The sequence below is a fragment of the Coregonus lavaretus genome (assembly GCF_964263955.1).
Source record: "Coregonus lavaretus genome assembly, chromosome: 31".
Lineage (NCBI taxonomy): Eukaryota > Metazoa > Chordata > Actinopteri > Salmoniformes > Salmonidae > Coregonus > Coregonus lavaretus.
Genome location: NC_140018.1, coordinates 24,839,724 through 24,911,812, shown reverse-complemented (window position 1 = coordinate 24,911,812; position 72,089 = coordinate 24,839,724). Strand labels below are relative to the sequence as shown.

Genomic DNA, 72,089 nt, shown 5'->3' with positions numbered 1-72,089 from the left:
CTAGAGAGAAGCAACTTGAGTTTGGAAACAATAGTGGCGTGAACTTAAAAGACGTTAGTCATTTACATAAAGAGGAGTGACTATGTATGTGTTAGGCCTACTGCTGCTAGGTAGCTCTCTCTCTGCTCTCCCCCTCCCCTCTGTCTGTCCTTGATTGCAGGAGTGAAGTCTGGTGTGCGGGAGTCAGGGTTCCAGCTGCAGCTCATTCACCATAATCACCTCAGCCTTAAAGACCCGGTCAAACTTGCCACTCATCGTCAGATCATAGTCAAGACGACCATGTTAGTTTCGCTGTTGACTCAACCTGCTTGTTTTCGCCCTTTGTGTTTTTGGCCTGTTCTAGTTACTTTTCTCCTGTGCCACAGATTATTGGAACCTGACTCCTGCCTCCGCTTCACTCCTATAAATAAATAAAATAATTGGTCATTTAGCAGACGCTCTTATCCAGAGCGACTTACAGGAGCAATTAGGGTTAAGTGCCTTGCTCAAGGGCACATCGACAGATTTTTCACCTAGTGGGCTCGGGGATTAGAACCAGCGACCTTTCGGTTACTGGCACAACGCTCTTACCCACTAAGCTACCTGCCTCAGGTAGCTTAGTGGGTGCCACTACCATCCTGCCACCACCATCCTGCTTTCCACTACCGGACCTCCCTTTTGGACTCACCACGGACACTAGGACATTACGGTACACACCTGCTCTGAACCTGGATCTGTTACCCTCCCTGTAAACCTGGACTTGCTCTTCCCCTATTATTGGAAACCTGGACAAATTGAACTTTGTAAATAAACCTGTTAAACCTTCTCTGGCTCGGTGTAGTTGTCTGCATTTGGGTTCAAATCCAGTTAAATCATGACAGTATGTTGTGTAAGAATGAAACCATATAAAAGGAGAACTCAGAGTCAGAATGGGAAGTTGCTCCATGGACCAGCTCGGCTTGTTACTTTGTAATAAAGTCTATACTGAATTCACAAGCTCCGGTGTCTGATAGATATCTTTGAAAAGTATTTCCACAACAAGTGTAGCGCTTCCTTTTGATAAAGGTTGTTGGATCAGAAGATCTTTTAGCATAGTTATGCTCAGAACCGATGTGGACCAGCAGCCTCTCGCTTGCCTTGCAGTCATGGAGGATTGTCTCTTCTGCACCTCATGTGCAAGCCATCCGCTTATATAGCTCAGGATCTCATCCTTCAAACAATCACCATCTGCATCCCCTTCGGAAGTGTTGATCTGTGTATTGGGGAAATAATATTTGTGAGTAATACAAACACCTCTTTTTAAAGTTGTTTGTGTCATATTGAAGTTGTTTACTGTTGTAATTGCTGTAAGGTCACTGTCTGTAGCAGTGGGAAGATGCAACTGGCGATGATCGGTGGAGGATTCTCTAAGCTCGCCTGCATCATCGGGACTAGGGCCGGAAGCTAGAGGGGTAGGAGAAGTGGTGTCTTTGCCGTGGAGTAGTAGGTTGTCATCTGGATCGGTCTGGCAGTTTGTGTTACTTGCACAGGTGAGGATGTTTGCAATTGAAGCACTTTTAAGTGCAGCAGAAAACTATTTGGCAGAGGGGATGAATCTGCGCCCATCTTTCCCACTAATAACTGAGAACAGATTCTAGAAAAAAATACAACGGAAACATTCGGATAAACGTTTGAAATACCCTCTGATCTTTCATCTCCTTATTTCCTTTAATGTTGTCATCTGAAGGAGAATATAGGAGAGGAAGGCCGAAGAGGAAGGCCCAAGAAAACATGGCAGAGAACATTGGAGACTGAGCACCAACAACAACTAGCCCAATGGGTGAATGATTCAATGTAGAGGGCCGAAAGTCCCAACAGAGATCATTGCGGCGCAGTCAGCATCTTTCATGCTGCGGGTCGGAGCGAGCGGTCAGACAGACTACCTTGGGATGAACATTTGTTTGTTGTCCCAAAGATTATTTGGAAACGGTCGTCCTCTGTAGCTCAGCTGGTAGAGCATGGCGCTTGTAACGCCAAGGTAGTGGGTTCGATCCCCGGGACCACCCATACACAAAAATGTATGCACGCATGACTGTAAGTCGCTTTGGATAAAAGCGTCTGCTAAATGGCATATTATTATTATTATTTCTGCTTTGTATGCGTTAGCCTACATTGTATTGGACTGCGGTTGGGTTTGGGACCTCTAATTCAATGTAAGACTCATGATTACCCTACATAAACAAACATGCTATTACATTACAATTTACAATTGACCTCTAAGCTGTCCTGATTAAGTTTGACTGTGCACAGACATTTTAAAGCATTTTCCTCTGCTTCATTCATTCTTTTTAGGACACTCCATAGGGTTAGTTTGAAGCCTCGCTGGCATGGTGGAGTAGTTCCGGACCTAAAAATAAATGGATGAATATTTTTTATGATCCTGTTTTGGATGTATTATACTGTGTCAAATACACAGGAGGTTGGTGGCACCTTAATTGGGGAGGACGGGCTCGTGGTAATGGTTGGCGCGAAATAGGTGGAATGGTATCAAATACATTAAACACATGGTTTCCATGTGTTTGATGCCATTCCATTTGCGCCGTTCCAGCCATTATTATGAGCCGTCCTCCCCTCAGCAGCCTCCATTGCTCAAATAGTGTGTCTAGTGGTCAGAATGGGAGTCCAAATAGTCCTGCATTACAGGAGTAATATAATCTTGGTTTCTGCAAAGCGTGTCAGTCAGTGGGTCCTAGTCTAGTTTGAGGTGGAAGAAGCATGGCATATTTAATGTATTCGTTTAAATCAATTTACTAACATTTCCATGTGTCAATCCATCGTATTGCTTCCAGAACTAAATCCAGCTTTAAGCTGTTCTCTTGTCTGAGAGCCCTCCTTCATGGATTTCTATCCCAGCAAGATCTAGAAGGAAAAAGCGTGTGTTAGTTTGATAGTGATTTCTATGTGCAAGGTTTTCAACTGTGTAATACACCCTATACTGATTGCATTTACATTTGTTTGAACATACATTGAGTTCAGAACGTCAAACAACTTTCAGGAAATGGGATGTGCATTCCACCTCCTTAGGCAGTTTGCCTAGCTGCATCATAGTTTGCATTCCTTGAGTAAGTAATGCATTCGTTAGTACTACTACATTTTTACTACATTATGTTTTCTGATGTTCCATCTTTTCATGCCAACATTTATTAATACTGGCATAATTATGTGGTAGTACAGTATTTTCAAGCAATAACAGGTTAGTGTAGTGTCTTGAATGTATAAAGTGTATGAATTTGTAAATGATATTTGCAGATTTTTATGTTAATGTTCTTCTTTACCTGCAGAGACAGTGTGGCTAAACACCTGTGTTGCCAGCTTCACTCGCATGTTTGTGAAGGGTGGCAGATTTAATGTGTTTGTCTGTCAGCTTTTGTGCCATCCTGATTGGGTGTCTTTTGTCCATCTTGTAAAACAACACCAGATGGTCCCAAAGGATTTCATAATCTCCGAACTGGTGAGTTAAAAGGAATGACATTAGTACATTTTTATTGTTAAAAGTTTATATTTTCCATTCAATTGTAATTATAACATCTTTGAATCTACCTTCATCCCATGATGCATGAAGTTGTTCCGCACTGATTTTATCGTCTTCAACTGTGACGCAGTGTGGCCCGTCAGTGTGGTCCTCAGCATTTAGACTTGCTCCAAGGAATTTCATGGACTTCATATTATAGGGTGACTGGTCACATCCCAACTTGATGACCTGTTGCATTTAAAGTAATTACTGTAAATTTCCAAATATATAGTAGTGATGAAACTGGACTATTGTATATTGACATTGTTACTTACAGTCAGTCCTATGCTTTGTAGTCTCTTTATTGCCTCAGCCACAATGTCAGCAGTCTCTTAGGCTGGCGTTGCCGATTTAGCCAGGAAATAGCCAAATGCCTGCGTGGGAGACATAAACAAGGCAGGGGTAAGTAAATTAAGTGTCTTATTGGGGAATGGAATTTTAGGAAAGCTAAACAGTAGTCATGTAGTTGTCTGATAGCTCAGTCACATAATTATCTGTTTACATTTCAATGTGACACTCCTAACCATGAAAACCATTGCCTGATTCGAAACATCGCCCTTGATGGTTAAGCCGTTGATAGCATCCCTTTCGTTGATAGCATCCCATATGTTTTTTATTGCTATTTCATCATTTCTTTTGTTTGTGGTCATATTTCTGACCAGGAGTTCCATCTTCTCGATGACAGAGTCGAGGAATCCGGGCTTCAAAATAAAATAAGAATTAATACCATCTTTTAGCATCCGCTACAAGACCATGGTGCTTGCCTATGGAGCAGTGAGGGGAACGGCACCTCTGTACCTTCAGGCTCTGATCAGTCCCTACACCCAAACGAGGGCATTGCGTTCATCCACCTCTGGCCTGCTGGCTCCCCTTCCTCTGCGGAAGCATAGCTCCCGCTCAGCCCAGTCAAAACTGTTCGCTGCTCTGGCACCCCAATGGTGGAACAAGCTCCCTCACGACGCCAGGACAGCGGAGTCACTCACCACCTTCCGGAGACATTTGAAACCCCACCTCTTTAAGGAATACCTGGGATAGGATAAAGTAATCCTTCTAACCCCCCCCCCCCCCCAAATTGTAAAGTGGTTATCCCACTGGCTATAGGGTGAACGCACCAATTTGTGAGTCGCTCTGGCTAAGAGCGTCTGCTAAATGACGTTAATGTGCCCTTGAGCAAGGCACTTAACCCTAATTGCTCCTGTAAGTCGCTCTGGATAAGAGCGTCTGCTAAATGACTAAAATGTAAAATGTAAATGTAGATAATTTCTGAAAACATGCAGTCTAACAAATTAATCCTCTTGTAAGAGCAAAATGCCATATTTATTCTTACAGAAAATAAACCAATGGTGCGGGCAAGGTAGCGATGGAGGGTACTTAGGGATGGCAGGATACTTTTTTTCTGCATAAATCTGTAAGTGGAAGGACTGTGGTGGTATAGCTGTATTCCATGTTGTTTCATCTCCACAGAGAACCTCCGCCCTCTCTTATTTCTCTGCACACTGCACTTTTGTTTGAAGAAGTCCTTTAGATGTGGAGGTAGTGACTCCATGGCCTCCAACATTGGATCTTGTTTTGTTCTACAAATTATAAAGAGGATAGATGCATGACGAAATCACCATATAATTGTATAATCAATCCTAATGTTGTCTATTAGAAGTCAAAATGTGTGTTATTCCAATCTATAAGATGACGACGTACTTGGTTTTGATGGCTTTTAGTCTTGCCTGCTTTGCCTGTTGTTTTTTTGTGATTTTGACAGCTTATTTTCCAGGAACTGTATTCTGTATTCTGTCACCTGAGCCTCTTCCTGTGATTAACTTTGTGATATTTTTGTTTCAATGTGTGTGCAACTAATCACTGTGGGTGTATTAATATTATACTATAGACCTCCTTCAATTGGATGATGGCCTCCTCCTGCATGACACCTGTGCTACATGCTGCTTCCTTTGACACCTGAACTTCCTGTATTCTCGTGAGGACGCTTCCTTCTGCCACCTCTGTCACCTGAGCCTCCTCCTGTATGCTTGTGATGATGTCTCCTGCCACCTCTGTCACCTGACAGACCACCGGCAGACCACCTGAACTAAATTCAGCATCTGCTGCTTCCTCTGTTGGAGCTGGGTCTACAATCTCCTTAACTCTCTTGTTCTCTCTGTCTTTCTCACCTAAAACTCCAACATCTGCTTCCCTGTCCTCTCCTTAAAAAATAGACAAGTCAAGACTTTAAACCTGCGGTATTGATATAAAACAATAACGATGCATCTTTAATTGCTACGAACTTTGTAGTTGGCTTACTTCTTTTTCTACTACGCTGTGCATCTGTTGCAGATTGAGGGGGTGTATTCCTGCAATTTATTCTGGTAGGTACTGCCTCAGAGGACAGTGTCTTCCGGGAACCCTGTTGAAAGAGACATTTTTACCAGAAAAGTATCATATTACTGACATTTATTTTTATTGACAAAGATAGTAGCTGTACCTTAATCAGAATAAAACACTCTTCAAAGTGCTCCTCGCACATAGCATAACCCCCTTTCTTCAGGTCCTCGAAGGACTTCTGCAGACTGATGTCCCTACGCCTGATGTTTCTCAGCCATATCTTCCTCCTGAGTAATTGCAAAAGTGTGTAATGTTTGATCTCACATGTTTTGAATTCACATAAAATTGTGTAATTACAGGCTTTGTTTTCCATTTTATGGAAACATGACTGACTCTCTCTCTCTCTCTCTCTCTTCTCTCTCTCAAGCCCTGCAAGATCAGCTTCTACCCTTTCCAGGAGCAGAAGAGGCCTCTGCAGTTTCTGGGAATCTACATCACCAGTTGTTTTTTAACCTCTTCTCTGGGACCCCCAGCCATTGTGTATATAGGCCAGTGTTTAGTTTAAAGTTTATGGTTGTATTCTCAATCCTTGTTCTCTTATTCCTCTACACACGACATAGAAGTTTTAAGAAGTCCTTTAGATGCTCGTGAGCCTGAGGACACCTTCTTCTGCCACCTGAACATCCCGCAGACCACCTGAACTACATTTGGCATCATCTGCTGGAGTTGGGTCTATGCTGATGGTCTCCTGTTCTCTTTCTCACCTCTACTCTAGTTTCTGATGGATGTTGGTCTATGCTTAAGGTCTCCTGTTTTATAGTTCATTTAGTAGTGAAATGGTTGTTATAACATATTGTAGTTTGTAGATAATAGTTGATGGTTATGTCCTCTATCCCTGTTATTCACCCTGATTGATTGTTTTTAATAGTACTCTACAGTTCATTTAAACAGCAGCCATGTCATTTTTCTCTCTGTATGTGTAAGAGGAGTGTGACGTAGACTCTAGAAGTCAGCAGAAAGGCAGCCTTTCTTGCAACTCATGTGACCAGTACCCAAATGAGGACCTTATATTCTTACTGATCATGTCCTGCTATAGTTAATAGTGTATATGGACTCCATCCCTGTAGTCTGCAGTCCTTTGGGGTCTACGTCACACTCCTTCTCTTCAATCAAAATTGACACATTCCTCTCTGTGAGATACCACCAAAACAACCATTGCCTGATTAGCAATACCCCCAATAACTGAGAACATATTATAGAAAAAAGACCCACACTTTATCCTATGAAACATTTTCAGTTGCTGCCCTCTTAAACCTGATTGTACCCCGGGGGCCAGAGGACCGGAAACCACCGGACTGAGGAGAGACATATGAAAAGTGGGTGAGACATGGTAGTGAGGGGGAAGGTGGTACGATACCTCATTTATCCGCCAGAGGACCTTAAACGGCCCCACAAACTGGGGGCTCAGTTTCTTGCAGGCGTAGAGGGAGGTATTTAGTGGACAGCCAGACACGATCACCAGGCTGGAATACGGGGGCGTCACTGCGGTGGCGGTCGGCTTGGTCCTTCTGCCAAAGAATTACCCTCTGGAGATGGACATGGGCGGCGTCCCAGACCTGTTCGGCCCTGCGGAACCAATCATCGACAGCGGGTGCATCGATCTGGCTGGGTGTCCAAGGGGCCAGGGCCGAATGGTACCCCAGGACGCACTGGAAGGGCGTGAGCCCCGTGGAGGAGTGAACGAGGGAGTTCTGGGCATATTCTGCCCAGGGAAGAAACCTCGCCCACTCACCCTGCCGGTCCTGACAGAGGCAACGAAGAAACCTCCCCAGCTCCTGATTCATGCGCTCCACCTGCCCATTCGACTGAGGCCTATACCCGGAAGTGAGGCTGGCCATGGCCCCGATCTTCTCCAGGAAAGCCTTCCACACTCGGGAGGTGAATTGGGGGCCACGGTCCGAGACAATGTCCTCCGGAAGTCCATAATGCCGGAAGACCTGTTGGAACAGGACCTCAGCGACCTGGAGAGCAGAAGGAAGACCAGTTAGTGGCAAAAAACTGCGTAGTTAGGACAACCGATCCATGACCACCAGGACTGCGGTGAAGCCGTCAGAACGTGGGAGGTCGGTGACAAAGTCCATGGACAGGTGTGACCAAGGTCGCAGAGGCACTGGGAGAGGAACTAGTTTGCCTGCCGGGGCGTTCCGAGGTGTCTTAGTTTGGGCAAATATGGAACAGGAGTTGATATAGCGACATCAGTAGCCAAGGTGGGCCACCAGTATTTTTGTGAGAGAGAATGTAGGGTGCGCGTAATACCGGAGTGCCCTGCCATAAGGATGGTGTTTCCCCAGATCAGCAGGCGGTCACGGACCCTGGTGGGTACATACACGCGCCCCGGAGGGGCGTTGGCAGGTGCTGGGTCCTCCTGAGCCGCCAGGCGGATGTCTTCGTCCAAATCCCAAACGACAGGTGCCACGATGAGAGACGGAGGCAGGATAGGACCACCAAAATATAATATAATAATATAATATAATAATAATATAATAATAATAATATGCCATTTAGCAGACGCTTTTATCCAAAGCGACTTACAGTCATGTGTGCATAAATTTTTACGTATGGGTGGTCCCGGGGATCGAACCCACTACCATGGCGTTATAAGCGCCATACTCTACCAATTGAGCTACAGAGGACCACAGAGGACCTTCCTTCCTCCGGTATGGTGCATCCTGGAGAGTGCGTAGGCTTTCACATTCTGGGATCCTGGGCGGTAGGACAGAATAAACTGAAAGCGAGTAAGAAATTGGGCCTACCTGGCTTGACGAGAGTTCATCCGTTTCGCTGCCCGTATGTGCTCCAAATTCCGGTAGTCTGTGAGAATCCGGAATGCATGGACTGCGCCCTCCAGCCAGTGTCTCCATTCCTCCAGAGCGAGGACCACCGCCAACAGCTCCCTGTCTCCAACTCTATAGTTCCTCTCTGCGAGGGTAAGCTTTTTCGAGAAAAAGGCACAGGGATACATTTTCTCTGGCTTACCTTGCCACTGGGAGAGGACCCCACCCACGCCCTCCTCAGATGCGTCCACCTCCAGGATGAAAGAACGAGCTGGATCTGGGTGTTTTAGGAGGGGCGCTGTGGTGAACCTCTCCTTCAGCCTCTTGAAGGCAGCGTCAGCCTCAAGGTTCCAGGCCAGCTTCTGAGGCCCACCCTTAAGGAGAGAGGTGAGCGGGGCGGCTATGGAGTTGAAGGACCTGATGAAACGCCGGTAGAAATTTGCAAAGCCCAGGAAGCTCTGTAGGCCCTTGATGGTGGTGGGGACTGGCTATGACCTGACGGCGTCCGTTTTCACTCTTTCCATGAACACCCCCTGAGGACTGATCCTGTATCCCAGGAAGGAGATGGCCTGTTGGTGGTATTCGCATTCCTCCCCCTTCACCAACAGGCTGTGTTCCCGGAGGCGGAGTAGGACCGCTCGGACGTCCCTGACGTGCTCCTCGAACGTAGCCAAGTAGATCAGGATATCGTCGATGTACATCACCACCTGTCTACTCAGCATGTCTCGGAACACGTCATTGACGAAGGACTGGAACACGGAAGGTGCGTTGGTGAGGCCGTAGGGCATGACGCAGTATTCATAGTGGCCTGAGGTAGTGCTGAATGCAGTCTTCCAGTCGTCTCCTTCCCGGATTCGGATCAGGTTGTAGGCACTCCTCAGGTCCAACTTGGCAAAGTACCGGGCCCCTCGCAGCTGTTCGAGGGAGGGGGTACCAGTACTTTGTGGGGACTGCGTTCAGCCCTCGGTAGTCAATGCACGGCCTCAGTCCTCCGTCTTTTTTGGCCACGAAGAAGAAGCTGGCGGAGGCAGGAGAGGTAGAGCATCTGATGAACCCCTGTTTCAGGGTCTCCGCGACATACTTCTCCATGGCCTCAGTCTCCGCTATGGAGAGGGAGTAAATGCGACTCTTCGGGGGGTGTTGTCCCTCCAGCAGGTCAATGGCGCAGTCCCAGGGCCTGTGAGGAGGGAGACACTTAGCCTTGGAGGCAGAGAAGATGTCGGAGAGATCTGCATACTCAAGTGGAATGTTGGGCTGGAGGGTGGACTCCGGACTCTCCACTGACGTGGAACAACAAACCACCGGCAGGCAGGTCCTCCGGCATGAGTGGGACCAGGCTGTGATCCTCTTGGTGATCCAATTGATGGTGGGGTTGTGTAGTCTAAACCAGGGCAATCCCAAGATGATCCGGTGAAGGGGTGACGTGATGACGTGTAAGGACAGCTCCTTGTGGTGCTCCGGTAGTGTGGGAATGGTGATGATGATGGGGAGAGTGACGTGAGTAATCGTACCTGATTCAAGTGGTTTATTGTCCAGCGAGGTGACGTGTAGCGGAGAAGGCAGTGGCACGGTGGGCAACCCCCATTCAGAGACCAGCTCCCTATCGATAAGGTTCCCTGCTGATCCGGAATCTATCATTGCCGTGGAAAGCGAAGAGAAGGAAGAACCATTCACCGTTAGGGGAACTAAAAACAATGATTTGGTGACAGGTGATGACGGAACACTCACGGAGCGGCGATGGGAGTCATACCGCCTAGATAGGAAGCCACCAGGAGATCTGTGGTCCGTGGTGGTGTAGGGGGTGTAGCCCACCTCCATGGGTGAGGACTTGGAGGCAGGGCGGCTTCCATAGCTCAGATGGGGTGAGCGTCGAGGCTCCGGGTGGTGTTGGGAACGCCGTCGGTCTTTCAACATGTCGTCAAGACGAATGGACGTGGCGATGAGGGTATCAAGGTCCATCTCGTCGTCCCGACATGCGAGTTCCGTCATGATGTCCTCCCGTAAGCCTCTCCTAAAGGCCGTGCACAGAGCACGCTCATTCCAGCCAGAAGACGCCGCCACCGTGCGAAAGCTCAGGGCGTACCCGAACGCGGCCTCCTCTCCCTGTTGTAGCCAGGGGAGACGCTCACCCCAGTCCTTTCCCTCCGTGGGTGAACGAACACCGCCCTGAACCGAGTGAGGAAGGTGGAGTAGGGAAGCGTCGCGGCCTCACCTCCTTTCCAGACTGCCGTGGCCCAATCCAGCACCTTCCCCTTCAGTAGCAAAATCACCAGCGCTATCCTGGCTTGGTCCGTTGTTGATGCCCCACGCTGACATGCCAGATACAGTGAAACCTGTAGCAGGAAGCCTCTACATTTCATTGTTTTCTCGTCATAGCGCTCCGGCAGGGCGAGGGGTACCTCATACGTTGGTGATAGCACGGGAGGAGGTGGACTGGGTGCACTCGCCGCTCCCTGAGGTGGAACCGGAGCGATGGTCAGTTTATGCAGCGTTTGGAGCACTTCCTGCATGGCGGCGTTCAGCTGGGCAATCTGCTGTTGGTGCTGGTCAAGGCGCTGGGGAACTCCAGGAGGATTACGTGCTGCATCCATCTTCGTGATAGGTGTATAATTCTGTGACGAGTACTGAGGATACGAAGAGGCAGGACGCAGGAATCAACAATGTAAAGGTTTACTTAACACTGAGCAAGAGAACAACAAAGAGCGAGTACAGGACATGACACTAACAATCACACACAACACAACACTGAACAGTCCAGGGCTATTGTCACGGTTTCGGCCGAGGCTGCTCCTCCTCCTTGCTCGGGCAGGTTTCGGCGGTCGTCGTCCCCGGAGTACTAGCTGCCACCGATCTATGTTTCATGTTCGTTTGGTTTTGTCTTGATGTTGTACACCTGTTTCTAGTTAGTCTTCATTAGTGTCCTATTTAGTTCTCGTTGTGTGTGTCAGGTGTTGTGTGTGATTACGCTTCTGTTTGGTGTTCTGTGCTACGTGTTTCCCTCCGTTGTATGGAGAGGTTTTTCGCACATGTTGGTGCGCCTTTTGTTTGACGCCTGTGTGCGCCTTTATTTCGCCTCCGGGCTTGTTGGGCTCGTGTACTACGTGAATATTTCACTAAAGTCTTTTGGACTTAGTTTCTGCATCCTGCGCTTGATTCCTGCACCACACCCACCTTCAGCACCCGTGACAGAATCACACACCATCTATAATGGAATCAGCAGGAGCAACAGCCATACCTGAGTCGCTGGAGGAGCATGTCCGCGGCCAGGATGACCAGATCAGACAACTGGGGACCGCTCTACAGGATGTCATCAACACCCTGCACCGATGGGAGTCCAGAGGGGTACCCACACCTCCACCTACCTTGCCACCCCCATCGGCCGGTCCACCAGTCCCAGGTCCGGAACCCAGTGGGATTCGGCTCTCGCTCCCGAGGGCGTATGACGGCACAGCTGCTGGGTGTCAGGGGTTCCTCCTGCAGGTGGAGCTCTACCTGGCCACTGTACACCCGGTGCCCTCGGGACACGAGAGCGTTTCCGCCCTCATCTCCTGTCTCACGGGCAAGGCGTTGGAATGGGCCAACGCCGAGTGGAGGAGGATAGACGCCACCACCATCTCCTACGCAGAGTTCTCCCGTCGCTTCAAGGCCGTGTTCGACCATCCACATGAGGGCAAAGCGGCGGGGGAGCGTCTATTCTACCAAAGACAGGGGAGGAGGAGCGCACAGGCGTTCGCACTGGAGTTCCGGACTCTAGCGGCAGACGCAGGGTGGAATGAACGGGCCCTCATCGACCATTTTCGATGTAGCCTACGGGAGGACGTTCAACGTGAGTTGGCCTGCAGGGACACCAATTTCACCTTCGACCAGTTGGTCGACATGTCCATCCGTCTGGACACCCTGCTGGCCACCCGTGGACGTCCCGAGTGGGGTCCGTCCATTCCACCCTCCAGCACCTCCGAGCCGAGCCCTATGGAGCTCGGGGGTGCTGGCGCTTGAGAAAGGAGGAGGAGGAGCCCGAGGGGGCCTGTCCCCTGCACCAATTGCGGTCGTGGAGGGCACACTTCGGCCAGGTGCTGGGGAGGGTTCCCAGAGGGAGGAGACAACAGGCCACGCACTGGGGAGCCTTCCCAGGTGAGTAGACGCCCCACTTACCCAGAGCTCTCTGTTGTGCACTTTTGTATACCTGTTTGTTTTCCACAGGTTGCACCTCATTCCCAGCATAAGGCGCTAGTAGATTCAGGCGCAGCTGGGAATTTTGTTGATCGGAAGTTTTGTTTAGATTTAGGGATTCCTCTCCTGCCTGTTGACAAGCCTTTTCCCGTTCATGCTTTAGATAGCCGCCCGTTGGGGTCGGGGTTGATTAGGGAAATCACAGCGCCACTTAGGATGTGTGCGCAGGGGGGTCATGAGGAGACTATACAGCTATATCTGATCGACTCTCCTGCGTACCCGGTGGTGCTGGGAATTCCCTGGTTAAGTACCCATAACCCTGCCATTTCGTGGCAACAGAGAGCTCTCAATGGGTGGTCTGCTCAGTGTGAGGGGCGATGTCTGGGTGTTTCCGTGGGGGCGACTTCGGTGGAAAGTCCAAACCAAGTGCCCGCACTGCACATTCCGCCTGAATATGGGGATTTGGCTATCGTGTTTAGTAAAGCTAGGGCGACGCAGTTGCCTCCTCATAGACAGGGGGATTGTGCGATTGATCTCCAGGCAGGAGCAGCGCTCCCACAGAGCCACGTGTATCCTTTGTCTCAAGAGGAGAGAAAAGCTATGGAGACTTACATAGCCGAATCTTTGAGACAGGGATACATACGGCCCTCCACTTCTCCCGCATCCTCGAGCTTCTTTTTTGTGAAGAAAAAAGATGGAGGGTTGCGCCCGTGCATAGATTACCGTGGTCTCAATCAGATTACTGTGAAATACAGTTATCCACTCCCTCTGATTGCGACCATGACGGAGTCATTGCACGGAGCGCGGTTTTTCACAAAACTGGATCTCAGGAGCGCGTATAACTTGGTGCGCATTAGGGAGGGCGACGAATGGAAAACAGCGTTTAGTAGCACGTCGGGGCATTTCGAGTATCTCGTCATGCCATACGGGTTGATGAATGCTCCATCAGTCTTCCAATCCTTCGTGGATGAGATTTTCCGGGATATGCAGGGGCAAGGGGTGGTCGTGTACATTGATGACATTCTAGTGTACTCGTCTACCCGAGCCGAGCATATAGCCCTGGTGCGTCGTGTATTGAGGAGGCTGTTGGAGCACGACCTGTATGTCAAGGCAGAGAAATGTCTGTTTTTCCAGGAGTCGGTCTCCTTTTTGGGTTATCGGTTGTCCACGTCAGGGGTGAGAATGGAGGTGGACCGTGTGTCAGCCGTGCGTAATTGGCAAACCCCAACCACTGTCAAAGAGGTGCAGCAGTTCTTGGGCTTTGCGAATTACTACCGGAGGTTTATCCGGGGTTTTGGACAGGTGTCAGCTCCCATCACGTCTCTTCTGAAAGGGGGTCCGGTGCGCCTGCAGTGGTCAGCTGAGGCGGACAGGGCCTTTGGGAGACTGAAGGACCTGTTTACGTCGGCTCCGGTGCTGGCGCATATCTGTCTCAAATATCTGTCTCATTGTTATATCTGTGGTTTTATATGAACCGCGGGCACATCCTCCCACGCTGTCACGTTACCGGCGTGACTTTGTTATTATTACTCGACCGCGCGGACCGCGAGTGATATAACCATACTTTCAACCATATTTACGGTATGAAAGGTATGAAGTAGAACTAATATCTTCGTCCTACATTGTATCTCTCATTTGACATTTATATGACAGGTTATTACTGTGTAATTTCCATGATACCATGGCATTTCTTGGTCAAATACTTGCTAATTCCAGTAAACTTTTTGCTAGCAAAAATGGGAAATGGAAATTAACGTCTCCAAAACAGATTACATTTTTATTAAAGTACCTTTTGCCTGTCACATAAATGAGGATTAGAGAGAGGCTGTGTTGATGGGCAGGCCAAAACTAGAAAGTGTAGCTGTATGGTATGGATTGTATGGAGTTAGGAGCATCAATGCAGATATGGTTAATGAGGTGTTTAAATATCACTCTGTGATTGATTCTACAATCAGTGGTCTACAGAGAGAAATACCTAGATAACATAATTGAAAGTAGACAATATCGGATGGAATGCAGCATAAGATCCAATCTTGAATATTGTTTAATTTAAAAACCACTCAGATGTGTGCATGGTGTTTCCTTTCCTGTACATTTGTCTGAATTAATTTCTATTTCCCCCCAAAATGAGAGGATGTGATAAAATTCCTCTTTCTCAATCAGAATCCCCTATTTTGTTTTCTTTTCCAAGTCCAGTTATTTTTTCTGTTCCTGTTTATTGAAGTCTTCTGTTATCAAAACTCAGAGTTCCTGGTCTATCTGCACTTTCAGAGTCCCACTGAAGAATTTCAAAGGCACTTTGGGATGGATTTTCCTGCAGCTAAAGTGCTGACTGCAGGCCTCTTTCTGGTTGGTAAGGGGACAGATTGCTCACGTGTCTCCCTCTCCTCTCCCTGCAGGTACTCTGGAAGGACACACACATTCTCTCACTGCATGCATTTAGATAAGGACATATTCTAAAACATGCTGGAAAATGCATTAGCTTTCAGATATGTATACAGTATTACTTTGAATCACGACACAGGAATCCTTCTTGGGTGTAATGTGAAATAGCTGCGTTTTCTTCAACAGCTGAGACCTTCTCTATGGGAATTGTTGTGGTTTACTTTGACCAATGAGCCAATAAGAGAAGTGATGTGTTCTGTAGAGACAGAAGTCATTATCTTTCCAATCTAATGTTGACATTAAGGATCTATGTGGTCTGCTCATAATGTTCTCCTCACAAATACAATCATATCTATCTGCCCCTGGGAGAAGCTTTCAGTAAGCCTATATTGTGTTGATGTTAAGTGAACCTTATCACAACAGCTATCTATTGTTGGGAATTCTAAAAATATTTCTCAATGGAAAGACAATATGGCTAAAACAATTACCATGCATTTCACTCTAATGGTTTTATCATAAAGAAGAGGCCAACATCACAGTGGAACAGTTTCATAAAAATTGTTTAAATTGACTTTGCATTGTACATGCAAATGGAAGTTGCTATTGCTCTTCACTTGCCAAATATCACAATTCATGGACCATACAGAATCTGGACAGGCAGTAACATTACGTGCAAATAAAATAATGTATATTTCTATAACATGTCATCACATATCAATTTCAACCTTACCCGATTTACTATCAATTATTCACCTGTTATTAATATGACTGATAAAATCAATACAAAACATTTAAACGTAAATGTTTTTTATGAATAGTCAGTATATTATTTCTTCTTAAAAATATTTTTTTGCTTCCATAAGAGCATGTCGCCAGAAAAAAACGGATCTCAAAACATTCATCAGTGCGCAATGTCAACGCAGTCTTACAAACAAACAGAAAAAAGATACAATCATAAATGACTGACAAAACATGCACCCTTTGAAAACAGAGATTCCCCATCAAGGGCTCTGCACCTCCATATGATCTATTAAGGTGTCTTTCTTCAAGAACTGCAGGTTACGGATGGACCTCCACACCCCCACGTAACTGTCACTCACAGACTGGTTGGCCTGGTTGACCCGGTTCTCGCTATGGAAGGCCTCTCTCTGGAGATCTACAAACTCCATGCTGTTGCTGGTATCTTGAGGTGGGAGGTCACTGCGGCTCTGATTATTGAGTAGGTGCTCCTGTGTGGGGAAAGATCCTTCGATCGATCCTCCGTCGGACCCTGTGTGACCATTGGGCAGGGGCTCCAGGTCTCCGTTGGGTGGCTTCTTCTCGATGTAAGGCTGTCCAGGCAGGCTATCGTCCTTGCTTTGCTCCTCCAGGTCCTGGTAGAGGGTCTTCCTCCTGGTCTCAAAGTACTTGACGATACAGTAGGTGATGGAACCCACCGTGTTGACCACCACGCCGGCCACAAACAGCCTTGTGGGCTCCACATCGCTAAAGGCCAGCATGCCCACTGTGATGGTGGCGATGCTCTTCACCACGCCCACGAAGCTGGTGGTGACGGCCGAGTTGATGTAGGTGCATTGCAGCGTGGTGAAGTTCATGGCACAGCCGATGAGGATGCAGATGGAGAAGATGCCAGAGATGAAGGGGTTACTCCAGCCTGTGTAGCTCCACATGTTGATGGAGTCCATGCTGACTATGGAGCAGATTAAGAGAACTGGGGAAGCCATGATGGCGATGGAGTACTGCGCTGTGAGGGGGCCATATTCACTGTCTATGCTGGTCTTCTGGATCAGGACCAGGTAGGAGGCGTGGATGATCACAGCCAGGACGCCCGTCACGTAGCCATACGGGTCACCCATCACGTCACCAGACCCTGAGTAAACACAGACACCGTGTCACAATAACAACAGCAGTGGTGAGAGAACAGTAAAGTTTCTCGAAACTTCCCTATTGTAAGGTATCCACACAAAAAATTATCCAGTGTTTAATCAGCTCTCTGATAGTGTTAAATGTAACACTTTTTCAGTCTATATGGGTCCACGCTTTTATTAACACTTTGCTTAGAGCTAATGCTGTTACACTTTCTCAGTGTTAGAGAATTAACCCCTGTAGTGTTGCAGTAACTTGTTTTGGGGTGTTGCTTTAACACTGTAGGGTGTAAAGCAGGGTTCTTCAATTCCGGTCCTGGAGGGCCGAAACACTTCTGTTTTTTATTTCTACCTGGTAGTTAATTGCACTCACCTGGTGTCCCAGGTCTGAATTAGCCCCTGATTAGAAGGAGAGGATGAAAAACAGAGGTGTTTCGGCCCTCCAGGACCGGAATTGAAGAACCCTGGTGTAAAGCCTTACTTGCATATTTCCCAGTGTGCCTTTCCAGTGGTCTGAAACTCCTTGTTTGGAGGCCAAATCAGGCAAGTTTATACTGGCTTGCAAAGTGATATGTAATTCCTATTGCAATCTATCCAGAGTGGCTGATTCAATTTGAACTTCAAATCACCCGAAATCTGCATTCAGAATGACTGCCAAGGTAAGGAAGATTGCTCAATGAGACTACCTAAACCATTTAAACTGGAACAACCATCTCAGTAACGGGTGCGATAAGTCCAACTCTACAGACTTAATTTAACTCTTGAATCAACTCTAGAAATGTTACACTGAAAAATCAGCACTAGGTAACACTGGCCAATTTACTGTGCGGATGTAATGGCTCTGAAAGTTATTATAAAGTAGTGTGGAGACACATCTTTAACACACATCCTATCCATATGATGGTATAATGGGGACAGAGCATGGTGTTGAACTTTCCTCACAGTATCAGCAACATTCAGAACTGTTGCATCTGTATACTTTACAATGGGACCTTTCTAGAAAACAGTAATCACTTTTTATTTTTTTTTGTAATCCCCCAGTGGGCAAAAACTGGTTGAATCAACATTGTTTCCACGTCATTTAAAAAAACAATATACATATGTGTTGACATTGAATCAAGTGGAAAACGGATTGGATTTGCAAAAAGTAATCAATATTAGGGAATTTCGAAAATGTGTATTATACCTAAATCCAACATCATGGTGACTTATGTTTTACTTGAACTCACATTACTTGAGCTCAACCAGGTGTAAATCAAAACTAAACCTTGAAATGACGTCTGTGCCTAATGGGCCCGCTAGTGTATTTGTAATATTATTCTAGGATGGATTATTGCTTGTATGCAGTAGTTTGAAGCCCATACACTCACCACAATATACTGCGTAATACGCACCATATTGATAGGCAATTTAGAATAAATCATAATGTTTCGTTCCTACTTCACTTGATGTATAAGTAGAATATAATAATACGTGTAATTTTACCAGCTAAAGCTGCTCCTCCAGTAGTGATGAGCACCGCCGTTATGACCCCCACCGACGGGTTACCGTTCTTCAGGATGCACACGCCGATGCCCAGGGTGGCCAACGGTAGACACCGTTTGAAAACCACATACATGGGTAGACTCAGTCCTTTGAGAGACCAAAGAGTTAGAGTGGACTGTAATGTGGACAGAATACAAACACTTCCGAAGACTTTGGCTAGTTGAAGGCTGAACGGGGGAATGTCTACTTTTCCCAGTCTCCTTAATATCTCAAGTGTAATCGCCGCCAATGTGCTGGTGAGGCACTGGATGAGAGTGAGGTAGTTGAAGTTATAAGTCGTGATGAGAAATTTTAGCAAAATGTTCAACGATCCTGAGAAAAATCCATGAGCAACAGCGACGGAGATACCAAGTAAACGACCTTTACAAACTTCCATGGTTGCCTTGAATTTCCCTTAAACGCAAGTGCAAGAAAGGGGAAATAACGGTGAGTCCTTATTGTGTGCTCAGTCCCTTTGAATAAAGTGTACACTGTACAGCCTTTCTCCTGAAGAGCACAGCTGTAAATGTCCAAGTTATTAATGTCAAGAAAAAAATCGATTACAAGCAGGACCTTTCAATATAAAATGGTCCCGTAAAACAAATAGAGGATGGTCCCAAAACGTTGAAGAGAAAAAAAAGCTTGGGAATGTTGACGCATATGTTTGAATATTAGGTTTTCATCAATTAAATCACCTTTTCTGCTCGTGAGGTTCTAGCTTTCTTACTTTTACGTCACATGCTGTTGGATACAGCAGCGAGGTGAGCTGTTGTGAAAGAACTAAACTACAGTGCATATGGGTAAACCCGCCAGTATATTCCCTCTAGCACAGAGGTGCATGGGCGCAACACTAGAGCGCGTAAGTTGCCACGTTGAATAATACATTTGCCGCAACACTGGTTGGTTGCCCTTTACCCACGGTAACGGACTTAGGAACCAGCCCACTTACTTTGATGGACTTTACCAGGCTGTTTTATTTACATATTGCAGTCCTCGGACCAATTGCAACGCTTTGCAAACGCATGAAATCGGCGTAAATTAGACTGCTCAGTTGTAGTGCCATGATGAACGGGGAATAGGGCACATGGACCCAGTTAATTTTCTTCAAGGGACATAAAGCTTTGAGGGGAACCCTCTCTATAGTGTTATCTCAACCACGCATTACTGTCTCCGATGTCTTTATTAACTATCTCTGTAGATTGATGTTTCCCACGACAATTCAGCTTCCAGTGTGAAAAATCAAAATGTTGGAGAATCATTAAAATACAATAGGCATAACAAAAACATTAACAATAATAATTAGTATGTTTCATGATTATTTCACATTTTAAGCAAAGAAAGGCACATTCTGTTTATATAATATTTCCCCTGTTAGTTTTCCCATATCGCCTCTAGAAATTAAGAGTGATACAAATGCATCCTGTGTGATTGACATTTAGTCCATAGCGCTAAGCAAATCTTGATAAGACAAACATAAAGAAACTAAAACAAACAAACATAGGCCTATAGGCAACAGAATAAAGTGGTGAAAGACAATTCATTTAGTCTATATGTAAAAAAAGAAGCAATTGCAAAGAAGATGGTAAAATACTAATTCCAAGAGAGTTAGAGCAAATTAGGAGCCTATTTCAGATCAGTGCAATGCCAGACAGCTCTCCAGTGACTCTGCTTCATGTAAGACATTGAAAGGGACAGAGTGCCCGCAGAGTATGTGTGCAGTCACTTTTATTATGAAATTTACTCACACAGAAAAAGAAAAACGGTCTCCAGAGAACATTTGGTTCAGGCCTCAGCAGCGTAACTCATACGCATTAAGCAGCATAAAGCTGGGATATCTGAGGGCTAAATGATGGCTCTCTCCCCTCACCACCAGGGCACAGAGAACCTGTCAGATTCATGACATTTACTTTCATATCAGTAGAATGAACATTTTAATGCAATGGAAAGTCTGACAAGATCATCGATAGAGTTCAAGCCTGTGTGTTGAGCTATATGGACAGGTTTGTTAATTCTAGTCCTCCTTGGTAGAGGACCCAGAGAAATTAAGTAAGTAATCAAATAATTTCAACCACTTACTAAATCAGTAAAAATCACTAAATACACCAATATGAGCATACATTCTACTAACAATAAGGACAAGCATTCTACCAACAATAAGGACAAACAGCAGATCATCAGGCACTTTGTTGGCACGTGTTTGGTTGAGCAACCTTCAGATCCCCATATCTCTCTCTCTGATGGACAGATGGGGAGGAATCCCTGCTATCCCATCTGTATTCGGACTCTGTTGTGTGTGTGGGCTATGATGACGTGTCCCTTTTAATAGCATCATTATGAAAGCCGCAGTGAAGCTTTGGCAAACGCCACGGCAGTGATCGTAACCCACCGCCGTCCTAAAAGTCCTCTCTCCCGTTCCTTGCGGCAGGGCAATTATGAGCTCTCTACGGTGCGCTAGGCGGCGGGGCAGCCAGGCATGGAGGTGTGTAGATTTTTACAGTCTCATCCCAGGAGCAGTCCACCACCTGTGGACACAAAGACAGATTGCACTAATCAAAATGAGACTCCACGTGACCGAGTGATGGAGATGAGGTCCTCATGTGATTTCACATGACAAGAAAATAAATATTTGTTGGGTTTCAAACTGGTGTCAGACAGAGGACTATGATATATTAGGATGCATGTGACTTGTTGTATGGTCGGTCACATTCATACAATGGGTGGGATTTCAGAGCTGGATGGGAAGCGTTGAGGGTAGTTTTGGTACACAATTGTCCGCTGTTCCTATAATAGCATTGAACATTTTATAGTGTCTTAGTGTTAGGACACATATTTTTGTTGTTCAGACAGAATTGCACACACTGTTTAGACATTTTCAATATTATTCTATATACTGCAGTTACAGTGTCTGGGTGGAGATTGACAATTCAAGCAGAGTCATTGCTTTGAAGCCTCAAAGGCATCAAAGTGTATTTTCAACAATGTGGAGACAAATATGTTTTTGAGCCTTAGTGGGGTTCGTTATTAGTTTGAACTCTTATCAGAAGTACAGAATGTCATGGTTATCAACTCAATTACACACTGTCCACTTTCATTTAGTCTTTTTAAAGACAATGAAAATGCTATTCAATAGCATGGCAAATTGATCAGGGCTTTTTAGCTCCAAAGACAAAAAGCTCCATGTCACAGCAGTCAAAAGTCTTCACACAGACCAAAGGACAGATTTCCACTGGTCTAATGTCCATTGCTCATGTTTCTTGGCCCAAGCAGGTCTCTTCTTCATATTTGTGTCCTTTAGCAGTGGTTTCTTTGCAGCAAATCGACCATGAAGGCCTGATTCACACAGTCCCCTCTGAACAGTTGATGTTGAGATGTGTCTGTTGCTTGAACTCTATGAAGCATTTATTTGGGTTGCAATTTCTGAGGCTGGTAACTCTAATGAACTCTGGGTCTTCCATTCCTGTGGCGGTCCTCATGAGAGCCAGTTTCATCATAGCGCTTGATGGTTTTTGCGACTGCACTTGAAGAAACTTTCAAAGTTCTTGAAATTACCCGTATTGACTGACCTTCATGTCTTAAAGTAATGATGGACTGTCGTTTCACTTTGCTTATTTGAGCTATTCTTGCCATAATATGGTATTTTACCAAATAGGGCTATCTTCTGTATACCAACCCTACCTTGTCACAACACAACTGATTGGCTCAAACGCATTAAGAAGGAAAGGAATTCCACAAATTAAACTTTTAAGAACGCACACCTGTTAATTGAAATGCATTCCAGGTGACTACCTCATGAAGCTGGTTGAGAGAATGCCAAGAGTGTGCAAAGCTGATTTGTTTAACACTTTTTTGGTTACTACATGATTCCATATGTGTTATTTCATAGTTTTGATGTCTTCACTATTATTCTACAATGTAGAAAATAGTAAAAATAAAGAAAAACATATATTTGATGAACAATGAAGTATGAAGGGTCATAAAATAACAAACATGGTGCTATAGAATTCTGCCAGTATGATTTAGCCTTGAAGAAATATGTCTCCAATAGAGCTCCATACTTCATTTAGCTCTTTCCTCTCCTCTTCGTATCTTGGTGGGAGGGGGGAATTCATTATTCTTGAGTACTACAGAGAGGAGAATCTGCCTCACTGCCAAGCAGACCAGCCCGTGACTCAGCCATTGAAGGAAAAAATGGCCTCCATTAATTACTTTACTGCAAAACATAAAGTGAAAGCCAGCGCTGCAGCAGTCTGGAGGGTAAAGGAGGAAGAGGAAGAAGAATGACCCCTGAGGGGTGTCCCTGTCCCCAGTCCCTGCTGGGTGGCAGAGAGCGGAGCGGTCCAATCCTATACTTCAACTTTCTCCAAAACCGGATTTCTCCAAACTATTTTAAAGGACGAAAACTATGACAGGCTTTCCCTGATTTTCCTCTGTTAGAATAGCTGTCATATTCTCCCCTCTGTGATGTATTACCCCAGCCTGCATTCCAAGCAGCTTAACTCCTGCTCTTCCATAAGGACTTGTTAACATGTAATTGCTGCAGTTTGGAGGGTCTATGTAGGGGAGGCTGTTGTGCTGTGTGGTGTGGGGAGAAACATTGCTGTAGGAGTTTTTCCCCGGCTCAATACTGCATGCCCCCTCTTCCTGGCACAGGTAACCGTACCCTTCTGCACCCCCGCAGGTTGGCAACAGACAAACCTGCGCCTGACAGAGTAAATTAGGAAGAATGTATGGTTGAAAAAACACACTTACCCCAACAAATTGGTTGGAGTGCCAAGCAAGCTTTTGTATAGCTGCGCTGGGTAGGCACGACTTCCATTGGCAGACGTAGATGTGCAACTGGCACACATCTGCCAGAAAGAGATTTTCAGCCCCCAGACGAGTTTGGCTCGGTGGACGTCATCATTCAAAACAATTAGAAGCAAGGCATCTGAGTAATTTTGATTACTGTTATAAGTGCAGGCATATCCTTAAAAAAGTGTTTACATTTACAAACTTTACGGGTAACTGAAATTATGTAAAGTGCAAGACCTAAATGGATGACTGAGATGCCATTCCCACTGCTTAAAAAAGGAATGTTAAACGCGATCTACTTTTCTACGAAATCTACTTCTGCCAGAAGGGAAAAAATACCTTTTGCTTGGCTCCTCAAGATTATCCTCAAGGTAATCCAAAAGGATATGCTGACACAAACTTTTAAAATATAGAAGTCTTAGTCTAATTCCTTTACTAATATATGCACAGTTGAGGTATCCTGTATTAGTGTGAAGTAGGTGGAGAAGTGAACTGTGCAGTAGTTGATTGCTGTTATCTGAGTCACAGCCTGGCTGTGATGTCTTATTGACAGTTCTGACCTGCTGTCTTTCATCCATCACTCTGAGTGCTGACGTCAGGCCTGACTGTGAACTCCCCACAGTCCAGACCCTGCATACTGCACCACAGGCAGGCCCCTGTGTGTGTGTAAGGTTACAAAGCTACTGGTAATTTACTAAAGTTACCAGAATCTTCAGGAAATTTGGTAATTAACAGAAAATGTATGACAATCGTTTATCGTAACTTTGGTCATTTATACTTGAATAACTTTTTCTAGTAGATAGACCATATGGTTCAAGAGAAAATAGCCTAATTAATAAAAAAAGCATCTAATCAACAATCGCATTATTTTCAATGAACTCTGCAGCTCTTCCAACTATTGACTGTGTTCACAACTGGCACCAGTTTGACGCCAAAACGTTGAACACATTGACATAGTAAAATAAATCGAAGTATGTAAAAAAATATATATTAAGGCCATTTCATGCTGAAACCCTCAAACACCAATGGTATTCACTAAGTAGATTTTTTAAATTTATTTTAATTTTTACTATAATATACTGAACAAAAATATAAACGCAACATGCAACAATTTAAAAGATTTTAAAAGAGTTATAGTTCATATAAGGAAATCAGTCAATTTAAATAAATTCATTAGGCCCTAATCTACAGATTTCACATGACTGGGCAGGGGTGCAGCCATGGGTGGGGCCTTGCAGGGCATAGGCCCACCCACTGGGGAGCCAGGCACAGCCAATGAGAATGAGTTTTTCCCCACAAAAGGGCTTTATTACAGACAGAAATACTCCTCAGCATCCCCCACCCCCCACCCCCCTCAGACGATCCCGCAGGTGAAGAAGCCAGATGACTATGAAATAACACATATGGAATCAAGAACTTTGAAAGTTTCTTCAAGTACAGTCACAAAAACCATCAAGCGTTATGATGAAACTGGCTCTCATGAGGAAGACCCAGAGTTACCTCTGCTGCAGAGGATACGTTCATTAGAGTTACCAGCCTCAGAAATTGCAGCCCAAATAAATGCTTCACAGAGTTCAAGTAACAGACACATCCCAACATCAACTGTTCAGAGGAGACCGTGTGAATCAGGCCTTCATGGTCGAATTGCTGCAAAGAAACCACTACTAAAGGACACCAAAAATAATAAGAGACTTGCTTGGGCCAAGAAACATGAGCAATGGACATTAGACCGGTGGAAATGTGTCCTTTGGTCTGGAATTGAAATGTGAGATTTTTGGTTCCAACCGCCGTGTCTTTGTGAGAGGCGGTGTGGGTGAACGGATGATCTCTGCATGTGTGGTTCCCACCGTGAAGCATGGAGGAGGAGGTGTGATGGTGCTTTGCTGGTGACATTGTCTGTGATTTATTTAGAATTCAAGGCACACTTAACCAGCATGGCTACCACAGCATTCTGCAGCAATACGCCATCACATCTGGTTTGTGCTTAGTGGGACTATCATTTGTTTTTCAACAGGACAATGACCCAAAACACACCTCCAGGCTGTGTAAGGGCTATTTTACCAAGAAGGAGAGTGATGGAGTGCTGCATCAGATGACCTGGCCTCCACAATCACCCGACCTCAACCCAATTGAGATGGTTTGGGATGAGTCGGACCACAGAGTGAAGGAAAAGCAGCCAACAACTAGCAGCCAACAACTATATATATATATATATATATATATATATATATATATATATTCTCTGGAAAAAGCCTGTCACACACAATCTGGCGTAAATACGACTGTGGGTGTGCAGTGTCCACGGAGGCTGGGGATCTACACAAACCGAACAAACACACATTCCTGGAAACTTTCAAAGTTATCACAAGACATCTAGTGGCCCTTTAGGGTACTTCAGATGATCACATTCCTGGAAACTTTCAAAGTTATCACAAGATATCAAGTGGCCCTTTTGGGTATTTCAGATGACCACAGGTGTCTGTAATAATCTATGGCCCTCTGTGTGGCTTTATCACATATCAAATATATGAAATAATTAAATAAGAAAAAATAAAGAATGACAAAGCTGTAAAACATGATCCTAAATATAGATGTCTTGTGATAGATTACATCAAATCCTTGAAAGATACCCGAATTCTGGTAGTTTACTGGTAAACTTCAAAAGTTTCCAGGAATGTGTGTTTGTTCGGTTTGTGTAGATCCCCAGCCTCCGTGGACACTGCACACCCACAGTCGTATTTACGCCAGATTGTGCGTGACAGGCTTTTTCCAGAGAATAATACAGGCAGGCTATCAGCGTCATGTGAATAATGACATCCCCAGTAATGACTAGCCTTTACAATAGAGCTTATTACATCCTATCAGTCTATTTTTCCAGTCCTCTCAGGCTGAACAATGTAAACAGCCATGAGAGACCCAACACTAGAGGCTAGGTACGGGGTAGGAATAAGAAGACGTGAGAGTGATGTTTTCAATTATATGGTTCCTCTGCTATATTGATAGCTGGACTGATATCAAACAATTTGTGAGGGAGAATGTGACTGGAGAATTTAATTCATGGATGCTGGCTACTGTAAGACAGACTGATAGATAGAACTGCATTGCAGTGTACTGTATAAGGATACATTTACTCTACGCAACAGTTTTCTTCAGTACAACATATACCTCAGGAAAAGGCAGAAGTAGTGTTTGAGAGTTTTTCTCTAAGTGAAAGTGCTGGGCCTGCAGGGGTAAGTGTCTGCTGTGGTGTTACGTCGCTGCATCGGAACCTCTAGTAGCGATTTTTTCCACAGAGGTTGGGTCCAATGGCTGAGCCCTGTGGCTGAGATAAATGCATGGGCCAGTGAGATGATAGTTAAACGATACTGAGACAGACAGGTATGTGTTACCTGGTTGGGGATGTGCAGGTTGAAGTCCAGGCCACAGACGAACTCTGAGTGGTGCTCCAGCGTCTCCAGCAGCGGCTGCTCTGTCCTGGAGTAGTCCCAGAGCCTGTGGAAGCAGACGCAGCCCAACACAACATGAGGCAATCACACTAATTGAAAGGCCGTTTCTCCCTCATTCCCCTTCTGACGGCCCGGGGCGATGGCTCAAAGCCCTGACGCAGCGCACACCAGACTGATCCACTTAGCAAATGTAATTAAATTATTTCTTTTGAAAATACTCCGGGCCTATTTATGTGTGCCAGGGGAGTCAGTCATTTAGAGTTATTATAGAAAGAGAGCTGTTAGTGTCAATCAGCACTAGGCCTCTCCCATACTGTAACTGCACTGTGGGACTGGAGCCCATTGGATGTTAACAGGTAGGATTGCATTCAAGAGAGAATACACTTAGAGCATTAGAGTCAAAGGAAATAAGAGGTTTGTGAAAACAATGCGGATGATGAAAACAAACTTGGAAATTAGCCTCGGAAAATAAAATATGTGTTGAGTGTTCTCTAGTCTAAATGATAGATCGGTGTTCAACAGAAGAATAAAACAGATCCACAAAGAGAACAAGGCTTCCCGCCTTTTAGTGTCTACAGTACGTACACTATATTTACAAAAGTATGTGGACACCCTTTCAAATTAGTGGATTCGGCTATTTCAGCCACACCCGTTGCTGACAGGTGTATAAAATCGAGCACACAGCCATGCAATCTCCATAGACAAACATTGGCAGTAGAATGGCCTTACTCAAGAGCTCAGTGACTTTCAACGTGGCACCGTCATAGGATGCCACCTTTCCAACAAGTCAGTTCATCAAATTTCTGCCCTGCTAGAGCTGCCCCGGTCAACTGTAAGTGCTGTTATTGTGAAGTGGAAACGTCTAGGAGCAACAACGGCTCAGTCGCGAAGTGGTAGGCCACACAAGCTCACAGAACGGGACCGCCGTGTGCTGAAGAGCGTAGCGCGTAAAAATCGTCTGTCTTCGGTTGCAACACTCACTACCGAGTTCCAAACTTCCTCTGAAAGCAACGTCAGCACAAGAACTGTTCGTCGGGAGCTTCATGAAATGAGTTTCCATGGCCGAGCAGCCGCACACAAGCCTAAGAGCAGTGGAAACGCGTTCTCTGGAGTGAGGAATCACTCTTCACCATCTGGCAGTCCGACGGATGAATATGGGTTTGGCGGATGCCAGGAGAAAGCTACGTGCCCGAATGCATAGTGCCAACTGTAAAGTTTGATGGAGTAGGAATAATGGTCTGGGGCTGTTTTTCATGGTTCGGGCTAGGCCCCTTAGTTCCAGTGAAGGGAATCTTAACGCTACAGCATACAATGACATTCTAGACGATTCTGTGCTTCCAACTTTGTGGCAACAGTTTGGGGAAGACCCTTTCCTGTTTCAGCATGACAATGCCCCTGTGCACAAAGTGAGGTCCATACAGAAATGGTTTGTCGAGATCAGTGTGGAAGAACTTGACTGGCCTGCACAGAGCCCTGACCTTAACCCCATCAAACACTTTTGGAATGAATTGGAACGCCGACTGCGAGCCAGGCCTAATCGCCCGACATCAGTTCCCGACCTCATTAATGCTCTTGTGGCTGAAGTGAAGCAAGTCCCTGCAACAATGTTACAACATCTAGTGGAAAGCCTTCTCAGCAGAGTGCAGGCTGTTATAGCAGCAGAGAGGGGGCCAACTCCATATTAATGCCCATGATTTTGGAATGAAATGTTCGACGAGCAGGTGTACCACCCCATTCACTTCAAGAGAGTAGTGTCAGTAGGACTCAAAAGACGACACGATCCATCTTCATAACTCACACTCATTACGTTTCTGTGGGAACAAACAGTTAGTCAGATCCAGGCCCAGTGGCGACGCGTTCTAGCTCAGGTACTGTAGATGGCTCTCCTTCTCGTTCCTCCCACAATATCCAGCCAGCGTTCAGGCTAATTCAGGTGAGGCAATATCCTGCTCTAATTAGCCCTACAATAACAGGAGGCAGCGGCCAGCGCATCATTTACCTTCTGTCCCAACACTCCTGAATGAACAGAGCCCACCATGGCAACCCTACCTCACCTAATGCTGTGAGTCAAACAGGACACCTAATCTCATGTAAACACCAGGACCTGGCAGAATTCTAAAGACACCCAAACATGACTTGTGGTGAGTAAACAGAGGCCTGGGATGAGGTCTACGTTACAACAGGTGCCATCGCCTCTACCCAGTCCCATGCCTGTAATGAATGGACAGTACATACATGACACACAAGGCATGGCCGTGTTCTTTTAATCTATAGCAAAACAAACCTTTTGTTCAGCAGTGCGATGACGTTCTAAGGAAAATCATTTCTGTTAATTACCTTTAAAGTATAGGTGATCGATGCAGTGCAGTGCCAGAAATAATTACCTGGTTTCTTCCCTGAATATGACACAACAACATGTTCCCATGGCTTAACACGCTCTGCATTAAACAGTATTGATCTATGAGTTTACCCAGTCATATGTACGTAGACTTAGGCTATTAGCTCTGTAGGCTAACGTGGTCTTGAGTTACACTGACAATTCTGGTTAAATATCCGGTCAGTAACCCATATCATATATAAATCTGAATGATAACTGATAATTTCTCCCACACGTGTACAGGCCAGCACAACACAATTGGGTTGTTACACAAAAAAAGTGCCCTTTGCGTCCCTTTGATATTTTAAGTAGAAATTGTGCACCATATTGCATTTTAAAAGCCTGTTATATTAAATGAAGTGCCTTTTAATATAGACAATATGGAAGATTCTATGAATCGGATTTGTAATATGAATAAAGGCTTGGTAAAGTGCCAAAATTCTGCATTTTGACATGTCCCCCAACCATGTGTCACTTCTAGGAAGATTTTAAACCACAATCTCAAAATGCTCCAAGTTTTACCATCATTGTAAATTGTTATTTTGTTGCTTTGACAAAGTCATTTCTGGAGATGCTTATTTATTTCATGTGATTAGTGATTAATTTACGTCTGTCCCTCATTTTAAGGAACTTAATTTTCGATTGAATATGGTGAAACGATTCCTTAAAAAAACAAAAAAAACATTGAACCTCTAATAGTCAAATCATAGTGTAAAAGCAGGTGAGCTGGTTCTACCCTTTTTTGGCCATGTTCTGGTATTTTGTGGTGGAAAACTGAGTGGGTCGAGCATAACACAACTCTGTTACCCATAGATAGACAGGCAAAAAATTGTTTTGAACTTTTTTTTGTCAAGCTTGCATTCAATTGCCACTCCACGTTGCACACAATAAGCTTCCATTCCCCTTGTCACAATGGGATTTATGGCTGATTTAAGAAGAAATCATCAACTCTGTTACTGTCAACACTGTTACTTTATTTGGCACTTACTGGTATTTTTTTTCTATAACCTCTTGAGATGGGAAAAAAGTGTTTTTTAGTAAGTTAAACATGCGCTCTTTATGACAGAATGTAAAAATTAGGTGAAATCTAAAGTTTATTTGGACAAAGTTACAATTCTCAAAAGGCACCGAATTGGTGGAATGACCTAATTATTATAACTGAGTCTTGAGACTGAAATTCAGTGAGAGACTCATGATCCTGCTCTGTGTGTCTAGAGCTATAGGAGCACAGAGGCACCAGTGTGGGACAAGGGGTAATCAAATATGGAGGGGCTTTCCCATAGCCACTGACTTTCACGTGACATCGGAAACAAAAAGCCAAGTCAAGGGAAGTGAAGAGTGAATAGCAGACAGAATAGTTTAGGGGTTCAACAAGGGTTCTTCTAAGATCCTCAAAGTTCTTTGAAGAACCTTAGGGTTCTTGGCACTGAAAATTGCCCCCAAAAGGTTCTTCCAAGAACCGCATAGGAGGTGGGGTTCATCGAGGAACCTCAATAGTTGGTGGGGTTCTTGCAGGAACCTAACTGCCCAACCGAAACATTTGGATTTGAATTTGAAAGGACTGCAGGTGCAGGCACTTAACTGACAAATGTCAAGATCTCCTAAATTTAAAGGTCCCTTGTATGATCTAAATTGATATTGTTTTATGATGATACCATCTATCTTTTCATATTTGTGCAAATCTTTCTAAAACAGAAAATGGATACAATTCAATGGATATCAATCAACAAAGAGTTAAGAATACAGTGGGGGAAAAAAAGAATTTAGTCAGCCACCAATTGTGCAAGTTCTCCCACTTAAAAAGATGAGAGAGGCCTGTAATTTTCATCATAGGTACACGTCAACTATGACAGACAAATTGAGAAAAAAAATTCCTGAAAATCACATTGTAGGATTTTTTATGAATTTATTTGCAAATTATGGTGGAAAATAACTATTTGGTCACCTACAAACAAGCAAGATTTCTGGCTCTCACAGACCTGTAACTTCTTCTTTAAGAGGCTCCTCTGTCCTCCACTCGTTACCTGTATTAATGGCACCTGTTTGAACTTGTTATCAGTATAAAAGACACCTGTCCACAACCTCAAACAGTCACACTCCAAACTCCACTATGGCCAAGACCAAAGAGCAGTCAAAGGCCACCAGAAACAAAATTGTAGACCTGCACCAGGCTGGGAAGACTGAATCTGCAATAGGTAAGCAGCTTGGTTTGAAGAAATCAACTGTGGGAGCAATTATTAGGAAATGGAAGACATACAAGACCACTGATAATCTCCCTCGATCTGGGGCTCCACGCAAGATCTCACCCCGTGGGGTCAAAATGATCACAAGAACGCTGAGCAAAAATCCCAGAACCACACGGGGGGACCTAGTAAATGACCTGCAGAGAGCTGGGACCAAAGTAACAAAGCCTACCATCAGTAACACACTACGCCGCCAGGGACTCAAATCCTGCAGTGCGAGACATGTCACCCTGCTTAAGCCAGTACATGTCCAGACCCGTCTGAAGTTTGCTAGAGTGCATTTGGATGATCCAGAAGAGGATTGGGAGAATGTCATATGGTCAGATGAAACCAAAATAGAACTTTTTGGTAAAAACTCAACTCGTCGTGTTTGGAGGACAAAGAATGCTGAGTTGCATCCAAAGAACACCATACCTACTGTGAAGCATGGGGGTGGAAACATCATGCTTTGGGGCTGTTTTTCTGCAAAGGGACCAGGACGACTGATCCGTGTAAAGGAAAGAATGAATGGGGCCATGTATCGTGAGATTTTGAGTGAAAACCTCCTTCCATCAGCAAGGGCATTGAAGATGAAACGTGGCTGGGTCTTTCAGTATGACAATGATCCCAAACACACCGCCCGGGCAACGAAGGAGTAGCTTCGTAAGAAGCATTTCAAGGTCCTGGAGTGGCCTAGCCAGTCTCCAGATCTCAACCCCATAGAAAATCTTTGGAGGGAGTTGAAAGTCAGTGTTGCCCAGCGACAGCCCCAAAACATCACTGCTCTAGAGGAGATCTGCATGGAGGAATGGGCCAAAATACCAGCAACAGTGTGTGAAAACCTTGTGAAGACTTACAGAAAACGTTTGACCTGTGTCACTGCCAACAAAGGGTATATAACAAAGTATTGAGAAACTTTTGTTATTGACCAAATACTTATTTTCCACCATAATTTGCAAATAAATTCATAAAAAATCCTACAATGTGATTTTCTGGATTTTTTTTCTCATTTTTTTCTGTCATAGTTGACGTGTACCTATGATGAAAATTACAGGCCTCTCTCATCTTTTTAAGTGGGAGAACTTGCACAATTGGTGGCTGACTAAATACTTTTTTCCCCCACTGTATGTACAGTGCCTTGCAAAAGTATTCATCCCCCTTGGCGTTTTTCCTATTTGTTGCATTACAAACTGTCATTTAAATTGATTTTTATTTGGATTTCATGTAATGGACATACACAAAATAGTCGAAATTGGTGAAGTGAAATGAAAAAATAACTTGTTTAAAAAAATTCGAAAAAATAAACTACGGAAAAGTGTTGCGTGCATACAGTGGGGAGAACAAGTATTTGATACAATGCCGATTTTGCAGGTTTTCCTACTTACAAAGCATGTAGAGGTCTGTAATTTTTATCATAGGTACACTTCAACTGTGAGAGACGGAATCTAAAACTAAAATCCAGGAAATCACATTGTATGATTTTTAAGTAATTAATTTGCATTTTATTGCATGACATAAGTATTTGATCACCTACCAACAAGTAAGAATTCCGGCTCTCACAGACCTGTTAGTTTTTCTTTAAGAAGCCCTCCTGTTCTCCACTCATTACCTGTATTAACTGCACCTGTTTGAACTCGTTACCTGTATAAAAGACACCTGTCCACACTCTCAATAACTTATAGGGGTTCCCCCACAGTTTCAATTTGAAGAACCCCTAAAGGATCCTCCAGGAACCTTTACTTTTTAGAGTGTAGTTCAGGTAGGCCTTCACCAAACAGTATGACAGTAATCCAGTGATGGCATACTGAAGAAAACCTCCCAAAAATGACTAATTCCTGGGTGGGAAGTTTTTATTTGGTAAGCCCGATCAGTGGCAAGTGTGTTACTTATGTTTTACCTAAGGGCACTTGAGTAACATGGCATAACTTTCTGTCAGACAGATGCAACCAAGTCGTCAACAAAGAGACCAAGTTTTCCACACAATCAGAGAGAGAGAAAAACTGTGTTTATCCTCCACCCCCCAAAAAATGTTTTGTTTTTGTTTTTTCACACGAGAGCAATTGACTCGATTCGGACATCAAACAACAAGTTAAGGCTGGTTTTGGATGGGCGTGAAGAAGACTGGTGTCGCATAAAATGTATTTGTGTAGTGAGGGAGAGTTAGAGTGATTTTTGTAATGAAATACACCACCACAGTAATCTGCCTGAATTAACCAAGGCAGTCTTGGCCCAGACCAGATCAATAAAAGTCAGGCTGGCGCTGGTCCAAACCTCAGCAGCCAACCAGCCAACCAGCCCACTGAACACTGCACTGTACACGGCGGCAGGTAGCCTAGCGGTTAGAGCATTGGGCCAGTAATCGAAAGGTTGCTGTTTCGAATACCCGAGCCGACAACGTGAAAACTCTGTCGATGTGCCCTTGAGCAAGGCACTTAACCCTACTTTGTTCCACTACCGTGCCATACTACAATGGCTGACCCTGTAAAACAACACATTTCACTGCAGTGTATGTGACAATACAACTTTTCCCCACCAGATACACAAGACAATAGGGCTGGGAATTGCCAGGGACCTCACTATACGATCACGATACTTAGGTGCCGATACGATACAGTGCATTCGGAAAGTACTGAGATCCCTTCCCTTTCTCCACATTTTGTTACGTTACAGCCTTATTCGAAAAAAATTTAAATATTTTTTCCCCCTCATTAATCTACACACAATACCCCATAATGACATTCATGTGGTAAAAAAAAAAAAAAAAAAAAAAAAAAAAAACTCTAGACATTCTATAATGAATAGGTGGTCTATTCAAAGCAAAACACTTCTACTGCCCAAGGCCATTTCTATGGAACACATACAGTGCAATACTCCATAATATCAAAGCACGGAAATACCTTATTTACATAAGTATTCAGACCCTTTGCTATGAGACTCGAAATTGAGCTCAGGTGCATCCTGTTTCCATTGATCATCCTTGAGATGTTTCTACATCTTGATTGGAGTCCACCTGTGGTAAATTCAATTGATTGGACATGATTTGGTAAGGCACACACCTGTCTATATAAGGTCCCACAGTTGACAGTGCATGTCAGCGCAAAAACCAAGCCATGAGGTCGAAATAATTGTCCGTAGAGCTCCGAGACAGGATTGTGTCCAGGCACAGATCTGGGGAAGGGTACCAAAAAATGTCTGCAGCGTTGAAGGACCCCAAGAACACAGTGGCCTCCATCATTCTTAAATGGAAGAAGTTTGGAACCACCAAGACTCTTCCAAACTGAGCAATCGGGGGAGAAGGGCCTTGGTCAGGGAGGTGACCAAGAACCCGATGGTCACTCTGAAAGAGCTCCAGAGTTCCTCTGTGGAGATGGGAGAACCTTCCAGAAGGACAACCATCTCTGCAGCACTCCACCAATCAGGCCTTTATGGTAGAGTGGCCAGACGGAAGCCACTCCTTAGTAAAAGGCACATGACCCGCTTGGAGTTTGCCAAAAGGCACCTAAAGGACTCTCAGACCATGAGAAACAAGATTATCTGGTCTTATGAAATCAAGATTGAACTCTTTGGCCTGAATGCCAAGCGTCACGTCTGGAGGAAACTTGGCACCATCCCTATGGTGAAGCATGGTGGTGGCAGCATCATGCTGTGGGGATATTTTTCAGCGGCAGGGACTGGGAGACTAGTCAGGATCGAGGGAAAGATGAGCGGAGCAAAGTACAGAGAGATCCTTGATGAAAACCTGCTAAAGAGCGCTCAGGACCTGAAACTGGGGCGAAGGTTCACCTTCCAATAGGACAACGACCCTAAGCACACAGCCAAGACAACGCAGGAGTGGCTTCGGGACAAGTCTCTGAATGTCCTTGAGTGGCCCAGCCAGAGCCCGGACTTGAACCCGATCGAACATCTCTGGAGAGACCTGAAAATAGCTGTGCAGCGACGCTCCCCATCCAACCTGACAGAGCTTGAGAGGATCTGCAGAGAAGAATGGGAGAAACTCCCCCAAATAAAGGTGTGCCAAGCTTGTAGCGTCATACCCAAGAAGACTCTAGGCTGTAATCGCTGCCAAAGGTGCTTCAACAAAGTATAGGGTCTGAATACTTATGAATATGTCATATTTCAGTTATTCTTTTCCTCTGTTTTTTTGCAAAAAGTTCTAAAAACCTGTTTTTGCTTTGTCATTATGGGGTATTGTGTGTAGATTGATGAGGGGAAAAAAACGATTGAATCAATTTTAGAATAAGGCTGTAACGTAACAAAATGGGGAAAAAGTCAAGGGGTCTGAATACTTTCCGAATGCGATTCTCACAATTCTATATGTATTGTGATTTTAATGCGATTCGATGTTCCAAACATATTGCTCACCATATGTCTGCTGCAGAAGGACAAGAGAGAGCCATGAGAAAACAAGTTTTGATCAGACATGGAAATAAAAGTGGAGACAACAAATTGGCTCCATATTTAAAAAAAGATGGAGAACAAGCTATGAGGGAAATATAGTATGAGCTTTGGTGCAGGTACAGCCAACTAGCGCAAAAATAATATTGCGATAGTCCAAACGATACGAAATATAATTACAAATAATATCCCGATATGTAAAATGTATCGATTTTTTCCCCCCATCCCTACAAGACAACCTTCCCTCCCTTTGGACGATACCTAGATCTTAATGGCCGATACAGACGCATTACTTTGTGAACAGGAGACAGCTTGGGTACCTTAAAACCCAACTTTCTGTATCAACCTCAACAGGCATCATTGCCATTATTCAAATAGATCTAAGGTTGGAAAAAACGGGAGGAATAGAATAAGATCTCAGTACAGAATAGCATAGGATGATTTTAATTCTGTCTCAAGGAATGATTCTAAAAGACGACAGGGTACACAAAAGTGATTTATGGGTCATGATTGACTAGCATGTTGTTGCTGCACTGGGGATGCCTGCTCTGATTATGTGGGGTTCTGTTGGTGGAGGCATGACACTAAACAACTCACCCTTGACTGACTGCATTGTTTGGGAATTAGGCTCACATATTCAAACTCTGAGACTGAGAATATGCATTGCCAAATAACAATAAACCAGTCTACCTTGAAATTACAGATTTTATGACCCTACTCAACATAGTACGATTGTAGTTGGTCTTCCCATTGCTTGCATGCATATTTTACACATATTTCTACAGACCCCTCAAACACGAGTGTTCCTGGAGGTAATTTAAAAAAAAATAGTTCCAGGAGATTGCCCTTCTTCCAGGAAACAGTATCATCTAGTGATCATGCTTCACTGACTCCAATGGGTTTTAGTAAAGGTCTGACACTGCATAGTTGAATGTGTGTCACAAATGAAATCTTGTTTTAATGCGGCATTTGTCTTTAAACATTGTTCATTCAGTGGGATATTATGGCTCAGTGTGCATTACAAGCTGAACAAGAATTACAGAATCATGATTAGAATGTCTTACCTGACTGTGAAGTCATAGGAACACGAGGCCAACACTGTCTGGTTGAATGGAGAGAACTGTGGGAAAAGCCATAAGAGTACGATATAAACGTGCAAAATTTGACAGTCATTTTTTAAAATAACAGGTGAGGGGTAGGGTGACATTTAAAATACCCAAATGCGCCTCCCGAGTGGCGCAGCGGTCTAAGGCACAGCATTGCAGTGCTTGAGGCGTCACTACAGACCCGAGTTCGATCCCAGGCTGTGTCACAACCGGCCGTGACCGGGAGTCCCATAGGGCGGTGCACAATTGGCCAAGCGTCGTCCAGGTTAGGGGAGGGTTTGGCCGAAGGGGCTTTACTTGGCTCATCGCGCTCTAGCGACTTATTGTGGCAGGCCGGGTGCCTGCAGGCTGACTTCGGTCATCAGTTGAACTGTGTTTCCTCCGACACATTGGAGCGGCTGGCTTCCGGGTTAAGCGGGCGGGTGTTAAGGAGCACGGTTTGGTGGGTCATGTTTCGGAAGACGCAAGACTTGACCTTCGCCACTCCTGAGCCCGTTGGGGAGTTGCAGCGATGAGACAAGATCATAATTGGATATGATGAAATTGGGGAGAAGAAAAGGGGATAAATAAATAAATAAACAATAATGCGGGACAACTGGATGATTTTGCGGGACATTTGCCGGACAGTGTAGCCTACATGAATAAACACACACAAACAAAAATCCCTCTCCCGCTGCATTGAGCAACCTGATTGAAGCACACTTAGCCTGCTCTTCTGCCTCGCACAACATTTGGTGATGCAGAAACGAGAGATCACGTGTGGCTGTTTTATGAAAATCTGGGAATATTTGGCCAAGGAAACATTTCTGGTTGGTCTCAGGGAATGTAAAACAATCAGGAAGGGACTTTTAAAACAGGATTAAGTGGCAGCAAATATGTTGAATAGCTAAATTACCTTATATATTTCAGTCTAATATGGCTATTTACTTATTTTGTTAGCTCTTCGTTACAAGCATGCTTTTTGTAAGTAGTTAACTGTCCTCTCCAAGTTTAGCTGAAATGTAGCCCGAAAGGATTTGACAAATGTGATTGGCTGACGATATGACATTGGCCTACGTCTCGTCTTGCGCTGCGCAAAATATCAACAACGATTGGAGAAGTGTTTAACATCACCAGTACCACATCCTTATGATATACACTCAGTTGCCAGTTTATTACGTACATCACCCTGTTCACGACAATGGTTTGTTCCTACAGACATTGAGTCACGTGGCCGTGGCTTGCTATATAAAGCAGGGAGACAGGCATCGAGGCATTCAGTTACTGTTCGATTGAATGTTAGAAATGGCAAAACGAGTGAGCTAAGCGACTTTGAGTGTGGAATGATCGTCGGTGCCAGGCGTGCCGTTTCCAGTATCTCAGAAACGGCCGGTTTACTGAGAATGGTGCGACAAACAAAAAACATCCAGTCAGCGGCAGTCCTGTGGGCGAAAACAGCTTGTTGATGAGAGGTCGAAGGAGAATGGCAAGAATCGTGCAAGCTAACAGGCGGGCCACAAACAGAAAAAATAACAGCGCAGTACAACAGTGGTGTGCAGAACCGCATCTCAGAACGCACAACTCGTCGGTCCTTGTCACGGATGGGCTATTGCAGCAGACGACCACACAGGGTTCCACTCCTATCAGCTAAAAACAAGAAGAAGCGGCTCCAGTGGGCACGCAATCACCAAAACTGGACAATTGAGGAGTGGAAAAACATTGCCTGGTCCGACAAATCCCGGTTCCTGTTGCGTCATGCTGATGCCAGTCAGGATTTGGCGTAAGCAGCATGAGTCCATGGCCCCATCATGCCTGGTGTCAACGGTAAAGGCTGGTGGCAGTGGTGTAATGGTGTGGGGAATCTTTCCTGGCACATGTTAGGTCCCTTGATACAAATTGAGCAATGTTTCCATGCCCTGAAGAATTCAGGCTGTTCTGGAGGCAAAGGGGGGCCCAACCCAGTACTAGATAGGTGTACCTAATAAACTGAGTGTATATCTTGTCATAAACGCAACGTGACTGCGAAAGAAATAGGTTGGAAAGCCAATTCTCATCAAATTAATGGGGAGTCTGGTTTGGTTGGGTGAAAAAGGGCCAAAATGCGGGACTGTCCCGCACAATCCGGGACATGTGGTCACACTAGTGAGGTGGAAATTGGCTGGCACACACACAACCATGACTAAACACTTTTACCTTTACACATCTTTCAGTTTGGGCTTTGATGTAGTTAAATGAAAGTAATCAAATCTCTGCTTGTATCTACAGTATATTATCTTTCCATGATGTAAGCACAAGGGATTTGCCAAGCACTTTTTCATTTACTTTGAGCACTCTTTTCAGTGTCCTCCCAGACTTGCTGATATGCTATATTTGTAACATCATATAGACTTGCTGCCTTAAGAAAATCTATACCTGATGGCAGGTTTACAAACACACTGGAAACCTCAAGATAAGGTCCCCTATGAACACCCTGCATCTATTGATTACCCACGCCTGTTAAAAAGCTGTCCTGAAAACACCTGACTTCCAACTGATAGTGTTGTAGCTAGCTCTAGCTGATTATGTGATGTTCAAGTGTGTGGCAGGGTGATTCCCCATTGTTAAGAGGAGTGAGAATCACATGGATCATGTGATGAGGGCCGATGAGGTCTAGACACCTGCTGGTCCATCTGTCGGGGGGCAGAGTAAAGTCAATTCTGTTTAATCTGACTAATTGGTGGTTGTTAGATGGACACGGTAGCTAGGGCCCGTCGACCGACCCATCCAACCCACCACCTTTCTCTCAAAATCCATTAAACAAATCTTGGAGGGGAGAATCTATAGCTGTCACCACAGCAGGGCTTGTGAGCTGGCCCAGTGTACTGCAAAGCTGCCTAGGATCCCATCAGACCGTACTGTACTGCGCTTGTTAACTCCATTCAGCTGAGTGCTTTGATCACACCAGAACCATCTTTCCAGAACAGGTTGCTAGGCAGACAGGTGAAAAAAAGAGGGAGGGAGTGCTGTCGAGTATTGCTGAGCTGTTTCCTGCTTCCAACAGCTGGCAATTCGCTAACATAATTTAACACCGTGGAAAAGCCTTTTCTTGGAACTGAGAGGATGGTGTAGGGCTGGACGATATGGCAGAATATAATATCATGATATCTTTCTCATTTTTGACGGTATGAAAGTATTTTATGTGTTCTAAATATGCTTCATGAGTAGTGCATGATCCTGGGGTGGCAACAAATACATTCTAAGTGGTTTTAAACAGGGCTTTCTCTCTTCTGATTGTTTTACAATGTTTAATCAAACTTCAAACACAAATACTTTTTTTGCATTTTCATCTATTTCTGCATTTCCTTCACTCATGTGTTATCATTTCCACACTGTACCACATTTGTTTTGTCTTTGTATGCATCTATTTTGTGAAAAAGTCCCTTTTCCTTTATCAGAATAATTATTCTCCTCTATAGATGAGTTGTCTGACAATGTCACGGAAATTATGCGCACGCATCAATGGGGATGGAAGCCGTGCTTTGTTATGATTCTGAATCATAAGCTAGCAACGATGACGAAGCTGCCATGCGGGGAATCGTAGGTGGCTAGTTTCAGCAAGTTTTATCTTGTTCTTGATACCATGTATTGTTTTGAGGTGTTTTGACTGATTTCATGTACATTTACATTTACATTTTAGTCATTTAGCAGACGCTCTTATCCAGAGCGACTTACAGTTAGTGAATAGATCTTTTTTTTTTTTTTTTTTTTATACTGGCCCCCCGTGGGAATCAAACCCACAACCCTGGCGTTGCAAACGCCATGTTCTATCAACTGAGCTACATCCCTGCCGGCCATTCCCTCCCCTACCCTGGACGACGCTGGGCCAATTGTGCGCCGCCCATGAGTCTCCCGGTCGCGGCCGGCTGCGACAGAGCCTGGATTCGAACCAGGATCTCTAGTGGCACAGTTAACACTGTGATGCAGAGCCTTTGACCACTGCGCCACTCAGGAGACAAGAGTCATGTCAATGTTAATATGGCTCAACTTTGCTAGCTAGCTAACCAACAACTTTAACAATGTATTTGAGAGACAACAAGTGCTCATTGTGCAAATGTATTTATGTTTTCAATAAACATTCGGAAACAAAATAAAGTTTACATTTTGTCAACAATCTAAGCCAACCCTGTCTGTTTTGCCCCCTAGTCGCGCACGCGTCGGTTTTGTTGCTAAACAAACAACCCGTCTATGACCAAGTATTTTCAATGGATTCAATGGCAGTTCTTACTTTCACCACAATTCTTTTGGCACCAGCACTGCATCACAGGCAAGAATCATGGCAAAAAAGTGCATTATGCGCACATTCGGTTGGCAGTCAAACACAAGGAAGGCCCTCAAAATTGTCAAAGACTCCAGTCACCCTAGTCATAGACTGTTCTCTCTGCTACCGCACGGCAAGCGGTACCGGAGTGCCAAGTCTAGGTCCAAAAGACTTCTCAACAGCTTCTACCCCCAAGCCATAAGACTCCTGAACAGCTAATCATGGCTACCCGGACTATTTGCACTGCCCCCCCACCCCATCCTTTTTACGCTGCTGCTACTCTGTTAAGTATTTATGCATAGTCACTTTAACTCTACCCACATGTACATATTACCTCAACTAGCCGGTGCCCCCGCACATTGACTATGCAACGGTACCCCCCTGTATATATAGCCTCCCTACTGTCACTTTATTCTATTGTATATATAGCCTCCCTACTGTCACTTTATTTTTTACTTCTGCTCTTTTTTTCTCAACACTTTTTTGTTGTTGTTTTATTCTTACTTTTTTGTTTAAAATAAATGCACTGTTGGTTAAGGGCTGTAAGTAAGCATTTCACTGTAATGTCTGCACCTGTTGTATTCGGCGCATGTGACCAATACAATTTGATTTGATTTGATTTGATTTGAGTCTCTTACTGACAGAACGGACAATTGGCATAATTTTTCGAGTTTCATCACTCAGTTATTACATTCATACATTTAACAGCACCAAGTTCCTCGGTGTCCAAATCACTAAAGACTTAAAATGGTCCAAACATACACGCACGTGAAGAAGGTGCAACAGTTCCTTTTCCCCCTCAGGAGGTTGAAAAAGTTTAGTATGGGCCCTCAAATCCTGAAAAGGTTCTACAGCTGTACCATTGAGAGCATATTGACTGGCTGCATCACTGCTTGGTATGGCAATAGCACCACCCTCGATCGCATGGCGCTACAGAGGGTGGTGCGGACAGCCCAGTACATCACTGAGGCCAAGCTCCCTGCCATCCAGGACCTCTATATCAGGCGGTGTGAAAAGAAGGCCTGGAAAATCGTCAAAGAACCCAACCCCTCAAGCCATAGACTATTTTCTCTGCTGCCGCACGGCAAGAGGTACCGGTGCATCAAGTCCGACACCAACAGGCTCTTGAACAGCTTCTATATCCAAGCAATACGACTGATAAATAGCTACACGGACTATCTGAGTTTACCATGTATCTTTATTTACCTTTTATTTCAATCTTTGCACTGTCTCTATGCACACTGACAGGGCCCTACACACACACAAACACTCACTCCATCATTTACTCACTCACACATAACATGCACATACATTTATACTGACTCTACACACCCACTCACGTACAAGCTGCTGCTACTCTGTTTATCTTATATCCTGCTGCCTAGTCCCCTTACCTCTACATATCTACCTCCATCACTCCAGTATCCCTGCACATGTAAATATGGTATTGGATCTGACTTTTTCAACATTTCCTGTATATAGTATGCTTACTTACTTACTAACTTTATTGTGTATTTCATATTTCTTGTGTTTTTGTTCTAGTAATACATTGATTTGATTATCACATTGTTGGGTATTGAGTTTGCAAGAAAGGCATTTCACTGTACTTGTGCATGTGACATTAAAACTTGAAACTAACAAACCAAATATTGAAATACCGTTAGGTAAGGTAAAGTTAAAATCCAAACCGGTCCGTGCATCAATACCGTTATATAGTAACATATGGTTTACTGCCCAGCCCTAGGATGGTGTATGGGTGAGAAGGGATGCTACATTACCTTTACTCTTCGTATTGCGTAGGAATGGCCTAGTAGATGTGACAGAGGCTGCCGGACATTCCGTAGGTCCCACACACACAGGCTACAGTCCACTGCTCCAGTTACTATCACATTCTGAGGACAGCCCAGACAGTGTCATTTCTTTCCCCCAAAGGTACATAAAAAAAAAAAAAAAATATATATATATATATATATATATATATATATATATTTAACCTTTATTTAACTAGGCAAGTCAGTTAAGAACAAATTCTTATTTACAATGAAGGCCTACACCGGCCAAACCCGGACGACGCTGGGCCAATTGTGCGCCGCCCTATGGGACTCCCAATCACGGCTGGTTGTGATACAGCCTGGAATCGAACCAGGGGGTCTGTAGTGACGCCTCAAACACTGAGATGCAGTGCCTTAGACCGCTGCGCCACTCGGGAGCCCCAAAGGTACATACTGTACTAACACAGGCATTTATCAACAATAATTATGATTAGGGGAAATACATACCTTTTTCAACCTATAGAGGTCTTTTCACATATAAATATGCAATATCAATAATAACAATGACAGTGAGGCTAGGATGTGGCAGAGGTGATTGTACAGTATCTCTGTTCTCAATCCCAGGATGGGTTTTATTAATGGATTGAAGCGTTGGCATTTTAAACCTAAATGTCTTTAGGTCCACTTCATAAACTCCTGCTTCCAAGCGTCAAATTAAATGTTTTGGGCTGAGGTTTTAACAGTTGGGGGCTGTACTGCAGTAAAGTACCACGGTACCTGATCGTATTTGCACCAGTCACAGCTGAGGATCTCTGCCTTGTGGGCTGGGATAGCCAGCCTGCACCTCCCGGTCTTCACATCCCACACTCTCAGCGTCCCGTCCCCTGGTGACAAAGACAAGACTAGATTCAGGGTTGAAGGGTCACAGATACAGGTAGCCATGTTGTTCTAGTCATGACTCACAGTTCCACAGTCAACTGTACCTACACTCAGCCTCCCTCACACAATCTACCATAGGGTTTTGGACCATGACGCTCATTTCAAGGGCCAGTTCTCCCTCCGCAGCAGAAGGAAGGCAGGCAGGCAGCAGCCCCCATTCCCCCTGGTTCATCCTGGATCAGATACAGGATCAGGGACAGGGGAATGTGGCCCTGCCTGCCAAGGGACTGCGACACTTATCGGCACAACCACAGCCAGATGGAAGCATTTTAAGAAGGTCTGGACAAGATGCTCCCCAACCGCTCTCTCTCTCTCTCTTTCTCCCCTGCTCTCACTACCCTCCCTACCTCCACCCTCTGTCCATCCTCCCTCCCTCTCTCTTTCCTCTTTCTTTACCACGCACACTCAGACCCAAGCTGGAAGGGGCTTCCTGGTGAGATTCTAACAATGGGTTTTTAGGCCACTCCCTTTGCAGTCTGCAGTGAATGACCTTGGCAGGCTGTTCAGTGTCTATTACACGTCTCAGTGGAAACCTGCTGCGTCAGCTACACAGCCTAATGCCAACTTCACACCATTTCACCCTTTACAATACTACACCACAGCATGCTACAATACTGCAAAATCAAGGTTTACATTTCTATTTTTTTAGCGTTTCTCCATCTAGTCCTAAATCTACAGCTTAAATATGAATCCATTACTGTGTATTCATTTGTGATATTTGAAACTAAGACTTATTTTTTAACTCTGCCATTTCCATTGGAAATATGTTTACATACTGTATCAGCACTGGATTCATGTGGTTTGAAAAAAAAATTAACTCTAGACATTCTATAATGAATAGGTGGTCTATTCAAAGCAAAACACTTCTACAGCCCAAGGTCATTTCCATGGAACTTTGGAAAGTATTCAGACCCCTTGACTTTTTCCACATTATGTTACGTTACAACCTTATTCTAAAATGGATTAAATAAATAAAAATCCTCAGCAATCTACACACAATACCCCATAATATCAAAGCAAAAAGAGGTAATATCAAAGCAAAAATACAGTTGAAGTCGGAAGTTTACATACACCTTAGCCAAATACATTTAAACTCAGTTTTACACAATTCCTGACATTTAATCCTGGTAAAAAATTCCCTGTTTTAGGTCAGTTAGGATCACCACTTTAATTTAAGAATGTGAAATGTCTGAATAATAGTAGAGAGAATTATTTATTTCAGCTTTTATTTCTTTCATCACATTCCCAGTGGGTCAGAAGTTAACATACACTCAATTTGTATTTGGTAGCATTGCCTTTAAATGGTTTAACTTGGGTCAAACGTTTCGGGTAGCCTTCCACAAGCTTCCCACAATAAGTTGGGTGAATTTTGGCCCATTCCTCCTGGTGTAACTGAGTCAGGTTTGTAGGCCTCCTTGCTCACATACGCCTTTTCAGTTCTGCCCACACATTTTCTATAGGATTGGTGTCAGGGCTTTGTGATGGCCACTCCAATACCTTGACTTTGTTGTCCTTAAGCCATTTTGCCACAACTTCGGAAGTATGCTTGGGGTCATTGTCCATTTGGAAGACCCATTTGCGACCAAACTTTAACTTCCTGAGTGATGTCTTGAGATGTTGCTTCAATATATCCACATAATTCTCCTTCCTCAATATGCCATCTATTTTGTGAAGAGCACCAGTCCCTCCTGCAGAAAAGCACCCCCACAGCATGATGCTGCCACCCCCCTGCTTCACGGTTGGGATGGTGTTCTTCGGCTTGCAAGCAACCCCCTTTTTCCTCCAAACATAACGATGGTCATTATGGCCAAACAGTTCTATTTTTGTTTCATCAGACCAGAGGACATTTCTCCAAAAAGTATGATCTTTGTCCCCATGTGAAGTTGCAAACCATAGTCTGGCTTTTTTATGGCGGTTTTGGAGCAGTGCCTTCTTCCTTGCTAAGCGGCCTTTCAGGTTACGTCATTATAGGACTTGTTTTACTGTGGATATAGATACTTTTGTACCTGTTTCCTCCAGCGTCTTCACAAGGTCCTTTGCTGTTGTTCTGGGATTGATTTGCACTTTTCGCACCAAAGTATGTTCATCTCTATGAGACAGAACGCGTCTCCTTCCTGAGCAGTATGACGGCTGCATGGTCCCATGGTGTTTATACTTGCGTACTATTGTTTGTACAGATGAATGTGGTACCTTCAGGCGTTTGGAAATTGCTCCCAAGGATGCACCAGACTTGTGGAGTTCTCAGTTGGTGTAGGAATCATGCGCAGGACGCAGAGGCTCAGTCCAAAGGTTTTAGTGCAATATATATATATTATATATACAACAAAAGCACCATAAGCCCGAAGGCAAAATACAAGACGCACACAGGCGACAAAACAAATGACGCACAAACATGTGCAAAACAACCCTCTCCAAAACACTGGAGGGAAAATGTAGCTCCAAACACGAAACAGAAGCGCAATCACACACAACGACAAGCACACACAACGAGAACTAAATAGGACACTAACGAGGACTAACAAGACACAGGTGTACAACATCCAGACAAAACCAAACGAACATGAAACATAGATCGGTGGCAGCTAGTACTCCGGGGACGACGACCGCCGAAGCCTGCCCGAACCAGGAGGAGGAGCAGTCTCGGCCGAAACCGTGACAGTACCCCCCCCTTGACGCGCGGCTCCAGCCGTGCGCCGACCCCGGCCTCGGGGACGACCAGGAGGACGCGGAGCAGGGCGCGCGGGATGGTCCCGGTGGAACTCCGACAGGAGAGATGGGTCTAGGATGTCCCTCCGCGGCACCCAGCACCGCTCCTCCGGGCCGTACCCCTCCCACTCCACGAGATACTGGAGACCCCCCATCCGGCGTCTAGAGTCCAAGATGGACCGAACGGTGTACGCCGGAGCCCCCTCGATGTCCAGTGGGGGCGGAGGAGTCTCCCCTATCTCATTGTCCTGGAGTGGACCAGCTACCACCGGCCTGAGAAGAGACACATGGAACGAGGGGTTAATATTCTTATACTCAACAGGTAGATGTAATCTATAACACACCTCGTTCAATCTTCTCAGGACTTTAAAGGGCCCCACAAACCGCCGACCCAGCTTCCGGCAGGGCAAGCGGAGGGGTAGGTTTCTGGTAGAGAGCCAGACTCGATCTCCGGGTGCGTACACCGGCCCCTCACTGCGGTGGAGATCGGCGCTCGCCTTGTGACGAAGGACGGCCCGCTGCAGGTGGACGTGGGCAGCGTTCCACGTCTCTTCCGAGCGCCTCATCCAATCATCCACCGCAGGGGCCTCGATCTGGCTCTGCTGCCAAGGTGCCAGAACCGGCTGGTAACCTAACACACATTGGAAGGGGGTTAGGTTAGTAGAGGAGTGGCGGAGAGAGTTCTGGGCCATCTCGGCCCAGGGAATGTACCGTGCCCACTCCTCCGGCCGGTCCTGGCAATACGACCTCAGAAACCTACCCACATCCTGGTTGACACGTTCTACCTGCCCGTTACTCTCCGGGTGGTACCCTGAGGTAAGGCTCACCGAGACCCCCAAACGCTCCATGAACGCTCTCCAAACACGAGAGGTAAACTGGGGACCTTGATCAGACACTATATCCTCGGGTACCCCGTAATGCCGGAAGACATGGGTAAAGAGGGCCTCAGCGGTCTGTAGGAAGACCCGACATAGGGAGAAGACGACAGGCCTTAGAGAACCGGTCCACAACGACCAGGATGGTGGTATTCCCCTGAGAGAGGGGAAGGTCTGTCACAAAATCCACCGAGAGGTGGGACCATGGTCGTTGTGGAACGGGCAGGGGTTGTAACTTAGCCCTGGGCAGATGTCGGGGCGCCTTACACTGGGCACACACCGAGCAGGAGGAGACATAAACCCTCACATCCCTAGCCAAGGTGGGCCACCAGTATTTAGTGCTAAGGCAATGCACCGTCCGGCCGATACCCGGATGTCCAGAGGAGGGTGACGTGTGAGCCCAGTAAATGAGTCGATCCCGAATCTCGCGCGGAACGTACTTCCGACCCTCAGGACACTGTGGAGGGCTGGGGTCGGTACGCAACGCTCGCTCGATTTCGGCATCGACCTCCCAAATCACCGGTGCCACAAGGCAAGACTCCGGTAGTATGGGAGTGGGCTCAACGGACCTCTCCTCCGTGTCATACCGCCGGGACAGCGCATCTGCCTTACCATTCTGGGACCCAGGGATGTACGTGATTTTAAATACGAACCTGGTGAGAAACATACTCCATCGAGCCTGGCGAGGGTTCAGTCTCCTCGCTGCCCGGATGTACTCCAGGTTCCGATGGTCAGTCAAAATGAGGAAAGGGTGTTGAGCCCCCTCAAGCCAATGCCTCCACACCTTAAGGGCTTGAACTACAGCTAACAGCTCCCTGTCCCCAACGTCATAGTTACGCTCCGCCGGGCTGAGCTTCTTAGAGTAAAAAGCACAGGGGCGGAGTTTAGGTGGCGTGCCGGACCGTTGAGAGAGAACGGCCCCGATACCAGCCTCAGACGCGTCTACCTCGACCTGAAAGGGTAATGCGGGATCCGGATGCGCTAGCACCGGAGCCGACGTAAACAGGTCCTTCAGTCTCCTAAAGGCCCTGTCCGCATCGGCTGACCACTGCAGGCGCACCGGACCCCCCTTCAGAAGGGACGTGATGGGAGCTGCCACCTGTCCAAAACCCCGGATAAACCTCCGGTAGTAATTCGCAAAGCCCAAAAACTGCTGCACCTCTTTTACAGTAGTTGGGGTTTGCCAATTACGCACAGCGGACACACGATCCACCTCCATTCTCACCCCTGACGCGGACAACCGATAACCCAAAAAGGAGACCGACTCCTGGAAAAACAGACATTTCTCTGCCTTGACATATAGGTTGTGCTCCAACAGCCTCCTCAATACACGACGCACCAGGGTTATATGCTCGGCTCGGGTAGACGAGTACACCAGAATGTCATCAATGTACACGACCACCCCTTGTCCCTGCATATCCCGGAAAATGTTATCTACGAAGGATTGGAAGACTGAAGGAGCATTCATCAACCCATATGGCATGACGAGATATTCGAAATGACCTGACGTGGTACTAAATGCTGTCTTCCATTCGTCACCCTCCCTAATGCGCACCAAGTTATACGCAATCCTGAGATCCAGTTTTGTGAAAAACCGCGCTCCATGCAATGACTCCGTCATGGTCGCAATCAGAGGGAGTGGATAACTGTATTTCACAGTAATCTGATTGAGACCACGGTAATCAATGCATGGGCGCAACCCTCCATCTTTCTTTTTCACAAAAAAAGAAGCTCGAGGAGGCGGGAGAAGTGGAGGGCCGAATGTATCCCTGTCTCAAAGATTTGGCTATATACGTCTCCATAGCTTTTCTCACCTCTTGAGACAAAGGATACACATGGCTCCGTGGGAGCGCTGCTCCTGCCTGGAGATCAATCGCACAAACCCCCTGTCTATGAGGAGGTAACTGCGTCGCCCTAGTCTTGCTAAACACGAGTGCTAAATCCCCATATTCAGGCGGAATGTGCAGTGCGGGCACTTGGTTTGGACTTTCCACCGAAGTCGCCCCCACGGAAACACCCAGACATCGCCCCTCGCACTGAGCAGACCACCCATCGAGAGCCCTCTGTTGCAACGAAATAGCAGGGTTATGGGTGCTTAACCAGGGAATCCCCAGCACCACTGGGTACGCAGGAGAGTCGATCAGATACAACTGTATAGTCTCCTCATGACCCCCCTGCGCACACATCCGAAGTGGCGCTGTGATCTCCCTGATCAACCCCGACCCCAACGGGCGGCTGTCTAAGGCATGAACGGGAAAAGGTTTGTCAATAGGTAGGAGAGGGATCCCTAACTCAAAACAAAACTTACGATCAACAAAATTCCCAGCTGCGCCTGAATCTACTAGCGCCTTATGCTGGGAATGAGGTGCAACCTGTGGAAAACAAACAGGTATACAAAAGTGTGCAACAGAAAGCTCTGGGTAAGTGGGACGTCTACTCACCTGGGAGGCCCCCCCAGTGCGTGGCCTGTTGCCGTTACTCCCGGAGAACCCTCCCCAGCACCTGGCCGTAGTGTGCCCTCCACGACCGCACTTGGTGCAGGAGACAGGCCCCCTCGGGCTCTTCCTACTCCGTTCTCTAGCGCCAGCACCCCCGAGCTCCATAGGGCTCGGCTCGGAGGTGCCGGAGGGCGGAATGGACGGACTCCCCTCGGGACGTCCACGGGTGGCCAGCAGGGTGTCCAGACGGATGGACATATCGACCAACTGGTCGAAGGTAAGATGGGTATCCCTGCAGGCCAACTCACGTTGAACGTCCTCTCGTAGGCTACATCGAAAATGGTCGATGAGAGCCCGTTCATTCCACCCTGCATCCGCCGCTAGAGTCCGGTACTCTAGAGCGAACACCTGAGCGCTCCTCCTCCCCTGTCTCAAATGGACTAGCCGCTCCCCCGCCGCTTTGCCCTCAGGTGGATGGTCGAACACGGCCTTGAAGTGGCGGGAGAACTCGGCGTAGGTGATGGTGTTGGTGTCCATCCTCCTCCACTCGGCGTTAGCCCACTCCAACGCCTTGCCCGTGAGACAGTAGATGAGGGCGGAAACGCTCTCGTATCCCGAGGGCACCGGGTGTACAGTGGCCAGGTAGAGCTCCACCTGCAGGAGGAACCCCTGACACCCGGCAGCTGTTCCGTCATACGCCCTCGGGAGCGAGAGCCGAATCCCCCTGGGTTCCGAACCTGGGACTGGTGGACCGACCGATGGGATGGACAGGGTAGGTGGAGGTGTGGGTACCCTGCTGGCCTCCCATCGGTGCATGATGTTGATTACCTCCTGTAGAGCGATCTCCAGTTGTCGGATCTGGTCCTCTTGCCCACGGAGATGCTCCTCGAGCGACACAGGCGTCACTGCCGATCCTGCTGATTCCATTATGTGGTGTGTGATTCTGTCAAGGCGTGCTGAAGGTGGGTGTGGTGTAGGAATCATGCGCAGGACGCAGAGGCTCAGTCCAAAGGTTTTAGTGCAATATATATATTATATATACAACAAAAGCACCATAAGCCCGAAGGCAAAATACAAGACGCACACAGGCGACAAAACAAATGATGCACAAACATGTGCAAAACAACCCTCTCCAAAACACTGGAGGGAAAATGTAGAAACACGAAACAGAAGCGCAATCACACACAACGACAAGCACACACAACGAGAACTAAATAGGACACTAACGAGGACTAACAAGACACAGGTGTACAACATCCAGACAAAACCAAACGAACAAGAAACATAGATCGGTGGCAGCTAGTACTCCGGGGACGACAACCGCCGAAGCCTGCCCGAACCAGGAGGAGGAGCAGTCTCGGCCGAAACCGTGACAGTTATGCACAAAGTAGATGTCCTAACCGACTTGCCAAAACTATAGTTTGTTAACAAGAAATTTGTGGAGTGGTTGAAAAATGAATGAATTAAATGTCAGGAATTGTGAAAAACTGAGTTTAAATGTATTTGGCTAAGGTGTATGTAAACTTCCGACTTCAACTGTATGTATATACTGTATTCTAGTCAAGGCCTATCCTATTTAACTATTGCTGTACATATACCATTCTATCCTACGTATTCTACAGATATACTACACTGAACAGAAATATAAACGCAACATGTAAAGTGTTGGTCCCATGTTTCATGAGCTGAAATAAAATATCCCAGAAATGTTCCATACGCACAAAAAGCTTATTTCTCTCAAATGTTGTGAACAAATCTGTTTACATCCCGGTTAGTGAGCATTTCTCCTTTGCCAAAATAATCCATCCACCTGACAGGTGTGGCATATCAAAAACGGATCAAACAGCATGATCATTACACAGGTGCACCTTGTGTTGGGGACAATAAAAGGCCACTCTAAAATGTGCAGTTTTGTCACACAACACAATGCCACAAATGTCTCAAGTTTTGAAGGAGCGTGCAATTTGCATGCTGACTGCAGGAATGTCCACCAGAGCTTTTGCCAGATAATTGAATGTTAATTCCACTACCATAAGCCATTCTGATTGATTGGGCTTGGCTCGCCAGTGGGTAGCCTTGGCTCCACCCATGGCTGCGCCCCTGCCCAGTCATGTGAAATCCATAAACTGAAATATCAAATTTACATAAGTATTCAGACCCTTTACTCAGTACTTTGTTGAAGCACCTTTGGCAGAGATTACAGCCTCGAGTCTTATTGGCACACCTGTATTTGGGGAGTTTCTCCCATTCTTCTCTGCAGATCCTCTCAAGCTCTGTCAGGTTGGATGGGGAGCTTCGCTACACAGCTATTTTCAGGTCTCTCCAGAGATGTTTGATCAGGTTCAAGTCTGGGGTCTGGCTGGGCCACTCAAGGACATTCAGAGACTCCTGCGTTGTCTTGGCTGTGTGCTTAGGGTCATTGTCCTGTTAGAAGATTAACCTTCACCCCAGTCTGAGGTCCTGAGCGCTCTGGAGCAGGTTTTCATCAAGGATCTCTCTGTACTCTGCTCCGTTCATCTTTCCCTCGATCCTGATTAGTCTCCCAGTGCCTACCGCTGAAAAACATCCTCACAGCATCCACAGAGGAACTCTAAAGCTCTGTCAAAGTGACCATCGGGTTCTTGGTCACCTCCCTGACCAAGGCCCTTCTCCCCCCAATTGCTCAGTTTGGCAGAATCGTGAGCATTAAGATTTCCCTTCACTGGAACTAAGGGGCCTAGCCCAAACCGTGAAAAACAGCCCCAGACCATTATTCTTCCTCCAACAAACTTTACAGTTGGCGCTACGGATTGGAGCAGGTAGCGTTCTACTGGCATCCGCCAAACAGAGATTTGTCCGTCAGACTGCCAGATGGTGAAGCGTGATTCATCACTCCAGAGAACACGTTTCCACTGCTCCAGAGTCCAATGGCAGCGAGCTTTACACCACTCCAGCCGACGCTTGGCATTGCGCATGGTGATCTTAGGCTTGTGTTGCGGCTGCTCGGCCATGGAAACCCATTTCATGAAGCTCCCGACGAAGAGTTCTTGTGCTGACGTTGCCTCCATAGGCAGTTTGGAACTCGGTATTGAGTGTTATAACCGAGGACAGACAATTTTTACGCGCTACGTGCTTCAGCACTCGGCGGTCCCGTTCTGTGAGCTTGTGTGGCCTACCACTTCGCAGCTGAGCCGTTGTTGCTCCTAGACGTTTCCACTTTACAATAACAGCACTTACAGTTGACCGGGGCAGCTCTAGCAGGGCAGAAATTTGATGAACTGACTTGTTGCAAAGGAGGCATCCTATGACGGTGCCACGTTGAAAGTCATTGAGCTCTTCAGTAAGGCTATTCTACTGCCAATGTTTGTCTATGGAGATTGCATGGCTGTGTGCTCGGTTTTATACACCTGTCAGCAACGGATGTGGCTGAAATAGCCGAATCCACTAATTTGAAGGGTTGTCCACATACTTTTGTAAATATAGTGTATGTGTTTGCAACCAATACAATTTGATTTATTTTGAATGGTTTTATGGCCCAGTGGAAGGGGAAACAGCATTTCTTAATACAGTGGCACAATAGAAATGTACAGCAGTACAGTTGAATTCCTCATATCTCCTGTCCAGAGTGCCTTACTTTCCCATTAACGAAGAGAGCCAGCAACCTCACAGACTAACTCCCACTGTCACTCCTATTGACTGAAACCACTGCAGAAAATGAATTCCTTCATGGCTTTTCAGAATGGACCGGGGAAAAAAACCTTAGCCAATTATGAAAGCGAATCACGGCGAAGGGAAGGAGGAAATGAATGAACATTGTTCCAGAGTTTTTGAGAGATTAGTTAGGTCAATATTCAGTGGCTGGGATGACCTAGATGCTGGTGTTTAATAGCAACATTGATTTGTGGTTCGCTCAGTGCTCTGCTCACATTTTTAATTACAGTGAAATGGATCCCTGGTGGAGATTGCAGCCTCACAAAGCCACTTGTCTGTAAAGCTCTGCTTCATCCCTGCCAAGATGCTGCAAGCAGGCAGGGCTTGTCGCCGTGGCTCCATCTTGGAGTAGCGAGAGAGAGAATATGGGAGTTCCCGATAAGCACTAATCAGCAAATGCCAACATTGTGTGCAGCATGATCTATTTTGCCTGCGCGCATATGACAGACAGTTGTTGGTGGGAGCACGTGTCCGGAGTCACCGAAAGAGCGCGTATTAATCCTGCAGTAGAATTCATTACGGCCAGCACGTGAAACGAACGACCAAAAAATAACGAGTCACTCAGAAAAACAAATCATGACTATCGAGTGAGTAAAACGAATCGTTCGTGAACTGCACATCACTTACCTAAATGCGGCTGCTGTTTAGGAACACAGCTTATATAATATGGAAAATGCAATCATTCATTTATATGGCACTGATATATCTCTAACAAACCTAGCCAATACAGAGTTTGCGGAACTGAGATAATGTGATTTTGGAAGGCTGTAAGGCAGCTTTGACAATGCGCAGTTCTGGATCAAGTGTTTGACTGCAGGTTTTCTGGCCTCTGCTGTTGTGGGGTTACCACCAGATCTCACTCACATCGCATCTATTACTGTGTACCCCTGCTGAGGCAGCATCCTGCAAACCTCTCTCTCCCCTCTCCTATCGCTCTCATGGACAAATACAGCTGTGCTGTGGGATCTGTGTGCATGCCTCACAGCCCTCCTATTGATTTTCACCCACTTCTCATTACCTGCTTGGTAACGCCTTCAGTGTCAAGGTTTTAATAGGAAAAAGGGGATCTTCCATCAACACTTCGCTGTGTTATCATAGCTAATGGCTCTCGGGGTATGCTGCCTTACTGAGCGAGATGCAGAGAGAGAAGCATAGATAGCCTACTAGGGTGTGTGTGTGTGTGTGTGTGTGTGTGTGTGTGTGTGTGTGTGTGTGTGTGTGAGAGTGTGTGTGTGTGTGTGTGTGGTGGGGGGTGGACATGCACCAGGGTAATAAACGTCAAGGGCTAGCCCCTGAAGCTATGTAAAAAATGTCTCACACACTAAAACCATTGTCATCACAAATGGTTTTACTGTTCTACTGTACCCCCTTCATTGCAGATCATTGGGGGATCACGTGAAGTGTATATTAAGGAAGAAATACACATCATCATGGGGTTTTGTACCAGATATATCATATTTTGATATCAAGCCAGCAGCGATCACTGAACACCAGAACATTTACATTTTAGTCATTTAGCAGACGCTCTTATCCAGAGCGACTTACAGTTAGTGAATACATATTTTTTTTTATACTGGACCTCCGTGGGAATCGAACCCACAACCCTGGCGTTGCAAACGCCATGCTCTACCAACTGAGCTACATCCCTGCCGGCCATTCCATCCCCTACCCTGGGCCAATTGTGCGCCGCCCATGAGTCTCCCGGTCGCGGCCGGCTGCGACAGAGCCTGGATTCGAACCAGGATCTCTAGTGGCACAGTTAGCACTGCGATGCAGTGCCTTAGACCACTGCGCCACTCAGAACAGATATGATTATGTGATTTCAGTCAATCTTCACATACACTGAACAAAAATATAAACACAACATGCTACAATTTCAAAATGTTTACTGAGTTACAGTTCATATAAGGAAATCAATCAATTGACATGAATTCATTAGGCCCTAATCTATGGATTTCACATGACTGGGAATACAGATATGTATTTGTTGGTCACAGATACCTTTAAAAAAAAGGTAGGGGCGTGGATCAGAAAACCAGTTAGTATCTGGTGTGACCACTATTTGCCTCATGTAGCATGACACATTGCATAGAGTTGATTAGGCTGTTGATTGTGGCCTGTGGAATGTTGTCCCAATCCTCTTCAACGGCTGGGCCAAGTTGCTGGGCCAAGTTGCTGGCGGGAACTGGAACACGCTGTCGTACACGTCGATCCAGAGCATCCCAAACATGCTCAGTGGGTGACATGTCTGGTGAGTATGCAAGCCATGGAAGAACTGGGACATTTTCAGCTTCCAGGAATTGTGTACAGATCCTTACAACATGGGGCCGTGCATTATCATGCTGAAACTATTTGCACTGCCCCCCCACCCCCACCCCCCACTCCATCTTTTTACGCTGCTGCTACTCTGTTAATTATTTATGTATAGTCACTTTAACTCTACCCACATGTACATATTACTTCAACTACCTCAACTAGCTGGTGCCCCCGCACATTGACTCTGCACCGGTACCTCCCTGTATATATAGCCTCCCTACTGTTATTTTATTTTACTTCTGCTCTTTTTTTCTCAACACTTTTTTGTTGTTGTTTTATTTTACTTTTTTATTAAAAATAAATGCACTGTTAGTTAAGGGCTGTAAGTAAGCATTTCACTGTAATGTCTGCACCTGTTGTATTCGGCGCATGTGGCCAATACAATTTGAATTGATTTGATGATGGCAGATGAATGGCACGACAATGGGCCTCAGGATCTCGTCACGGTATCTCTGTGCATTCAAATTGCCATTGATAAAATGCAATTGTGTTCATTGTCTGTAGCTTATGCCTGCCCATACCATAACCCCACTGCCACCATGGGCACTCTGTTCACAACGTTGACATCAGCAAACCGCTCACCCACATGACACCATACCCGCTGTCTGCCATCTGCCCGGTACAGTTGAAACCGAGATTAATCCGTGAAGAGCACACTTCTCCAGTATGCCAGTGGCCATCGAAGGTGAGCATTTGCCCACTGAAGTCGGTTATGACGCCAAACTGCAGTAAGGTCAAGACCTTGGTGAGGACGACGAGCACACAGAAGAGCTTCCCTGAGACAGTTTCTGACAGTTTGTGCAGAAACTCTTCGGTTGTGCAAACCCACAGTTTCATCAGCTGTCCGGGTGGCTGGTCTTGGACGATCCCGCAGGTGAAGAAGACTGATGTGGAGGTCCAGGGCTGGCGTGGTTTCACGTGGTCTGCGGTTGTGAGGCCGGTTGGACGTACTGCCAAATTCACTAAAACGACGTAGAGAAATGAACATTCAATTATCTGGCGACAGCTCTGGTGGACATTCCTGCAGTCAGCATGCCAATTGATTGCTCCCAAAAAACTTGAGACATCTTTGGCATTGTGTTGTGTGACAAAACTGCACATTTTAGAGTGGCCTTTGATTGTCCCCAGCACAAGGTGCACCTGTGTAATGATCATGCTGTTTAATCAGCTTCTTGATATGCCACACCTGTCAGGTGGATGGATTATCTTGGCAAAGGAGAAATGCTCACTAACAGGGATGTAAACAAATTTGTTCACAACATTTTTGAGAAATAAGCTTTTTGTGCGTATGGAACATTTCTGGGATCTTTTCAATCAACTCATGAAAAATGGGACCAACACTTTACATGTTGCGTTTATATTTTTGTTCAGTATAATTCCCCCAGCTCTTACAAAGGTAACTATCCCCTCTATCAAATAATTGTTATTCATGATCTTTGACACGTATCTGTCTAGTAATAGGCCTATGGCATTCCCTTATAAACCTACATATTTTACTGATACATCTGTAAAAAGAGAGAGACCCCCGATATGGGTAAGAGTAGATTCATAAACCAATAAATACCCTGGTTTAATGTTTTGTGTATTACATTTCACAGTTTCGCACACAGATTTGTCTTTACATTGATACATGAACCCACTCAACCCAGTGGGCATATTTTGGACAATATTTGAACACTTGAAAAATTGGATGTTCCTTTAACAAGAAAACATGATTTACACTCGAAAACAACGTCCTTATGACGTCCCATGCCTATTTTTGCGCGCTGGGATAGTACAATGACTTCACATCTTCTCTTGTGACTACTGCACTTTTCCCTGGCTGAACACTGTCTGAACACTGGAACACAGACTGTAGGCTATTACAAGACAGCCACTTAAAATAAAGTTATGGCAGCGCAAACAGAGCCTGGTTAATTCTGATATGGTCTCCACAGAGAGGCTCTGATACCCATCAGGGCCCAAGACTTATCGGCGGTGACAAACCCTGTTAGCACCCGGCCCTAGAGTGCTGCGACTGGGAACTGACTGTGGGAGGGAGAGGGAGGACGCTGTAGGCTAAACGGCTCATGTTTAGATGAGATCACAGTGTGGCAGCTGCCTGTGAGCAGAGGAGCATGTGTCTGTTTTCTAATAGAAACAATGTCATGTTCACAAGCAGCACAAGAACACTGTAGGTCACATGATCCAGATAACTGATGGAGATAAGCACTCACGCTAAATGCAGGTAGATCCATTGATCTTTTGTTAAAGTCAATTTGTTATGTTGTAAAATACCAAACCTCTTTTCTTTGAACGTTTCAAGAGCACAGAAACTGTGGATAGTGCTTGATTGGCCCTCTAGCATAACATAAACAGCAATAATAATGAGTGTAGGCCTTAACCTTTTAGAAGCATAAGTTACTATATTCTACTCTATAATTCAGAACTGAACAATAAGAAAATACTTAATATGAAAGGCTCCATTTGTACTGATTAGCAGCAGTAGTACACCACTTCAGAGGCAGAGCACCAAAGACCAGTGTATCAGAACTAGAGCTTTAGTGACACCATGTGGTGATGATACGGCATTACAATTAATTGCTGTATTTTTTCCCCCTGATCAGTCACATAAACAAATCAAATCAAATGTTATTTGCCACATGCGCCGAATACAACAGGTGTAGACATTACCGTGAAATGCTTACTTACAGCCATTAACCAACAATGCATTTATTTCTTAATAAAAAGTAAAATAAAACAACAACAACAAAAAAGTGTTGAGAAAAAAAGAGCAGAAGTAAAATAAAATAACAGTAGGAAGGCTATATACAGGGGGGTACCGGTGCAGAGTCAATGTGCGGGGGCACCGGCTAGTTGAGGTAGATGAGGTAATATGTACATGTGGGTAGAGTTAAAGTGACTATGCATAAATAATTAACAGTAGCAGCAGCGTAAAAAGATGGGGTGGGGGTGCAAATAGTCCGGGTAGCCATGATTAGCTGTTCAGGAGTCTTATGGCTTGGGGGTAGAAGCTGTTGAGAAGCCTTTTGGACCTAGACTTGGCGCTCTGGTACCGCTTGCCATGCGGTAGCAGAGAGAACAGTCTATGACTAGGGTGGCTGGAGTCTTTGACAATTTTGAGGGCCTTCCTCTGACACCGCCTGGTATAGAGGTCCTGGATGGCAGGATGCTTGGCCCCAGTGATGTACTGGGCCGTACGCACTACCCTCTGTAGTGCCTTGTGGTCGGAGGCCGAGCAGTTGCCATACCAGGCGGTGATGCAACCAGTCAGGATGCTCTCGATAGTGCAGCTGTATAACTTTTTGAGGATCTGAGGACCCATGCCAAATCTTTTCAGTCTCCTGAGCGGGAATAGGCTTTGTCGTGCCCTCTTCACGACTGTCTTGGTGTGTTTGGGATAATGGTGTTGATGTGAGCCATGACCAGCCTTTCAAAGCACTTCATGGCTACGGACGTCAGTGCTACGGGTCGGTAGTCATTTAGGCAGGTTATCTTAGTGTCCTTGGGCACGGGGACTATGGTGGTCTGCTTGAAACATGTTGGTATTACAGACTCAGTCAGGGACATGTTGAAAATGTCAGTGAAGACACTTGCCAGTTGGTCAGCACATGCTCGGAGTACACGTCCTGGTAATCCATCTGGCCCTGCGGCCTTGTGAATGTTGACCTGCTTAAAGGTCTTACTCACATCGGCTACGGAGAGCGTGATCACATAGTCATCCGGAACAGCTGGTGCTCTCATGCATGCTTCAGTGTTGCTTGCCTTGAAGCGAGCATAGAAGTGGTTTAGCTCGTCTGGTAGGCTTGTGTCACTGGGCAGCTCGCGGCTGTGCTTCCCTCTGTAGTCTGTAATAGTTTTCAAGCCCTGCCACATCCGACGAGCGTCAGAGCCGGTGTAGTACGATTCAATCTTAGTCCTGTATTGATTCTTTGCCTGTTTGATGTTTCGTCGGAGGGAATAGCGGGATTTCTTATAAGCTCCTTGAAAGCGGCAGCTCTACCCTTTAGCTCAGTGCGGATGTTGCCTGTAATCCATGGCTCCTGGTTGGGGTATGTACGTACGGTCACTGTGGGGACGACGTCATCGATGCACTTATTGATGAAGCCAGTGACTGATGTGGTGTACTCCTCAATGCTATCTGAAGAATCCCGGAACATGTTCCAGTCTGTGCTAGCAAAACAGTCCTGTAGCTTAGCATCTGCGTCATCTGACCACTTTTTTATTAACCGAGTCACTGGTGCTTCCTGCTTTAGTTTTTGCTTATAAGCAGGAATCAGGAGGATAGAGTTATGGTCAGATTTGCCAAATGGAGGGCGAGGGAGAGCTTTGTATGCGTCTCTGTGTGTGGAGTAAAGGTGGTCTAGAGTTTTTTCCCCTCTGGTTGCACATTTAACATGCTGGTAGAAATTAGGTAGAACGGATTTAAGTTTCCCTGCATTAAACTCCCCGGCCACTAGGAGCGCTGCCTCTGGATGAGCATTTTCCTGTTTAGTTATGGCCTTATCTTATAATCTTAATGCCAGCATTGGTTTGTGGTGGTAAATAGACAGCTATGAAAAATATAGTTGAAAACTCTCTTGGTAAATAGTGTGGTCTACAGCTTATCATAAGGTACTCTACCTCAGGCGAGCAAAATATTTTTTACATTTTTTACATTTTAGTCATTTAGCAGACACTCTTATCCAGAGCGACTTACAGTTAGTGAATACATATTATTATTATTTTTATTTTTTTATACTGGCCCCCCGTGGGAAACGAACCCACAACCCTGGCGTTGCAAATGCCATGCTCTATCAACTGAGCTACATCCCTGCCGGCCATTCCCTCCCCTACCCTGGACGACGCTGGGCCAATTGTGCGCCGCCCATGAGTCTCCCGGTCGCGGCCGGCTGCGACAGAGCCTGGATTCGAACCAGGATCTCTAGTGGCACAGTTAGCACTGCGATGCAGTGCCTTAGACCACTGCGCCACTCAGGCGCAGTGGTCGCGACCGGGAGACTAGAGACTTCCTTAGTATTTGATTTTGTAAACCTCGATCAACCTAGAGAATTTAAATTATACTTTAACTAATGTAATATCCGAAGCATTAGTGACCAAGGGAAGTATAACTGTACTCACCTGATGCTGAAGCAAAGCACCCTGGGATGTGAGGAGACCACAGTGTGCTGTAGATGACCCCTTCATGACCCTGGAGGGTGCAGAGCGACTGGCCGCCATGGCTGAGATCCCACTGTTGGAACAACAACTCCACTCATAAAAAAATTAAGCCATGCTATTTTTCATCCAATCCAGTTTGACTATGAGTGCGTGTGTGTGAAGCCACTACTACCACCACCATGTTGAAACGCACCACTTTGGCTGTGCGGTCCCACGAACCTGACACCACCAGGTTCTCCTCCCGGGTCTGACTCCAGTCCACAGAATAGACCTGGGAGAACAGGAAGTCCATCAACTCAAACTACACTAGCAGCAAAGCAACAAAAAAGAATTCACACATTGATAATGCATGGACCAGTAGGCTACAGTGATAACATTGTCATTTAGTAATTATACTGTACTTACAACAGTATTACAATAACGCATTGTAAGATGGGATCTTAAAATTGTATGCTTATAATAGTTACATTGGTAATACGATGATAAACTCATGCAAGGTAACAAGCCCACCTCCTGTGTGTGCTCTTTGAGCACCTGCAGTGGCCCGGGCTGGGGGTTGGCTGTGTCCCAGACCTGCAGAGACCCGTCTCCTCCTCCCGTTACCAGCATATGCTCATTACTCTCACTCCACGTCACGTCAAATAGACCATCATTCCAGTCAAAACTACATGAAACAGAGGTAGCAATACGGTGAGAGGATGCACCAGCGGAGTTGTTTCAGTGACTGTTGACTGTGTGATGTATTGTTGTCAAACTGTCAGTATGAGAAATGCAACGTTGGAAAGTTGATTACCTTTTCACAAGAGAGATCCCTGTCTCGGTCTGCTCCAGCACAAGCAGTGTCCCAGATCCTTGTACACACACACTTAATTAGAATAAATGCAAGTAAGCATTGCATTCATTTGCAACAATTTGTCTTGGTTTCATGATAACACTATGGAACCTAGCTAAAAACAATGGCTGCCATATTGTAATCTCCGACAGTAATCCACAATAAATACACACTGGCAGTCTAGCACCTATCAACCTGTCAATCACAATGTGACATTTTCCCGAGCCCCGCTACTCGATTTCTTCGTGACAAGACTAATTTATTGAATAGTTTACACAGCTTAATCACCTGCAATTCCATAATACTGGGATGTCGCACACGCCAATCGTGTTGGAATAAACGGTGATATCTCCACTGCATAGCCGTGTCGAGCTGGGAATTTGAACGTCTTCATAACCTTTCAAGTCGTTTGGTGGGTTGTACTAGCTACTATGTCACTGCGTCATCAAACAGAGCAACACTTGGTTGTAATGTTTAACCTGCCCAAAATAGCTGTGTGTGCGCATACTTTTATGAAAATACAATAGGCTACAATGTAACAAAGCTTTATTCATCAGGAACGTAAATATATATTGTTAATAAACATTAATCTCTTCTGCACGGTCTCCACACTTCCTTGTTTTGCGAGATCATCACGGAAGAACAAAGATCACAAGCTTTCTGATTGGTGAGTGATTTCTTGCAAGCACCTCATTGGCCGAATGGCTTTGAGCGCTGATTTACTGATCCCAAAACAGCCCTTGTGTTATCATTGAGGGGGTTCGATCAATATCGCCCGTGTAGGCATGTTTTGCACCGAGTGAAAGTTGATTGCATTCATTTTGGAACAGGGCTTACTCCCAAGCGTGAGCCATGTGCCCCGTTCAAAGCCCATAGCGAATTCGACACAAAACAAAGTGACGTAGGAGCATGTGGAGTAATGAGTAGGATTCTGTTTTCACATGCAAAAGTGATTGCTTTTTAGCTTTATATTCAAACATGTATGTTATGGAAAAGAGATGTAGCTTATGTTTCTGGACGATGCAACATGCTGCCTTGTTGTTCGATTTGAGAGGGAGACCCTCCCTACCCACTTTCGCCCTATGAAATAACGGGCCTTTCTTTGGTGCCTCGCGGCTCATCATAATCGAATCTGCTCATTATGAGCAATAGGCTGACCAGGTACTGAGGCTACCACTTTGATCATCGTATAAAACCCAGTCATAGATATTTTATTATCTGGGTTCTCTATGGTCCAAATTCATGTCTATGGATTGGATAATGGGTATCCAATGGTTTAATAAATTTCATCACAAGATGGCGACATTGCCATGGGTGTCTGCAATCACTCACTTGAACGTATCAACCATCTTCTACTTTATGTAACTTAAAGAATCTCATTGGTCACCTGTAGTGTCCAATTTAAGATTGTTAGGTTTCTTTAGTCTTGGTCTAGTTATTGTTTTTCGTTAGGTAACTTTATATGGTGGGATAAAACTAATCACAATAACTATTTTAAATTAAATAAAAATCACTTTTTGCAACTTCATCACAAATGTTTAAAATAATAATAATTGTATGACTTAGATCATATTGTTGAGTGTTTGGCAATTAAAGTTTGAAGTACAAAGTTAGGTATTTAGGCCTACTTACCTAGGCTTGATATTTAATCAGTCTTAAATCTAAGTAAGAACATGAAATCCGTTGAGTTATCAATGTGATTTTTATTTTTGGCGCATGAAGTTGATTAAAACTATTTCACAAAATAACCATAATCATATGGACTCGATAAACATTAGATTTAACAAATGATAAACGATGATGATGAAGCCTACTAAAAGGTGTGCAGACCAGCCCAGGCTAGCACAGCATTGGCCATTTGACGTTTCTGTGGATCATGTGCGCCTTTGATTTATGACTGGCACTTCAAAGCGCTCGCGCCGGCGTGAGAACCAGTCCGGAGCAAAGCAGATAACCCGCGGATTTATGACCGAGCGCTGTTCCCATGATTGTCGGTGGGCAGCAGGCGCTGTTTGTCGTAATCCCCATTCACTTGGAAATGCTGATACTTTTTCTTTTAAGGAATTTAATGGTGTGACAGTGATTTACTAATGTAAATCTTTCTAACAGACCCAGGATAAAGAGACTGGATTAGGCCAGCATAAAGATCCATCTTGGGAGGAGTGACCAAAGTTGTTTTGCCTTTATACTTCTGTTCCAAACCAGCGGTTTGTCAGGGCTGTTGATACCCTGCATTTGCGTTGACAAGTTCTTTCTCCAAGGGAGAAAATAACAGAACCAGACTCTTTACAGATTCTCTTTTTTCCCCTTTGAATGCCATTAAGCATTGACATAGGCTAACCAATGCAATCAACTAGAGGTGCAGTCTAAAAGTGGCACAATAGACACATGAAATGGATATCTTTTAAAACGTCAAGGTCTATAGGTCCCTATAGTAGATATAATTACAGAACAGGGTGAGTTTTGATGGGAAAGGCTAGAGACATTTTGGTGACTGATTTACAACTCTGTGTATAGGCAGTGCCAGACAGTGCCAGTTATGCAATTGTACTTATGTGTGTCTCTCTTAGGGAGTTTTGTTTTTCCCATCCTCTCAACAACACATAACAGGAAAGATGAATATTTTCCCTCACCAAAATAGATTAAACATATACTTTGTGGTCTTCAATTTGTGACTTGTAAAAAAATAGCTTTTAATATGGTATTACAGTATTGGCAGTGGCACACACACTGTGATCTGTGGTGAAAACAAAGAAGAATATGCTCTGAGTGGCCAAATATTCAACAAAATGTTTAATCAGTGACATCCATAGAGGGCTGTTTGCATAGAAACCGGTTATATAAAAAGACAAACAAGTTACAGTAGTATCATTGAACTGCAGTTGGAAGCACTATATGCGATGTGTTGTTTTTGTACTTTATAAAGAAAAAAGCTCCTGTCATGTCTTTCCAGCAGCAAATTGAAGTGCATCATACCAAATATGTCTTCCTCTATCTTCAATATTGCTTCTAGTTAATCTAATATTTATACATATTTACAAACTTGTTAGTTCATGGATTTGATTAGATACACACTGCATTGATTCATGCGTTGACTTATTATCTCCAAAACCTTTGGTTCTTCCTCCAACGTTCTTCATTTGATTGATTAGAGCAACTCCAAACTAAAGACACTGCTTTGTGATTGTTAATCCCACTATTTTCCACCAAGAGTTGAGATCAAAGCAAAACAAAACTTCTGCTGGATTTAGTTTCCATTTCACTGATTTTGAAAATAGCCAATTTTGGAGAAACAAATGCACTAAAGCAATAGTGACAGTGAAGAAAATTATGAAAACAAATTGACACTGAAGAGGGAGAAAATGGAGGCTAGAGAGGTCTAATTTGAGTGCTGTTCTTTAATAAAATAAAACATTAGTACATTTTAAGTGGATCTAATTATCCTCTCTCTCTCTCTCTCTCTCTCTCTCTCTCTCTCTCTGAATTTGCACACAGCCAGAAATGAAATAAGCTGGTGGAATAAAAGTCTATGGACACAAAAAAAGCCATAGTTAATAAAACAATCTTGTCCCTTTAGCTGTATAGTGTGGAAGGCCTCCAGCCACACTGAGACCTTGTAAAAGTCAAACACTTAAAAGGCTCCCACTTCTGTTCCCCAAGGTCTGTATGGTTTGCTGCTGCTGCTCTCTCGGTCTCTGCTCTGCTGTGAAGTGGATGAGGTGGATATGGAGGGGCTCACAGCTGAAGCTACCATAGACGCTGTACTGCTCACACTGTGAGGTGTGAAGATGGGGAATCCTCCGGGAAAGGACAGGGGGAAAGTCTGGGCCGCAGCAGCAGCGGCCGCCGCGTGAACGGTGGCGGAGAGAGACAGGAGGGAGGTGGAGAGTGGGGGGACGCAGGGTGCCACGCTGCCATTAGAGGGCGCCCTGTGAGAAGAGTCAGTGTGGGAGAAGGTGGCCGTTAGGAGGGCCGAGCCGCGCTGGGGCACCTCCACAGACAGTCTGCTGGCGGTGCTGTCTGAGGAGGGCAGTCCACTGTGCTGGAGGAAGGCGGCGGGGAGGGGGTGGAAGGCGGTGGCCCAGTGGTGAGGGTGGAGCACCTGCTGGTGGTGTGCCATGGATGAGGTCATGGCAGCCGCCTCCCTCTGGGACGCGCAGGTGCTGAGGTGGGAGACCAGGCGCACGCGCAGGGGGTCAATGCTGTCTAATCCCTCTACAGAGCTCAGGTACCTGGCCACCTCCGTCAGACACTCCCTGAAGCCCACGCTCATGAAGTCCATAGCCAGGGAATTGGCATCAAAATACCCTAGAGAGACAAACAGACAGAGGAGGGACAGTGAAAATGTGAATGCCAAGCAACGATAAATACTGACAGTCCCTCTAACGAGCTGTAATGTAGCCAGCAGCTGCTGATGGGAGTGAAGACTAAATGGTGTGGGATGGATACACGCTGGTCTCTCAGGCTGACCATTAGGGCTCTGGCTATGCCTCCAGGCATAAGCTTAACAGTCTTGGATTGTGCTGGGAGGATTGTATGTTTGTTTTGTCTCCCCAGTGCACCCGTTTTTACGCTCACTGGAAACCCCAAACAAACCACCAACAGGGCAGCCTGTGAATGCAACCTTCTCCCCTCCCACGGATTTATGAAAGCAAACACAATGCAGGGTCAAGTGCTCCTTTTGTCCCAGCATCGCTTTCCCACGAGTTCAACCCTGCCATTAGCATTGATTTCCACTCTTTTAATCTTGTCAAAGGGGTCTGCTTGCAAGGATTTCACTACACAGTATAGCAGAAAGCAGAGAGAAGCAGCCAATGAACTCCATACCTTTACCGCCAGTGGTCTGCAGCATCTTTAGGTGATCCACTGTCATCTGCAATATTTCAGCTTTCTCTAATTTGGCAGAACCCTGCAATGAGCAATAGGATGTATGAAGCTTAGAACTCTCATCACTTTTTAGGAATAAAAGACCCACAAAATGTAATTATCTGTTATTGTTTTGATGAAAATGAAACTTTTGTGTAAGTTCCATTTAGAAATTAGAGAGGATATAATTTAAACTCACTTGTTTTTCAAATGCAGTTGGGACAAGTCGACGTAACTCTGATAAACTATTATTGATTCGATCCCTCCTTCTCTTCTCAATGATCTAGGATAGACAATTATATTATTGCATACTTTGAAATATAACAATTCAAGGCCTATTAATAATACTACTACTAATAATGTTAACAATAATGTGACAATAATTAAATACATGTTTAAATAATAAGCCATTTATACTACAGTATTGAATAATAAGTAATACATAATAATAATGATGGTAATAAACTACTCAATAGATAATTACCCCTCTTCGTTTTTTTCTTGCCATAACTTGGGTTGTTGTTGTTGGGGAGCCACATCTAATAAATGACCCATTGCTGTGTCTGCATGGGACAAACATAATCTATATGTTGAAGTTTTTTCCGGATGAGCAATTATCCAAAACCACACAGTTTAGTATGTGTAATTTATGCATCAATACATCGTTTGATAACACTCATGTAGCATGCACTGATCAAGCAAGAGGCTCCTCTATATTCAAAATACCTTGGAGAGAATTCTCCAAAATTGCCTGCATGTGTTCACGAACCACACAAGGTGAGAATTTGCACTTGTCACCTGAAGGTTTACACCAGAATGAAACTTTTTCTGCATGCACTTTTGCTAAATTTTTCTCAACTGAAAGTTTCATCATCATTTCCCCTGTGGCGCACACGCGGAAAATGAAGGCTAACCTAACCAATTTGTGATTTATACCCATTATTTAACCCAAATCATTTCAATGAACTTACCCAGAATAATTATTCTCACTGCCGACATCAATAGTTTCATCCATGTCGCTGTCAGAAGTACTATCCTCACAAGGCCTCTTCATGGTGATGGCGAGTGTATGTCTTTACTAACGTCTCCGTGGATGGGTGCGCGTCCAGGTAGACTGGTGACCGTGCCTATACAATTCCCTCTGTACAGCTTTCCCACGAACCGTTGGAGCCTCAATCACAGATGCAGGGCAGCGTAGCCGCCCACGTCCTGCTTGGGAACACCCACAGAAGAAAAAACACGCCCCGAGCTACTGAGCAATGACGAGAGAGAGAGGTTTGTGCCGCGGCGCTGGACCAAGTTCCCTAGATAATTGGCTCTGCCCAGTATTAGAAGGCCTACTGTTTTAAAACACCCGCGGGCTGCGAAAAGCGTGAGAAACTGTTTACAGCAACGCGGACTGTGACAAAACATACACAGGACATAGCGCACTGTGTCAACCATAACAGAACAGATGTGTATGGCAGGGAATAATCAATTAGACTACAGTGGCAAAACCGTTAGATCAATTTGAAAAAGCGAAGCAAAAATAGTGAATGAGAGCAAAATATAATACATCTAAAAAAGATGATAACAATAAAAACAACATAATTATTAATAAATATATAGTCTGTGTTAATGTTGGTGAAATCATTCATCTTCAGTGAGAAATTAATTCCTCTGAGCAACTACTCCCCCTCCTGAAACCTATTCACCATGACCAAGTCCTTCCCTACATAAAAAGAGGCCATATCCCTTACCTAGTTATAGGCCTATGTGGAAAGATATAGTGATATACTTTTTCATAATTGATCACATTAGTCTATGACATGGCTGACAAAGGGATGGTGTGTTTGAGAGAAGTTAGATAATCATATGAACGTTTAAAATGGTGGAACTGAACATCCAGACCATCAGCAATCCTAATCTGCCCCCAGGGAGGGGAAGGAAGGAATGTCTATCTGTCTGTAGTGTGTATGACATCATGGACTTGCATGGAGAATGTCAAGAGTCTACACCTGGTCTTGAACTGAAAATGTCTACTCAACATCAAGGACTATAAAAATAGTAAGTGGAGACATGGAGGAGCCAAGAACATTTGATGTGAGTTTTGGGGAAAGAGATTTTCACACATCTGAATAGGCTGTTTAGAGACATGCCACTATGGCTGCATTTACATAGGCAGCTCAATTCTGATATTTTTTCCACTAATTGGTCTTATGACCAGATCTTTTTCAGAGCTGATCTGATTGGTCAAAAGGCCAATTAGTGAAAAAATATTCAGAATTGGGCTGCCTGCCATGCAGCCTATGACCCAAAGCAGAGTTGCAACAGAGAGGGAGTGCTGTTTGGAACTGAATAAAATACATTGGGATAAAGATCAAATAAAAACACAACTTGAACAAAATTATTACATTGTAAATATAATTGAGGATACAAAAGAAAAAATGAAAAATTGAATCAAAGACATTTTGCTTCTTGTTTTAAACACATTGCAGTTTGTATGAGAAAGGTAACTCCTGCCTAACCCCTGGTGGAGGGTAGCACAGTCTCCCAGGCAGCCTGCCAGTGTGATGACTCGTTCCCACAACTCACCACACTGCAGTGAAACCCAATCGTCGTGTGAGATGCAGCCAGGAACACAGGCTGGGCTGGTGCGACAGGGAGGTTACCACTAGCCAAGCTCCCCCCCCCCCCCACTGCCGACACCGCTGCTCGTAACCCTATTCTTCACATTGTTTGTGTTTGTTGTATGCCCAATTGAACCCACATGATCTAAAAGCTTATAAATGCACCACTTCCATAATGGGCTAGGGCAACTTTTGACCTTTCACACATTAATTTCTTTTTCAGAACTTCGCTTCAACAGAGAGGTGGTCTCTTTGGTGAGATCTTTAGTAAACAGGTTGTTTTTATTCCTGTTTGTTAAATATGTTAATAAATAACTTCAACTTAAGTCAAACCTCACTACTAGAGGGAAAGTACTGTATCTTAGTAAAATAGTAAAAAAACAGATAACTCAAAATTATTTATAGTTATTGAAAAAAAAAGTGTGATTAAATATATTGCAAACTTTGTTTTTATTTCTATCACCATCAGTGATTAAAATGCTACAGTGGGTTTGCACTGTGACCATAGCGTGCACACTCTTTACCCTCTTCTCTTCCTCCTGGGTCTGAGAGGTTGGTCTCTACTCCCCCACCTCACTCCTCCACACCCACCTCCTGCTGAAGATAGGCCAATTGACCTGTCAACACCCCCTCATAGCCCAGTGCCCTGCACAAGCTCTCTCAGGTGTGACCCAGGGAATAGAGTAGTAATTAAAAACATGTAGTCCTACTGGGACTTAGCCTACCAATCCCTCCCATGATGAAAGTTATCCGTACAAGGGATTTCAAATCAGTGTTACTGGAAATGTTTAACATGTTTAATGACTAGTTGTAATCAACTGACCACATTTATCTAAGGAAATCTATAACAATATCAGGTCACAAAGACCATTGAACATTATATCATAGGCAGTTTTGATATTATCATTTGCAACACAAGTGGCAAAGTATTAGACAATTCATTTCACGTGTCCTCCAGATCCTCCAAAACAGTGTACATTGTTGAACATTTAATTTGCCAAAAGGGGGATAAAACTTCCATCTCCTCCTCCTTTATCTGTTTGTTTTCACGTTCCATCCTTGGGAGATAGAAAACAAGTGCCACTGATAAAAACCCAAGACATGACTTGAAAATATTAGTTGAAATATGTCTGCCATCGTCGAGTCTCCTTGACGGTGTCTTGAAACAGTATGTCTGGTGTCACCTCTTAGAATAGTCTGAGAATGAGGCTGATCCAGCCTTGAGTGACGTGCGCAAGGGCATAATGTACTGTGTGTGTGCACGTGCATGCGTGTGTGTGAGAGGGAGAGACTGTGTGTTTGTGTGTGAAAGAGAGAGAGAGTGTGTGTGGAGACAGTGTGTACATGTGTGTGTCAGTGTGTGTGAGAGAGTGTGTGTGTGTGTGAGTCGTCCATTCCCATGCAGGAGGAAGGATTCTCGTCATCCCAAACATACTTGCTCTGTCCTCCGCCCTGCCCCATGCTCCAGCCCCTGCCCCTGTGCTATGTGATGGGGGCCCGGCCCCAGCCCCGGCCCGATGTGCCATGGTATCAGTGGTTCCCAAGGCTGCCCAGCCTGGGAAAGGCTGTGTGGAGTCGTTCCAAAATCAGCATTACATGCATTATTGTTCTTACCCTCCCAGAGTCCCCGGCACAAAATGAAAACAACAGCAACAGCCACAGTATCAAGCCCTCCTCCTAACACAAGGCTGCCCTTAGTCACCTGCGAGCTGCGTTCTTTAAACCAAGTTAACTGCTTCATGGTAACATAAGCCGTTACCGGGGCCTCCACTTCCTGCGCTCTCTTTTCTTGGGCTCCGACAAGGACGTCCCCTCTCGCCACTCCCAATATGAGTAAATCCATTACTTATGAAGGGAACTTAGAGCTGTGCCTGTTAAAACCCTGTATTGGGTTCCTTGTATCGTTATTGATTCAGCCCCATAAATTGTCTACTTAATATTTAAATGTCTTCTAGACTTCTGTTCTGGGTGTTTAGAACAATCTGAGACCAATAAATGAATCCGTCACATTTAAAATCAAAACATTAGTGTATATCATTACAACAGGTTAGCTAAAACAACAATCCTGTCCTATCCAAATAATCCAGACTCTTCCTCATTGTTGTCAAAGTTGTCAGAGACAAACGACCCTCTGTTTATTTTCCCTGAGAGTGGGAACGAGCGGTCACTGTGACAATGCCCTGGGCGGGCGGACTCCAAACCTCTTGACTCCAGAGTCATATTATAGGCCCTTTATTAGTGTTTAAGGTCACAGAGAGACAAGCAAGTGCATCCTATATCAGGAAGTGCTGTGGGTCTCAGGAGTGAAATATTTGGCTTTTAGCCGGAGCGGCGGCCGTGAGTCGGATATCCTGGGAAGCGAGAACATGGCAGACGGGGTCCAGGCGTCGTACAGGCCAACGCTGGAACAAAACGGCACAGAATAATAGGTCCCTTCCTGCCATTCACCCTGTCACGCTGCTGTATTTCTGTCAGTCCTTTTTAAAAGCAACACGTCTGGAGTTCCCCCTCGCAGGCACACGCTCAGAGGCTCTGTTCAGCAGCCCACAAATCATCCCCCATTCTGGATTGACATCTCCTAGTCCAGATAAGGTGTGTCCAGATTGCATCATTCCATAGGGTAGGAATGCATGTTCATAAAACCAAGAGAACT

The 72,089-nt window shown here is 45.2% G+C and overlaps 3 protein-coding genes across 3 annotated transcripts; all 3 read right to left on the bottom strand.

The window, feature by feature from the left end:
• Positions 1 to 16,137: 16,137 nt before the first annotated feature.
• Positions 16,138 to 19,983, bottom strand: LOC311106922 (solute carrier family 35 member D3-like). Its single transcript, XM_084149314.1, has 2 exons — positions 18,582 to 19,983; positions 16,138 to 17,101 (listed from the first exon to the last, which is right to left on the bottom strand). The coding sequence occupies exons 1-2, from the start codon at positions 19,015 to 19,017 to the stop codon at positions 16,233 to 16,235; spliced, it is 1,305 nt and encodes a 434-aa protein (XP_084005440.1). The 5' UTR covers positions 19,018 to 19,983; the 3' UTR covers positions 16,138 to 16,232.
• A 345-nt stretch (positions 19,984 to 20,328) lies between these two features.
• Positions 20,329 to 62,605, bottom strand: pex7 (peroxisomal biogenesis factor 7). Its single transcript, XM_084149311.1, has 10 exons — positions 62,250 to 62,605; positions 61,923 to 61,980; positions 61,640 to 61,793; positions 61,323 to 61,400; positions 61,091 to 61,202; positions 43,783 to 43,889; positions 43,012 to 43,125; positions 36,916 to 36,971; positions 26,801 to 26,903; positions 20,329 to 21,142 (listed from the first exon to the last, which is right to left on the bottom strand). Exons 1-10 carry the CDS (start codon positions 62,353 to 62,355, stop codon positions 21,062 to 21,064), a joined length of 969 nt encoding a protein of 322 aa, XP_084005437.1. The 5' UTR covers positions 62,356 to 62,605; the 3' UTR covers positions 20,329 to 21,061.
• A 2,029-nt stretch (positions 62,606 to 64,634) lies between these two features.
• On the bottom strand, positions 64,635 to 67,977 carry LOC311106680 (hairy/enhancer-of-split related with YRPW motif protein 2-like). Its single transcript, XM_084149074.1, has 5 exons — positions 67,799 to 67,977; positions 67,312 to 67,390; positions 67,027 to 67,110; positions 66,789 to 66,870; positions 64,635 to 66,269 (listed from the first exon to the last, which is right to left on the bottom strand). Exons 1-5 carry the CDS (start codon positions 67,879 to 67,881, stop codon positions 65,593 to 65,595), a joined length of 1,005 nt encoding a protein of 334 aa, XP_084005200.1. The 5' UTR covers positions 67,882 to 67,977; the 3' UTR covers positions 64,635 to 65,592.
• Positions 67,978 to 72,089: the final 4,112 nt, after the last annotated feature.

Excerpts from the sequence above, each read along its gene's own strand:
- pex7 (XM_084149311.1), bottom strand. The coding sequence starts at position 62,355 with ATGAAGACGTTCAAATTCCCAGCTCGACACGGCTATGCAGTGGAGATA. Across the intron at positions 61,203-61,322 it reads GGGACCGCACAGCCAAAGTG|TGGGATCTCAGCCATGGCGG; the intron begins GTGCGTTTCAAC and ends TTGTTCCAACAG. Across the intron at positions 26,904-36,915 it reads TCCTATGACTTCACAGTCAG|GCTCTGGGACTACTCCAGGA; the intron begins GTAAGACATTCT and ends CTGCTTCCACAG.
- LOC311106922 (XM_084149314.1), bottom strand. The coding sequence starts at position 19,017 with ATGGAAGTTTGTAAAGGTCGTTTACTTGGTATCTCCGTCGCTGTTGCT. Across the intron at positions 17,102-18,581 it reads TGGAGGAGCAGCTTTAGCTG|GGTCTGGTGACGTGATGGGT; the intron begins GTAAAATTACAC and ends GTGTTTACTCAG.
- LOC311106680 (XM_084149074.1), bottom strand. The coding sequence starts at position 67,881 with ATGAAGAGGCCTTGTGAGGATAGTACTTCTGACAGCGACATGGATGAA. Across the intron at positions 67,111-67,311 it reads CAAGAAAAAAACGAAGAGGG|ATCATTGAGAAGAGAAGGAG; the intron begins GTAATTATCTAT and ends TGTCTATCCTAG. Across the intron at positions 66,871-67,026 it reads CAACTGCATTTGAAAAACAA|GGTTCTGCCAAATTAGAGAA; the intron begins GTGAGTTTAAAT and ends TGCTCATTGCAG.